We start from the raw sequence: 72,089 nt of genomic DNA, 5'->3' as shown, positions 1-72,089 counted from the left end.
ATTTATCTTTTATAAAAATCATATAAATTAAAAGAGAAATCATGATCTTATTGTAGTAATTCAACCGTTTATATTTAACAAAATGAATTAAAAAAAATTATATAAACTTATATCGGTTTAGAATGTATGATGTTAATTTTAATTTGAACTATTAAATTATAGGAAATTATATTTACACACCACCCAACCTCTCAGCACATCATTTATTTAGTACACATCAAATTTCATTTGAATATTTTAATTTTTTTCTCAATTCCCATCATTAATTTATATTTAATACCAAAATGCCTTTTCTTTCTTAATCACAAACTCAAACCCTGACCTAGCATCACCACCCATTGCTATCGTTGCCACCACCGAAATTAACAAACGTCCGTTGCCATCCCCTCCCTAGCCACTAGCCCTCCCTAACTCCTCCCTTCACTGCCACATTGTTTCCAACACCCTCCCACTATCGTTCTGCATTATTCTCAATCCACCACCGATTTGCAACCATCCTTCGCAGTCCCTCCTTCCATCATCTCAGTGATCGACCTCCCCTGTCTCGTTGCCCTTCTCTAGTCCTTTCCCAACCTGGCTCTCAACCATTACTCCCTCTTCAAGTACCATTATAGTCGACCATAACTACCCTACTACCACAGCCTGACACCTCTGTAATCCTTCCACCTCTAGGATTTCACCAGGCAACGAGAGAGAGAGAAAAAGAGAAAGAGCGATTTGAAAAAGGAAAAGAGTTGACTGGTGGTCATGGCTATCACCACCATCCTGCACCTAGGTCTAACATCCCAACTTGAACCTTAAATTTAGGAAACAAAGAAGAAGAAATGGATGCAGGGAAAAGGGTAGTGGCAAAGGCAATAGCTGTGGCCGATGGTGATGGTGGTGGATGTGGTCGGTGGTGGTGGTGGTTGTGGTTGTGGTTGTGGCTGTTGTGGTGTGTGAATTGAGAGACTAAATTTTGGGTAATGTCTAAAAGAGTAATTTTGTTGAGAGATACAATATGAATTAAAAAAATAGTAAATAGTGTGCACCGAGAGAAATTATGGTGTGTAAATAGAATCACTCTTAAATTATATAGGAAAACTTATAAATTAAATAAAAAAGTAACAAAATGAATTTTAATTTTTAAATTATAATATTTTGATTTATTTTAAATCTAGACCATAAACATACTTCCTTTAAATAAAATTGAAGCGAAAAATATATTTTAGTCATTAAATTCAATGTAAAGTGTAAATAAAATGTCTAAAATATTATTTTTCACTAAGTTTAATAATAATTAAAATTTTATTTTATTACAATAATCAAATTCTTATGCTCTGTTTGGTTGTATTCTCAAAATACAATTCCACCATATCATTCACGCTTCACGTTTGTTTAGGAGTTTCAAATCATAATTTCACTCACTTTTAAAAACCCGGTCGAAGGCGGAAAAATTTGGACTAACCGATCGTCCCACCGGACGTCTCACCAGTCGTCCGGCCGGCTAACCGGAACAGTGCAAATAATTTTTTTTTTTTTTTTTTTTTGCAATTGACATATGTTAATTTTTATATATTCGAAAAAAATATTTTCTGAATTTTTAAAAAAAAATTATGTGCTTTAATAAAATTTTGAGTTGTATGTTTGGTTATGAGTTGTAAGTTTTTGTATCAAATATCATATGTCACATCAAAAATTTTCCACTCAATTCAAAACTCTCTTCAAAACTCTTTCACTAAACAAATTTTTCACACTCAAATCATAATTTCAAAATTCACAAACTCAAAATATAACTTCTATTCTCAAATCATATTTAGAAAGTTCTACCAAACGCAACCTTTGTTCTTGTTGATAAATTGACTTTGATATTTTAATGATATTAAAAAAAAAAATCAATTGTGGGATGCCTACTAAAATTTTTGAATCTATTAGGAGGCTCCTCTAAGATATATAGATACAAGTCACTTTTTTCCAAATGTCTTACAGTGTGTACGTCGAATTTGGTTTAGGGTTCACTATTTTCTTCTTGTTCTAGGCTTACTGCCCTAAAACTAGGGTCTTTTTGTTTTTTGTTTTTTTTAGTTGTAAACTAGAGTATTATTTATTTTTATTTTTTTTGTGTGCCCATATAATTAGCTAGTGTCACAACTCACGGGCATCTGGGGCAACAATCAACATAGTTCTTGATTTAAAAAAATTTTTTTTTTAAAGGAGAGTCTTGGAGGAAAATTTATATATATATATATATAACAGTTTCTTATAAATAAAATTACTATCTTTACACAATTTTTTTCTTTTAAAATAAAAGATTTATATTGAACACATCATTACCTACAAAATTTCTATAATTATTTGAGAGTAATTGAACATTTTAAATAATTTCACAATATCTCTATATTTGTTTAAGCCCAAAAGAAAATTAAATTAGCCCAAACCAAACCAATTGCAGTGAGCCCACTCTACCAACCTCAAACAGCTAATCCAGAATGGATGGGCCCAAGGCTTGTTTGGGAAGTAGAATTTGGCTTGTTTTGAGAACATAATTAAAAGTGACTTTTTTGCTTTTTGATTTTTTGGATCACATCCATTTTCTATTTTTTACACGTTTTTTCAAGAAAAAAAATCAAAAATAAATAAAAAATAAATTTTTATAGATAAAAAGTTAAAAAATTACTATAAATTATCACATCACTTTTTTATAGATAAAAAGTTAAAAAATTACTATAAATAAATTTTTTTGTAGGGATTAGAGATACAAGGTTTGCAAATCAAAGCTTGCTGGTTAAATGGTGGTGGAGATTTGCCTTGGAGGATGATTCATTGTGGAAGCAAGTTATTTGCAGCAAGTATGGATCAGTAGGAGAGAGATGGATGCCATCATTTAGTACTTCTGCTAATACATCTACTGAGAGGGTAATTTGTACCTAAATTGGGCCGAGTTGGAAAAATGGGCCGTTCTTTGGGCCACAGTAAGAAGGGCTGGATGAAAGGGGGCTTGTAGTTAGCCCAGTCCTGGTAAGTCTTATTATTATCCCGGTCCGAAAGAACCTTGAAGTTAATCCGGTCTAGAGCAGCTTTTCATATAGCCCGGTCACCGTACTCAAAGTTAACCCGGTCGTGGCTTATCGTGGTTATCTCGGTCAGAACCTTGCTGTTTGTTAGCTCGGTCTGATCACACCATGGTTTGTACATGAGAAACAGAGGTAAGATGTTGAAATTTATGTAATATTGATTGTTATTGATTGATATATATTGATGTGTTATATTACAAATCAGAGTGGCTCATTATATAGGAGAGGGTTTGGGTAGTAGGTGAGGGTAAATTGGTGGTAGGTGTAGTAGGTGTGGTAGTAGGTGGTGGTAGGTGTAGGTAAATTCTAACAGCCCCCCGCAAACTCAAGGAGGATAGAAACTAACCAACTTGAGTTTGAAGAGAGGAACAAAACAAGAAAATACATAAAAATAAAAAAGGATAGGAGACACGGTATGGTCGTGTCAGACCATTGGTGAAGACACTGAATGGTGGTGTCATAACGTTGTAGAGGACACTGTATGGGGGTGTCATAACCATGTAGAGGACACTGTATGGTGGTGTCATAACGGTGTAGAGGACAGTTTATGGGGTCATGTCGGACCGTTGTAGAAGACAGTTTATGGGGTCATGTCGGACCGTTGTAGAAACTAACCGGAATCTTCGTCGGGACAGTTTACAGAGTCTTGTCGGACCCATAAAGGAACTAACCGAAATTAATGTCGGGACAGTTTACAGAGTCTTGTCGGACCCTTAAAAAATGCACCCTCAAAAGGTGTGCCCAATTTTTCAAAAGGCGTGCCATCAAAAGACGTGCCCACTTCATCAAAAGGTGTGCCGGACATGATGGCGAGGCACGTGGGCGCCTTGGCTTGCGTGCCCGTTTGTCGGCTGGTGGCAAGAGGCGCGCGATGCGCGTGGCTGCCTCGGCTATAAGACAGAGGCTGAGGCTGAGGCTGAGAAAAGCTGCTAAAAACCTCTGAAAAAAACAAAAAACTCTTCTTCGTTTTGCTGAGAGAGATAGTCTGTAATATTCTGAAACACTCTGTTGCCCAGAAAATGGCTTCATCGTCTTCCCGCGGGCTGCTCACCCTCTTTCCCGACCTCAACGAGTCAACAGGAGAGAGAACTGGTGCGGTGGCCAGTGAACCTCAACCAAACACCGCTGGGTACACTCCGTTGAACTTTCCGATGCGGTCTGTGGAGCAAAGAATGGCAGTGCTGTCGGATGTGGAGGCCAATCAGTATACTTTGAAGGCATGTGTGGAAAGGATGGCAGTGCTCTGATACCATGTTGAAATTTATGTAATATTGATTGTTATTGATTGATATATATTGATGTGTTATATTACAAATCAGAGTGGCTCATTATATAGGAGAGGGTTTGGGTAGTAGGTGAGGGTAAATTGGTGGTAGGTGTAGTAGGTGTGGTAGTAGGTGGTGGTAGGTGTAGGTAAATTCTAACATAAGAGCAGTGAAAGGAAGAACCAAACTAGCTATAGTTCGGTCTAGTCTGCAGCTTAGCATAGCCATGCTTACCTCAGTCGTGTTGGAATTCGACTATGGTAAAACCATCTCACTTGGTTTAAGCAGTGCGGAGGAGTGTTGAAGGATAAGCATTATCTTTCAGGAGTATGACTCCTAGGAGGACTCTACATGGATGAGTAAAAGTCCTACTAGGATTGCGCCACGCAAAACCTATAAAAGCTCATAACATCACCTATGGAGAGGTAACACAACTTTGATTCTGGAATACGCAGAGCTTTGTCTATTTGTCTATTTTTGCTGACTTAGGCATCGGAGAGGTATCCGGCACACACCCGCCGGCTAGCCCACATTTGTGTTTTCAGGAAGTAAAGCGACGACGTACGGAGGAGCGCAGACTTGATCAACAGGATTATACGAGAAGATTTATTTCTTTCCCATACATCTACTATATGGAGGGATATCTTAAATATGGTCCTGTCTAATACTAGGTTACAAAGTTTCTTTGAAAAGAATGTGGAAATTATGATTAGGAATGGTTGTAGAATTTGGTTCTGGAAAGATAAATGGAGGGGTGATTCAAGCCTGATGTCACAATCTCCTAGATAATATCAGTTATGTACTGAAAAAGGATATATCATTGAATGGGCAACTCCCAAGGTATGATAGGCAAAGCGGGTAGGTATTCGAATTCAGAAGACCCTTGCATGTGTGGGAGATGGTAGAGTTGGATAAACTTCATAATCTGTTAGATAAAGGGCCAAGGTTGATTATGAACCTGGTGGATACTCCAAGATAAAAAGCAGATCAAGTTGGGTAAGGTGTGTTATATGTATAAGAGTTATGAATTGTCTTTAGGACTTGAAATAGAGTCAGTATCTTTGATTTGGCATAATTTCTCCCCTCCCAAAGCTAAGTTTATAACATGGTTAGCTTGGAAAAGAAAGATGAAAACATTGGATTTCTTGCATAAAATTGGAGTGTTAAGAGGAAATGTTGATCTATCCTGTGTTTTGTGCAAATCTAAACCGGAGTCATTAAATCATATCCTGCTTTGGTGCCTCGTAGTATGGAGAGTTCGGTCAAGTATTTTGGATTGGTGGGGATTGTGCTAGGTTTTACCTGGGACTCTGCACTATTTGATGCAATGATGGGTGGGTTAGAAATTCAAAAGGAAAGAGAGACAAATTTAGAGAACTTTACTAGTGGCTGTGATTTGGTCAGTATGGAAGTATAGGAATGAGTGTATTTTTTCTAATACTCAACCAAACACTGTGGCCCTTATTGATCTTATTAAAGTAAGGATGGCAATCTGGTTTAAAGCTGTGGATGCTGATTGCATTTACTTTGTCAATGATATTGTGCAGAATTTCCAACAGGTGAAAAGGAGTATCGGATGGCTTGAGGTGGAGTTGTGAGCAGAGGTGATGTATGGAGGATAGGTTGTTGCCACGGCTGATTGCTGCTGGTCGATTTTTTTTTTTTCTGTTGTTTATTGGTTCTGGTTGCTGCTGTTTTTGGTTTGTCTCTGTGCTCTTATTGGGGTGTGGTTTGTTTTGGTGTATGTGGTTGGTTATTCACCAACTCTTGATGGTGTACTAGCATATGATTGGGCGGAGTTATCAATACCAACCTAATTGAAATTAATTTCGTTATGATACCTTTTGTACTCATTCCTACTCTTTATTAATGTAATTTTATCTTAGTTCATCAATAAAGTTTACTCTCTTTTGCTAATAAATTTTAAAAAAAAAAATACTCTTGTCCCATTTCTATGTTGATATTCAAAGTAAGGGGTCTTTCTTTTATATAGTCTTTCACCTGTTTAATGGATGATAAAAATCAACTTGATCCAAGAGGTATCGTTAGCCTTCTAAAATATTCTTGAATTTTTTATCTTTCCACTATATTTTAGAATTCTCTAAATAATTCTAATACATAATGGAGTTTTTATATATACTTTTCTAGAATACTTTAGAACTTTTTAAATTTTTCTAAACTTCTATAATAAACTATTAAATTCTAGATTATTGTAGGATATTCTAAAAACTTCGAGATACTTTTGAAACTTTTTTAAATTCTCCTAGACACTCTTTAACATTGTAGAGTGATGTGGAAGATTTTAGAAACATTGTGTTGAATCCCAACGCAACAGACACCAGTTGATGGAGGTATAGGTTCAGCCGCTGCAGAATTTCTTTATTACAGTCGGAATGTACTTGAGCACATTAGAAAACATGTGTGGTTGTAAATTTGTCAACAATTTTATTTATGTGTTATTTTTTTTTTATCTTAATTTTGTTGGGTCTTTTGGGATACAAGTTGGACCCTTGTTATACCCATATCTTTGAGGGGTGTATATTAGGAGTGCAATCCCGCTGCATACCCCCAGTGGGGTACCCCCACTGGCTGAAAACTCAAAAAAAAAAAAAAAAAAATAGTTTTTTTTTTTGGCCAATTCCGGAGTGACACCTCACTGGGGGTCGACCCCTAGTGGGGGTAGGAAGCATTTTTGATTAGGAGTGGACAAATGTTGAATCAGGTCGTCATTACATAATAAGTGATTTAGCATCTGTTTAAGTCCAGCTTTGCTTTTGTTGAAAAAAATGATTTTTGATGACTTTAATTTAATATTAAAGTGTGGTGATTTTAATTAAATATTAAAGTGGGTCCTAACTATTTATTGTGTTGGATCCAAGTGGGCTAAAAACCATTGAGATTTGAACAAGAAATTGCCTCATGATGTTAGATTCATGAATGGAATTTTAAGGGTATTTAAATCCTTTTTCTTGGCTAAAGGGTGTGAACCCATTGGGCATCCAAACTTTTTATCTTTTTGGAAAGAGGTTATGGATCCTAGTGTCACGACCCAAACCCAGCCCTTATGGGTTTAGCACCGTAACCGGCCAGTAATCCGAGATTACCGAAGGCCTGCTTAACAGTAATACAGTAAAACAGAGTGCAGGGCCTGGCGGAAGCCAATACAGTAAGTAAATAGTGTCCATTGAGCTGTGACAGTCTGTATGCCAAAAAGATTTTTCATGCATTTATACATACACAAACAGTACAGTCTATACAGAATTTACAGTCACACAGTACAGGGACCTAATCCCTTGATAACAGTACAGTTAGCAACAGACAGTCTATACGGTAATCCAAACAGTATGGAGACAGACGGGGGAAACAAACAAAACACCCCAAAGCCATAGCATGGCAACTCGGAACCTCGCAGTGAGGCACAAAGGCTGGCTTGACAAAACTGGAGTTACCCTGATGCTCCTAGCTCCGATCTGGTGCCTGTACACCTACATATATATATATGAGCAGTGAGCTAAAGCCCAGTGAATAACATAAAGCGTAAAGGGGTTTAGAATGAATGTCCTTACAGTAATGAAAACAGTTCAATTCAATCAGTATTTCAGTTGTTCAGTACAGTAAACAGTCATATGTGGTACATCCATTAGCATAACAGTGACAGTAGGTCTTAAAAGACCGAACAGTAATGATGGCCATCAGTCAGTAAACAGTAGTGGCTCCACGAGGGAACCGACAGAGAATTCTGTCGCAGTAACAGTAACAGTAAATAGTAAGTACTAAGGATGCCACGGTACAATTCAGAAATAAAGGACATACATTCATTCAGTAAATAATACCAGTTCAGTAAACAGTTCAGTTCAGTATTCAAAAGATACCAGTTGAACATATCTTTACACAATTGTTACTCACAGAGTTCTGGGCTACAGTATGCTAGGGCGTGTCTCCCCAGTTGCCAACCCTACACAGTTCACAGGTTGAACACACACTAAGCTACACAGTTGGGAAAGATAACAACTTAATCCCTAATGCCTCGGTGTGTTCTACATCTATATCCTCAACAAGATGCCTTAAACTAGGCCTAAGAATGCCTAGAACGGGATGAGGATGCAAAGATGGACATTTAAAAGCATTTTCAGAAAAACAAAGTCCCGCTCGAGCGCACGTTTCCCCGCTCGAGCGGTCATGCAACAAAGGTACACGCTCGAGCGTAAACTTCCCCGCTCGAGCGTACTGTAAAAGTACTGGATGGGTGAAATCTCCGCTCGACGCCCGCTCGAGCTTGAGACATGACTCCGCTCGAGCGCCCAATCCTCCGCTCGAGCGGACTGTAAAACAGTGCAGAGAGATGCTGGATGCTCGGATTCCACGCTCGAGCGGCACTTCCCCCGCTCGAGCGGGAGTGCGAAATCTGGAAAACCCAGATTGCACCTCCAAGCTCCAAAACCAAGTTCAAAAGCATCAAAACTCGACCTCTTGGGCTAAATTTCCAGAAAACACATGTAAACTCATAGTTAAACATGATTCAAAACTCAATTTGAGAAATCAAAGCCCAAGGGTGTTTTATTCAAACCCAATTTCAAACCATTTTCCAAGGACAATCCTCAAACATGACATGCATGATCTTTAAATCATTTTAAAGCTTTAATTTGATGCTCTAGGGGGCCAATTGATCCAAAAACAAGTTGAAAACATGGACCATTACAAAATTATGAACATGCATGTGAGGAATTATGAACTACAACCTCAAAACTTCAATATATGTACATGCATGCAACAATCAAGCTTCAATTCAACATGTATGCACCAAAACATGGCTTAACTCTACAATTAAAGCATGAATTGTGCAAGAATGGATTCTAAGACAACAACAAGAAGATGATGTCCTACCTTAGTCTTGTGTTCAAGGTCTAGGAGCTCAAAGTAGCAATCAACACTTCAATTCCAAGCAAGATCAAGCAAATCTCTCAACAACAACTCAACTCTCTCTCACTCTCTAACTTGGGTCGGTTGAGGCAAGAAGAGGAGAAGAAAATGTTTGTTTGATCAATACGTGGAGTGTATACAAGGTTCAAGAGATAGTGGTCCACTAAGTGGCGGAACGGTAATTAACTCAAACTATGCGATTAATCGATATTTAATCTAATTTAATCATACCTAATCAATTTTCAGATAATTATACTATAAAATCACATTAATTCTAAGGATCATAGAACACTAATCGGTTTCGGATTCGGCCGCCGATAAGGCCTTCAATTAGCAGTTTAAACATATGAACATGAACAGATAACCATACTGTCAACAGATAAAATGCAATTAACTAACATGTACTCAGTCAATTCGGTTTTCAATTTCAGTCAGTCAGTTCAGTACTTATAATCAGTTCAATTATCAGTCATAATCAATTCAGTTTAACGATAATCAGTGGTTATTTGGTAAACAGTGACGAGGGTTGTTACACCTAGTTAATGGGGCTTTAATGACCAGCCATAAAGGCTGGTGGCTCTTCCTCTCTCCTCTATACATGTATAAATTAAGACCCTCCTATCAAGTCTCAATACAGAAATTTTTTTGCTTCCATTTTACAAGTCAGTTTGACAAAAAGTTCCTACTGTAAGAGAGTGCTACCACTGTTTTTGTTCGCTAAGCTAAACAGAAAGTGCTTTTGCTGTAGCTGTTTTTTGACCGTCGTATCTTGGGAGACAGACGCCGGGATTCCTCAAGTACTCGACCTGTGAGGCCGCGAAATCTGTTTTAAGGAAACTGCTACCGTGCAGACTTTGGTTTGATTTCTTTACCATTTTATTGTTTTGTGTATTTCTGTTGAAATTTAGTTGTAATTATTAGCATATGTTCTTGGTATATAATTTTGATTTCTTCATAAATCTATTTAATTAATTTCATAATTTAAACAACAGCTTTATCATCGGACCTCTACATTTGTCTAAGTCCAATTTAAAAAATAATTATAAATTTAAACCCATTTATCAGGTTATAGGTTAAAAAAATTTAAAATATTTCATAATTAAATTCAATCACAGATTATATATTTCTTAAATAAATATATTCATATCATTATAAATTGAAATATTTTGTGTATAACTTGAAATTTTTTTTAAATAAATTCAATCACACATCACTACAAATGTGAGTTTCAATAAAATTAATAAAATAGATTATAACAAAAATATATATATATTAATGTATTATAAATAAATAAATAATTAATTAATATAATAGCAGGCCCATCCAAGCTGAGTTGAAAATATAAATTTCAAGACTAATCTATTAATATTTCGAGTTGAAAATGTTAACCCAATCCAGCTCTGAGCTGAAATAATCCTTTCAAATCTTAAAAAAATAAGTTTAGTTTGAGCGAATTGTTATCCACCCTAATGTAGACCATAGGCCTCGTTTGGGAATAGACTATTTGTAACAACCCTCATACTGTTTACCGATTAATGACTGATTGATTACCGATAAACATAAACTGAATTGATTATGACTGATAATTGAACTGATTAAAAATACTGAACTGACTGACTGAAAACTGGAACTGAATTGACTGAGTATGTACGTTTGAATTGCATTCTATCTGTCGATTGTTTATTTGATCTGTTCGTATTTTAGTGTTTAAATTGCTAATTGAAGGCCTTATCGGCGGCCGAATCCGGAATTGATTGAAATTTTATGATCGTCATAATTAATGTGATTTTATAGTAAAGTTATCTGAAAAATGATTAGGTATGATTAAATTAGATTAAAACGAGTTAATTGCAAAGTTTGCCGTAATTACCAACTTGCCACTAAGTGGGCCACTAACTCACACACCTTTGAGCCTTGTATACACTCATACACTTGAATCAAAAACCATTTCCTCAGCCCTTTTCCTTACACTAGCCGACCAAGAGAGGAGATAGAAGAGAATTGAGCTCAACTTGAGAATTGCTTGCTAATTGAAGTATGGATTGCTAGATTGAACCTCAAGACTAGTAATTAAGGACCTTAGGTATGAATTTCACCTTCTCATTCTTGTGTTTGAACTAATTCTTGCAAGGTCCATGTTAAATTGTAGAGCTAAGTCATGTTTTAGTTCATACATGTTGATATAGAGCTAGCATAGCAGTAAACAGTAGGTCTTAAAGACCGAACAGTATTGATGGCCATCAATCAGTAAACAGTAGTGGTTCCACGAGGGAACCGACAGAGATCTCTGTAACAGTAACAGTCAGTAACAGTAGTTGCTAAGGATGCCACAATACAGTTCAGAATAGAGGACATACATTCATTCAATTAACAGTAACAGTTCAGAAAGCAGTACAGTTCAATTGTTCAAAAAATAATCATTTTGAACATATCTTTACACAGTTGTTACTCACAGAGTTTGGGCTACAGTATGCTAGAGCGTGTCTCCCCAGTCGCCAACCCTACACAGTTCACAAGTTGAACACACACTAAGCTACACAGCTGGGAAAGATCATAATTTAATCCCTAATGCCTCGGTGTGCTCTACATCTATATCCTCAACAAGATGCCTTAAACTAGGTCTAAGAATGCCTAAAATGGGATGAGGATGCAAAGATGTGATCAGAAAACAGTCTCGGAGTTTTCAGAAAAACAGAGTCCCGCTCGAGCGCATGTTTCCCCGCTCGAGCGGACATGCAACAAAGGTACACGCTCGAGCGTAAACTTTCTCGCTCGAGCGTACTGTAAAAGTACTAGATGGGTGAAATCTCCGCTCGACGCCCGCTCGAGCTTAAGACATGACTCCGCTCGAGCGCCCAATCCTCCGCTCGAGCAGACTGTAAAACAGTGCAGAGATACTGGATGCTCGGATTCCATGCTCGAGCAGCGATTCCCTCGCTCGAGCGGAAATGCAAAATCTGGAAATTCCAGATTGCACCTCCAAGCCAAAAACCAAGTTCAAAAGCATCAAAACCGATCCTCTTGGGCCCATTTTCTGGAAAACATTTATAAACACATAGAATAACATGTTTCAAAGCTCAATTTTAAGAAATCAAAGCCCAAGGGTGTTTAATTCAAACGCAATTTAAACCATTTTTCAAGCACAAGATGAACATGCAAACATGCATGAATTCGAACCATTTTGAAGCTCCAATTTGATGCTCTAAGGAGTCAATTGATCCAAGAACAAGTTGAAAACATGGACCATTACAAAATTATGGACATGCATGTACCATTTTGCCATGAACTCAACTCCAAATTCAACCAAGAACACATGCAAGCATGAATTATGCTCTATATCAACATGTATGAACTAAAACATGACTTAGCTCTACAATTTAACATGGACCTGTTTTGTTTGTAAAGAAGAAAGATGGCTCATTGAGATTGTGTATAGATTACCGTGAACTGAACAAGGTAACTGTGGAAAATAAATACCCATTACCGCGCATTGATGACTTATTTGATCAGTTACAGGGTGCTCAAGTGTTTTCTAAGATCGATCTCAGATCGGGATATCATCAACTGAAGGTTAAACCGGAAGACATTGATAAAACTGCTTTTAGAACAAGGTATGGCCATTATGAATTTTTAGTTATGCCATTCGGAGTCACGAATGCCCCTGCTGCATTTATGGACCTTATGAACAGAATTTTTAAACCATACCTTGACAATTTTATTGTTGTATTTATTGATGACATATTGATTTACTCCAAGAATATAGAAGAACATGAACATCATCTGAGACTTGCCCTACAAACCTTAAGAGAACAGAAACTGTATGCTAAACTGTCTAAATGTGAATTTTGGCTTGACCATGTTATGTTTTTGGGGCATGTTGTTAGTAAAGATGGGATTTCTGTTGATCCGCAGAAAATTGAAACTGTAGTGAACTGGCCTAGACCAACAAACGTGACTGAAATCCGAAGCTTTTTGGGATTGGCTGGATATTACAGAAGATTTGTCAAAGATTTCTCTAAGATTGCTTTACCGTTGACTCAACTGACTCAGAAGGGGATATCATGTGACTGGACTGATCAAAGAGAATCTGCTTTTCAGGAGTTGAAAACTCGATTAGTGACTGCACCTGTTCTGACCTTACCGTCAGGTACGGATGGTTATACTGTCTTTAGTGATGCTTCTCATAAGGGTTTGGGGTGTGTTTTAATGCAGAATGGGAGAGTCATTGCTTATGCTTCCCGGCAGTTAAGACCACATGAAAAGAACTACCCGACCCATGACCTGGAACTTGCTGCAGTAGTATTTGCACTGAAAATCTGGCGTCACTACCTGTACAGGGTGACATGTGAAGTTTACACCGACCACAAGAGTTTGAAATATTTCTTCACACAGAAAGAACTGAACATGAGACAGCGGAGATGGCTAGAACTGATTAAAGACTATAACCTGCAGATTTTGTACCATCCGGGAAAAGCCAATACCGTTGCCGATGCATTGAGTCGGAAATCAATTGGAAACGTAGCATGTTTGCTCACCGGGCAGAAAGAGTTGCTTTGTGACCTTGAAAAATCTGAAATCGAAATTGTTTTGCGAGAACAAGGTGGAACCTTAGCTGCTATTTCTGCTCAACCAGCACTGATTGAAGAAATTAAAGAGAAACAGTAACAGGATGACTTCTTGAAGAAGATCATCGAAGAAAGAGAATCTAAACCGAGACCGGGATTCAAATTTGAGAACAATGTACTGAAATTTCATGAAAGACTATGTGTACCAAATGATACTGAACTGAAAAGGAGAGTTCTGCAAGAGGGCCATTCTGAACTGTATTGTGGCATCCTTAGCAACTACTGTTACTGACTGTTACTGTTACAGAGATCTCTGTCGGTTCCCTCGTGGAACCACTACTGTTTACTGATTGATGGCCATCAATACTGTTCGGTCTTTAAGACCTACTGTTTACTGCTATGCTAATGGATGTACCACATATGATTGAATAACTGTTCTGACTGAAATACTGATTTAATGGACTGTTTTCATTACTGTAAGGACATTTCATTCATAACCCCTTTACGCATTATGTTATTCACTAGGCTTTAGCTCACTGTTTATATATATATGTAGGTGCTCAGCCACCAGATCTGAGCTAGGAGCGTGGGTTAGACTCCAGTTTTGTCAAGCCAGCCTTTGTGCCTCACTGCGAGGTTCCGAGTTGCCATGCTATGGCTTTGGGGTGTCTTGTTTTTCCCCCTTCTGTACCGTCTACTATTCTGTATAGACTGAATGTCTACTGTACTGTTATCAAGAAATTAGGTCTCCGTACTGTGTGACTGTAAATTTTGTATTGACTGTACTGTTTGTATATGTGGTTTGTATATGTGAATGCATGAAAAATCTTTTTGGCATACAGACTGACACAGCTCAATGGACATTATTCATTTACTGTATTGGCTTCCGCCAGGCCCTGTACTCTGTTTTACTATTCTACTGTTCTGCAGGCCTTCGTAATCTCGGATTACTGGCCGGTTACAGTGCTAGACCCATAGGGCCGGGTTTGGGTCGTGACACTATTTTAGTAATTTTTTAATTTTTTATGAAAAGATGTGCAGAAAAGTAGAAAGAGTAATATAGCAACTTATAGTGACTTTTTGACTTTTTAATTAAAACAGAAAGTTGCCAAACGAGACCATAGTATTCCCGCATCTATTTATTTTAAAGGGCAAATTACAAACACCCCTCGAGGTTTGGTGAAAATACAAATTCTCCCCTGAGTTTTGAGAAATTACATCCCGCCCTTTGAAGTTTATATTTTTATAACAAATTGTCCCCTAAGGTTTTTATTTTCATACAGATTCCCTCTTAATTTCTCTTAATTTGTTATGAAAATTTGATCCTCAAGAAATAATTTATAATTTCTCAAATCTTAGAAAAGAATTTATATTTTTATCAAATCTCGAGGGTATTTATAATTTGCCCTATTTTAAATCAGGGGGAAAAACTCAATGTCAGTGTGTTCAACATCAATATGCGGAGAGATGGGAGGAAAACACATAAATACAAAATGTAATACAAAACTGATACATCCTTAAAGTGGTTTGACGTTGGTTAATATAATAAATTTTTTTGCTGATCAAAAAAAAAAAATATAATAAATTTTTTTAGTTTATGACTTTTTTAGTCTTATTTGATTTTTGTTTTGAGATTTTTTTAACTTTTTTGAAAAAAAAATAAAATGATTATAGATAAAAAATAATATTTTATTTTATTAACTTGTATAGCTTATTTTGTTTTTTTATATTTTTTTTAGTCTTACAATATTAGCCAAACGAGCACTAACTCTATACAACGTAGTCATAGATTTATAATCTGTGTTCATGGATAGATTTGGATAAACAAAAAAAAATTCTTTTTCAAAAGGTTATCCAAATCCACTATTTGTTTCTAACTTTAAGAAAGTCATGAGTTTAATTTCTCTTAGAATAGTTGAATTAAGAAAGTGCAAACACTTAGGTGCTTTGGCTAAGGTAAGAAAATTTTCTCTCATAGATATTAATCTAGCAACTAACAACTAACATTTGTCGATAAAAAAAAAAAAAAAAAAATTACAACAACAACAACATTTACCCAAGCACTAAGCTGAGAAGCAGCTATAGATTATGTTTTCTCCAATGCCAGTACTAGTGGAGGAGATGAAGCACTCATTCTGAAGCTGAAAAATGGGCTTATTCTGGGTGGTGATTGTTTCCTCCCTCGCGATCCTCCTTCTAGAATCTGACACCACCTCCGACCTCCTCTTCTTCGCTCCGGCAGCTGCATTTTTCTCAACTCTCCGTCTGGTAACATACTCTTCTGGAATAAACACATCCATAATATCTATATTTGTGTATATATATAAGGTGAAACTTGATGAAAGAGACTGTTGATAATTCGGGGTTTTGGTAGATAGATCCATTTCGTGAGGTGGGTAATGGGTGGAATTTATATATGGGGGGGAAGTTGGGACATCTATGGGCGTTTGTACCTTGTTTTTTGTTTTTTTTTATTGAAACTAGCAACGCCATAGTAGTTACAAGGTGCACCACTAACTGGGTGCAAATTGTTTTTTTGTTTTTTCAAAGTTGGGTGACTTTGGGTGTGCATTTTGTGACTGGTTTTGCATTGCACACCAACCGTGTGTTTCTGTGTTTGTTTGAAAGAGACAGAAGGCTGCATTAGTTCAGAACTAATGTTGAACCCAGAGCATGTTGTTTTTCTCAATGCTGTCTCCTCTTCAGCTTTTTGGTTTTGGAATTTTAGGGAGCGATTGAAATGATATATATTTTTTTAATTTTTTATTAAAAAAAAATATAAAAAAAATAATAAATTGATATGACTTAAAAAAATAAAAAGTTAAAAAAAGAAGTATACTTTGGTCCCGTTTGTTTGGGGTTATAGGAAGGGGATTGAGACTATTAATACCTTGGGTATTACTAATACTTTGTTTATTTTAAGAGATGGCCTTAGGACTACTAATACCTTGGTATTATCAATATCCTTGGAAGGGGGATTCATAGTGAGGAGGTAGAGATGGCATTAGAAAAATAGTGTGAAGGTTAAAAAGTTTTTTTTTTATATATTGGGAATTTTTTAAAAAATATTAATGTTTAATTTTTTTATTTTTTTATTTGTTTTATTATTTTATATAAAAATAATTTAACAATTTATTACTATTAATCCCCTAACTATCAATCCCTCCATTCTATCTCTAAAAACAAACGGGGCCTTTGTATATTATGTTAAATAGTATCTTATATCTCGTTTAAGGATTAAATATTTTAGTTAAAAAGTCAAAAGATTATTATAAATTATCACATCACTCACTCTCTCTATTTTTATGTATATCTTTTCACAAAATATTAAAAAATTAATAAAATAGTCTTGTTGACATAAATTAGTTTCTTATACTTCTAAAATCTAAAAATAAAACAAAATAAAAAATCTAATAACAAAGAAACTGATTGGACACATTCTTGATTGACTCATGTATAAGTAGAAAAATTGAATCTATAATTTATTCATAATCAAGAATTCTATATCAAAAATCTTGTTACTCTGTTGTGTTTTATTTACAATCATTAAGAAAATCCCGAGATATTGAAATCTCAAGTCATGTTTCAATTCAGTGACCTTTGAGTGAAATGAGGCAATGGGCGAAATAGTTTTCAAAACAAAGAACACTTGGCGCTTAGAGCAGCTTCAATAGGGATGTTAAAATTTAGTAATTAATGAACATAGCAGAAAATAGACTCAATTTTCTATGTCAGTGTTTGTTAATTTAGGTGTTGTTTAATAAAATTAAAAATTAAATATTGAAAATTGGATATTGGATTTTGAATTTTTTGAGTTGAAAAATTATTTAATAAAAATTTTAAGTGTTGAATTAAAAATAAGTTATTTGATATGTATAAAATCAAATTTATTATTTATTATTTTTAAATTATATATTTTAATTTTTATATTATCATAGTGGTGGTGATAGTGGTGGCAATGGCATAATGGTGGTGATAGCAATGGTAGTGGTAATAAATGATGGTGGTGTTTATAGCAATTATGACAATCATAATAAAGATGATTGTAGTAGTGGCGGCGGCGATGGCATGGTGGTGGTAATAGTAGCTGTAGTGATGGCAATGGTGGTGGTGGTGGTGGTAATAGCAGTGACGGCGGTGGTAGTAGAAGTGATGGTAGTGATGGTAATAGTACTAGTGGTGGCATAATAGTGGCGGTGGCGGTGGCGGTAGCGGTAGCGGTAGCGGTAGTGATAATGGTAGTGGTAGTGGTAATAGTGGCAGTGGCATGATGGTGGTGAATTTATAATAGTATATATTGATACTTACGTCTAGTATTTATAAATTCAGTTAAAATTAAACAAATTTTATATGATTTAAATTTTAATTTATATTTTAAAAAATATTTTAATTTTTAAATAAAAATAATTATAATTAATAAACGAATTTAATTGATTATCACTTAACCAATTGAATTTTAAATAACGAATTATATTATCCAATACCTCCTAATTAGCCTATGAATACTCCAATGGACAAGTTAGGATATATGTTAAGGTGTGCATTCGATTAGTGTGCCCCCCACTTGTAAGTAAAAATTTGGAGTATAAAATGAATAAATTCTTTAACTAAGTTTCTACCTATCTTATGATTTGATGTAATTTAATGTTCAAGTACGACAATTTTTTTGGGTGAATAAGTAGAACAAATTACTCTGAAGGCTTTAATATTAAAATCTCAGTCATATTGCATTAATTTCGGAAAAGGCGCATTTGTCAAGGTGGACAACACATTTATTACAGAGCCCATTGTATTTGGACCAAAAAAAAGAAAAATAAAATAAGGCCCAAAGCATTAGATTGTCTAGTTCACCCTCGTGAGCCCTTTTAATGGTTTGATCAGTTTGTCTTTCAAATCTTTGTAGATTATCCATTTTCAAAGAAATTGATATTTAGTATGACTTTAAAAAATTTTAAAAATAGGTTATATCTAATCTTATTTTTTACTCTTTTTTTCCTCACTTTCAGATACAAATCAGTATTAATGTGGATCCCATTGTTGTATTTAGAAGTGAGAAAATGAGATAAGAAATAAGATTATGTATAATATTGTTAAAAATTTATTTCTTGAAAATAAATTTGATAAAATCATGTGAGTGCAATTATTAAAAAGAAAATGTTTAGTAGCTCAAAAATTTGTGACTCAAATGGCTCAAATCAGTCAAAACGACATCGTTTTGAGTGATTTGAGTCATTTGAACCATAAAATTTTGAACTACTTAACATTGTTGAAAATTAACTGATCAAATAATCAAAATGAGGTCCAATAATGAGTTCACAAGACTGAACTAAAAGATTCAATTTTTTATGAAAACTAGACACGATATTTGAGAAGATGGTTATAATCAACTTTTTAGTTAAAAGCTCATAATAGGCTGATTATATCAGTTTCTTATGAGAGAGGGAAGTGGATTATAATATAAGAAGTTGATTATAACCCACTTCCCAAAAGACCCATCAAATAAGATGATCACCGAGCATGTTTGTAACGCCCCGACCCTTTACACGTCATCGATATTGTCCGCTTTGGGTCATGCCCGCACGGATTTGTTCTTCCCAGTGGGTCACCCATCCTAGAGCTACTCCAGCCTAAGCACGCTTAACTAGAGTATTCTAATAGGGATTTCACCACTTGGGAAAAGGTCTCGATGCTATATAAGGGTCCAGGTTTTTACTTTTATAGCCCAGAAACTCCACTCCATTCCCGATGTAGGACACCGGGGCCTTACAATGTTATTTTTAAACCATGTTGAGACTGTTATATATTTCAATGTTGATAATTAATCATTGTTAGTTTTAAACTATTGTCAAAAAATTTATAAGGTTTTTTCTCAACTTATTTCAATTATTTATGTACAAATTCTTTTAATAAAATAAAATATAAACAATTCAAATAAATTATACAAAACAATCCTTTTGTCTATCCAAAGTAAATTGTTAACCACCGAAATTAAACCCTATGTTAGGGTCAAAAAGACGAGGTACAAACTAATGAGAGAAATCATTATCAAAATGTCAAAAAGTCCATTTTAAAAAAGCACGCCAACCGACCATTTGAGTTTCTTTTTTCTAACACCATGTGCTGGCTTGGATTGCTTGTGAGGTATTTGCTAACCACCATTGTGTCAACATTTTTCAACTCCTAAAATATGACTCAATTACTACCCCCAAGAAAGTTATCCCAACAAAGATGAAGAATAAAAAAATAAAAAATCATTTTTTTGGTATCTTATTCGACCGAATAAGTTGAGACTCACGTGTCCCACTTTATTGAAATTTTATTTTTCTAAAATAAAAATATAAAATTTCAAAGCTTATTTTTATTGATTTGATCAATTTTAATTGATCACAATTAATATAAGTTTATATAACTTTCGTTTGAGATGTGAGTTGATTTTTTAACTTTTTAACTATCTTAACCTAAGTTAAAAAATCTCGTTTGGATGAACTTTTTTAGCTTTTTTAATTTTTATTAAAAATAAAATAAAATATTTATGATTTAAATATGACATTTTATCTTATTGAATTATTAATTTATTTTATTTTTTATAACTAAAATAACTAAAAAAAACCCATGCCAAACATAGCCACAAATTCCTACAAAAATGTAAAATCCTTTCACGGACTAACTACTATGTGAATTAGTGATAATTTAAAAGTCACTATAAAGCCACAATACAAAAAGAGTCTCAATCCCACTATTTAAAATTCAAAATAACCTAAAAAAAAAAAAACATAAGCCTTCGTTTGTGACGTAAGTTGATTTTTTAACTTTTTGATTATTTTAGTATGAGGCTAAAAAGTATAATCTGGGATAGGTTTTTTAATATTTTTGATTTTTGTAAGAGAAAAAATAAAATGATTATGCTTTGGATATAACATTTTGTCCTATTTAGTTAAAATAATCAATTTTGTCCTGTAGTACTATTTTAGCCCAAATAAACATGCCAAACATAAATGGGAGTAAATCTTTAAGGCCTGTAAATCCTGAAAAATAGTTTTTATTATTATGTGCAAACTTATATCAATTATGTGTTTTAATTATATACGATTGAACTTTCTCCTTGTCCAAACAGTGTAAACCTCAATTGAGAACCCTAGTGTACGGGGAAGAAATAATTCTCCTCGTATAATTCTGTTGACTAAGTTCACGCTCCTCCGTACGACGTCGCTTTGTCACCTGAAAATACAAACGTGAGCTAGCCGGCGGGTGTGTGCCGGAAACCTCTCCGATGCCTAAGTCAGAAAACTTGATAAATAGACAAAACTCAATGTATTCAAGAAGCAAAATTGTATATTGTGTTATGTTACCCCCTCCAAGGTGATACTTGTGAGCTTTTATAGGTTTCGAGTGGCACAATCCTAGTAGGACTTTTATTTCTCCATGCAGAGTCCTCCTAGGATTCATACTCCTAAAGGATAATGCTTATCCTTTTACACCCCCACTGCTTAAACCAAATGGAATGATTTTTACTATGGCCGAACTACCACATGACCGAAATAATACTGGTTATGCCGAGCCACAGAGTAGGCCGAACTATCCTTAGCTCGGTCTTCTCCATCCACTCCTTATCTCGGTTCTCTCTTGTTCAACCATGGTGTGTTTAGACCGAACTACCGAGTAGCAAGGTTTTGACCGTTCTAACCATACTACGTCGTGACCGGACTAACTCTGAGTCCGGCCTAACTCCAAGTTGCCTCCGGACCGGAATAACTTTACATCATCTTGGACCGAAGTAACTTTATATCTTGGGCCGGAGTAACTTTACCTTTCTTGGGCCGGAGTAATATTACGGCCTTTTTACACAGTCCTTCGTATTTTGGGTCACAAAGTCCATCTCACAGCTCGACCTAATTTTCACCAAAAATTACCCTCTCACTTAGAATGACATGTTGAAGACTCAGAGAGAGGCCACTTGGAAACCATGCATGACTCTTTCATTTCAATGGTGCATGTGATCCTTTACTTGGCATATGGCATGTTTGGAGCTACAGCTAAACCCCGCCACTAATTCCCCATCAATCCAGCAAGGAAATAAAAACAAAGAGCTGGATCCTCTCTGGTTCATGAGCTAAATTCGAGGGTGTTTATTTAGATCTGTGGGCTTTATTTAAGGATTTCATTTTGATAATATGAATTATTTATTTTGTCGAATTCTTTGTCTATATCAATTACCTCAAAAATTAGATGAATCCAATATTCGTAATCTATTCAATTTATTGCGATTGTTATTAAAAAATGGATGGTCTATTTTTAAAAACACATTTGTCATCTATTTTTTTAAAAATAAATTTGATAAATTAAATAAGTTACGATGATTAAATCGACATAAATTTTTGTATGAAAGATATATACGAAGAGATCCGATAAAACCGTTTAAATTATTAAAATAATATTTGTGATATGCCTCAAAAAACCGGATCATAATAATATTAGCATTGTTGTTTTGACAGTTTAGAATTAATTGTTTTTAACGTATTGCTATTTATTTTTGGTGTGTATTTTAATCAAATCCTAATGCAGTTTATTCACAACATGTCGACCACTTTATGGTTGGAAAGTTACTATCAAGAAATATATATATGGGCATCGTTTGAAAAGTTAATTAGTTTAGTAAGTTATTTTAATTTTTGATTATTTTAATAAGTTAAAAAATTTATATTTAAAAAATGATTAGATTTTTTTTATATTTAGATATAATATTTGTGAGAAAAAAAATAAAATAATTATGAATATAATGTAATATTTTATTTTCTTAATTATTTTAATCTGTTTTATTTTTTTATAAATTTTAATCCAAAAAAAAAAAAAAAAAGCTCTTTGTCACACAGGGTCATATTATTACTTGACAGACCAAACACAGTCCTCATCAACTACCTTCCCACGTGGGTGTTCGGGTAACTGTATTTTTAGGGTTGGTTTAGGATGTCCTAAAAAAGTGTACTTTTTGACTTATTGACTTATATGGATTGGGTTTGGATTGGGTTTGATGTGATGTAGTAGAGAGGTGATGTGATTTAAATAAGGTGATGTGACTTAAATAGCATAGTGACTTTTTGACTTTTTGTATTATTTAGTAGATGCCAAACTTGACCTTAATAAGTTGTTTTAGTTTTTAATTATTTTAATAGGTTAAAATTTTTATATTTAAAAAAATAATTAGATTTTTTTATAATTAATTGTGATATTTATAATAAAAAAAATAAAATAATTATTAATTTGATGTGATATTTTATTGGGCAAATTATATATACACCCCTCGAGGTTTGGCTAAATTACAGATGCCCCCCTGAGGTTTGAGAAATTACGAATTCCCCCCTGAATGCTATATTTGCATAAGAAATTAGGGGGTAATTTGTTATGAAATATAAACCTCAGGGGGCAAATTGTTATGAAAATACAAACCTCAGGGGGCGGGATGTAATTTCTGAAACCTCAGGGGGTATCTGTAATTTAGTCAAACCTCGAGGGGTGTATATGTAATTTGCCCTATTTTATTTTATTAATTATTTTAACTTATTTTTTTTTATAATTTTTCTAAATTTTAACTTAAATTAAATTAAAATCTCGCTTCCCAAACCGCCCTACATGAGATCAGTTGAGATGACCATCGCATGACAACAAAATTAGATCACGCCACGTGGAATTAAAGGAAAGCTGCCTAAAATGAATGCTGGCCAAACGCCCGGTTGAATGACGCACCAACAAACAAGTCTAATCCGAAATTATATCTCAAGACTAAGAACATCTCCAACGGTGTACTAAATGTTTCACCAAATCTGAGTCAAAAAGGGATTATTTCCTTAATTTGATACTTCGCGCTCCAACGGTTCAATATCAAATCCGTTTCATCAAATTTGCGCTGGGCAACCGGTTGGTTGACCGGCCGGTCAACCGGTAACGGCAAATTTTTTTTTTTTTTTTTTACTGGTTTGAACCTTTTTTTTTTGAACTTTTTGAACTTTTGGTGGTCGACCGGGTGGTCAACCGGCCGGTCGACCGGGTGGTCGACCACCTAGGCAAAATTTTTTTTTTTTTTTTTTGACTAGTTTCAACCTTTTTGTGAACTGTCTGAACTTTTTCCGGGGCGACCGGTTGGTCAACCGAATGGTCGACCCGTTCGTCTCATCCCAACGGTTAGGAACAGTGATTTGGTGAAATGCTTCGCCTGCACTCAGTTTGGTACCATTTTTGCTGAATTCTGGATTTGATATCGATTTGGTGAAAACGTTGGAGCTTAAAAAAGTGACTTTTTCACCAAATTTTAAATTTGATGCCATGTTTGGTTCACCGTTGGAGATGGTCTAATTAACACATAAAGCCTGTGTTTGGCAAGTAGGTTTGTAAGTTTTTTTGGCTATTTTAATCACAAAAAACAAAATAAGTTATTTTAGCCATAACAAACAAAATATCACATTCAATCCATAATCATTACATTCTTCTCTCACAAAAAAACTCAAAAAAGCCAAAAAGTCCTTCCCAAACCAAGCTTTTAAGCCCAGGCTAAAATAGCCAAAAAAGTCAAAAAGTCAACCCACTTCCCAAACGGAGGCAAAGAAAAATACTCACAAAATTTAGCGTCTAGTTCAAGTGATGTGAGAGAATTGTGTATTATTTTTGTAAAGTATTTTATGTAGATATATTTGCTATTCATTTATGTTACTAATACCGTGCTAATTCACATGGAAGGCTTCCATGTGAATCACAAAGGAAATGACGTCGATCAGGAGAGCGACGTATTAAAAAAAAACGGACCGGAACGGATATTACAATGAGGACGACCTCCAGGTATGAAAACAAAGATGTCTACGAAGGGACGATAAAGTAAAGGCCATGGTGAACAAATTGGCGGACCTACAAACAGTGGTCAATTTCATGATGCAGAATAACGTCATGCAGTCACCGTTCTCACTACAAGATACGCCGATTCCAGCGGCAAAGGAGGATGCCCGAAAAGAGGGGAAAAAAATAGTCCCTACAGTTCCCCAGCACACCAGGACTGAAAAACACTGTCACCAGCCTTCAAGGGAGGTCGGGCGAGGAGAGTCAAGAAGGGAAGAATCGAGGAGGACGCATCGCACTAAGGAAGCCGACCCTAAAGAACATCGGCATGTTCAAGGGCAGGAGTTGTACTTCGACACAACCAATAAAGGTAAGTCCAAAAGGAATCGTAATGAAACTGGGAGTAGTGCACCGAAAAGGCTGAAGTCAGGAGATAGCCGAGCTCCTGGATGGACCAAAGAAGATCTGGGGGATCACCTACAGAAGAAGCAACAAGATGCCGAGGTAATCTGCCTGGTCAAGCCGAGAACGCCGTTCTCGGTAGAATTGGACAAATTCGAAGCCCCGAAGAGGTTTAGCATGTCGAGATTCTTGATCTACGACGGTAAGTCAGACCCCAACTTTTACGTCAGCTTGTACCTGAACTCGATGGCGTTGTACACCGGGAACGAGTCGTTACTCTGCATGGTGTTCCCCTCATCCTTCGGAGAAATTGCATCGGACTGGTTTCACAAGTTGCCAAAAAGAACTGTGAAAACCTGGGAAGGCCTAGCCGAGATGTTTGTGGCCAGGTTCGTGATAAACAAGCTACAGCCATTGAGGGTGGACGCCCTATTGGCCTTGAAGATCGGCAAGGATGAAACCCTTAGGGCCTATGCCAAAAGGTATTATGAAGTATTCAACCGATTACCAAGATGCAACCAAGAGGTGGCGGTTGTGTCATTTAAAAACGACTTGAAGGATGACTACCTGCTTTGAAAATCACTGGCAAAGACATTGCCGAAAAGCATAGAGGAGCTGATGGCCAGGATAGAAAAGTATGCCAGAGCCGAGGAGGACACGCCGAGGACAAAGGCGTCCAAACAAGATAAGAGAAATGGTTCGCCGAAGCGAAGCCAAGATAACACTGGATACGAGAAGAGAAGAGCTCAGCCCAAGTGAGCAGATCCCAGATCCCATAAGACAAGATCTCGGCCTAGATGATTAAGTCCAAGGAAAGAAGAGCTTGGCCTAAGTTAAAGAATTTTTATATAAGGTCCACAAAAGAGTATGTAGAAGCCATACAGGAGGCAAATCCCTTGCCCATAGAGCAATATCGTAGGGATTCTTTTGGCCTTACATGCAAAAGAAAGCTGAAGCCTATGTAAAAAAGCATGAAAATGCTTTGAAATCCACCTGTAACATGCGATAGAACAGCAATTCGGGTGAGGGCATACCAGTAACAACTTGCTAGGGCTTACAACAAGAAGGTCAGCCCAAGAGAGTTCAAAGTTAGGGACCTCAGCCTGAGAAAGGTTGCCGGCAATGGGGCATAATGGCTGAAGCAATAATAAAGTGCTAGTTTGATTTTTGAAATCTGTGCGATAGGACCGACCAATCCTATGACCATGTTTCTGATTGAAACATGACGAATAACTTAGACTTATTATATGACAGAGTAAAAACTTTACATGCATATAATAGAGTTGAACTAAGTTGGGTTAACCTGGACTTGTCATGTCGGCAAAATTAGACACAGATTGGAGCTAAGTGCCTTAGTAAAGAGACCAAGGTTAATAACCTCAGCCAGTCTTTGTTCAAATCTTACATAGGCGACGAGGTCAAAACCACGTACCTAATGAGAACCCAAGTGGAACTTAAGTTCACATTAGGGGGCAAAGGGTTAAAGAATGATGCTTGGGAGTTGGAATTTTCAAGCCGAGGTCATGTTTAACACTTGTTGAAATTGATTACAAGTTGAAGTTAAACCGAGGATGTGTTTAACACTTGTTGAAATTAAAATTTACAAGTCGAAGTTAAACCGAGGTCATGTTTAACACTTGTTGAAATTGAAATTTACAAGTTGAAGTTAAACCGAGGATGTGTTTAACACATGTTGAAATTGAAATTTACAAGTTGAAGTTAAACCGATGTCATGTTTAACACTTGTTGAAATTGAAATTTACAAACTGAAGTTAAATCGAGGATGTACGGGGAGCAAATATTCCGGCATGCCCGTATTCCTTTCTTCCGAGTTCCGTCGATATCTGATCACCTGCGAGCAAATAACGGTGAGCTACCCGGCGGTGTGTGGCCGGAAACACCCTCCGACGGTCAAATTAGCACACACCTTAGAGGGAATAGAGAGAAGGGAGAGAGTGTTTTAGTGCAAGGATTTTCTTACAGAGATGTTCGTCTGTTGCGTATGGGGGGCGCAGACATGCTTATATACCTTCTGAGCCCCATATCCACTCCCTGTCATCTCCTCACATGTGGCTCTGCTATCCCATCTGTCAGCATAAACCATGCCATTCATCACCTGCTCTCAACTGCCTGCCAGCACAGCTGGTGCTCGGCAGCCGAGCTGCCCTACCTCGGTCGTACCATGCTTCATACCTTAAGCGCCTAACCGGATAAACAAACGGTGGACCGGGCTAAGCGGCATCCCGGCCGAGCCTAGCCCGGATGCTTACTTTGATCGGCCTTCTCGCCGGTCAATCAACTACCTCGGCTGACCGCGCCTTTCCGAGCGCCGGTCTCTCGGTCTGTCTGGTTTCGACCATCCTCGGACCAAGCATCCTGGTCTGACCGGTCACTTCCCGACCGAGCAACTTCTGCACGGTCCGGGGCGGCACACCGTCCAAACCTTGCCCGGCCCAAGTTCTGGTAGCCCATCTCCGGGTGAACAGTTGATCATCTCGGCCCAATGCACTGCTGGGCCCTCAGCTTGCCCGGTCGATACCCCGGCCCAACACCGGATCATAAATCACCCTCTCAGAGGACATGTTTAACACTTGTTGAAATTGAAATTTACAAGTTGAAATTAAACTGAGGTCATGTTTAACACTTGTTGAAATTTAAATTTATAAGTTGAAGTTAAACCGATGTCCTGTTTAACACTTGTTGAAATTTAAATTTAAATTTACAAGTTGAAGTTAAACCGAGGACGTGTTTAAACCGAGATCACGTTTAACGCTTGTTGAAATTTAAGTTTACAAGTTGAAGTAAGCCGAGGTTATGTTAAAAGAAAATTGATTTAACACTTGTTGAAATTTTGAGAAAAATTTACAAGTCAAGCCAAGGTTATGTTAAAAGAAATATCTACATACTTGCCAAGATTACCATATTGCCAAGACTTTGAAGAAATTTGAAGACAAAAGTCTTGCTAAGAGTGAAGTATCGAGTTGTAAATTACACTTGTGTTAATATTGTAAATAATATTTTCAAGTGTTAAGCCGAGGCTGAGATAAACTGATTAGTGGGTACAACCGAGGTGTTACACACCGAGGAGATTGCACAGTTAAGGTGTATTTTGAAGACATGCAAATTATTTTAAGTATAGAATCATACAAGAGTAAAAAGAAGGCACATACAACCACGTTGAAAGAAGAAATTAAAGAATGCATTCAGAAAAGGAAAGAAGGCACTTCGGGCTAACATTGAAGAATGATTGTTTAGATTACAAAAATGCGGGTGTGAAGTACGCCGATGTCAAACGGTGATAATAAGCAAAGAAGTGCAATGAAAGCAGCAATGGAGGATTTGAAAGAGAAAATTTGAACAAGAACGAAGATGCAGAAGTGAAAGACGAAGAGAGATTTGATTTTGATCAAAAGCATGAAATGGCGGCAAAATGGCAATTATGGTGCCTTGGACGACGTGCTTGTCAGACAACGCACGCAAAAGTGATGCGACTTGATAGCATGTATCAGGTACGGTCCAGTAGGGAAAAGACGCATGGTAAAAACGGTTGAAATTCTGTGCGTGCCAGCTCATACGCGTGCTGGAACTCTTTGAGTTCTTGATTCAATGAAGCAAAAACCTCGACTAGAAGGACGGTTTCGGCTGAGAAACCTGAACGAACTTGGTCGTTGGTTCTAAGGCATTGATGAAAGCAGACTATAGATCTTGGTCATATTGAGCCGACGAGTTCTGACTTCGGCAATAGATGATGAAGCAAGCTTAGCCGACGTATTAAATGAAAGAAATGATATGGGTTCCATCACCTCAGGATGCCGAGGTAATAGAACCTAGGGGCAATTGTGAGGACATAAATTTTAAATGACAACACGTGGCCAAGGTGTCACCGAAGTGCCAGCCGAGGTGCCACGTGTCCTGGTCATGACGCCGAGATCATCTCGGCTAGGCCGAGGTTATCTGCGAAGATACCGAAATCTGAGATAAGCGGATAAGGGACAAGAGTCGTAGAATGGGAGAAGACTTCAGTTTGGGTAAAGATAAGACTCTTAGAGAGTTTATCCTAATCTTACTGGGAGTCCAAGATTAGCAGTAATCCTGAGTCCCTTGAAGTTAGGCTTCTATTGGGACTAGGTTTGTGTTGGCTATAAAAGAGAGGCACCATCATGGGTCTAAGGTATGTCTTTTGTGCTCTGTCTAGTGAGTTAAGCACTATTGGTTATCTTTGAGAGATATTTTACTAACTTGATCGTCGGAGTGCCCCCGGGTAGACGAGCCATTACCGGAATCTCTTCTTTTGATTGCAGGTTGTTCGGGCTTAACCTATTCTGTCGGTGTTCTCCAGTTAAGTACTAAGTTGGCAGTGTAGTCGGAAATTAACACACACAATGTCTATTTTTTTGATATGATTAGCTAATGATTGAGAAAATATAAGAGAATATTATCTTAGATATTATAATTGATTATTTTTAAAAATTAGGTCTAATTTTTAAACTTGTATAACAATGTCTTCAACAAAATATGTCACTATTGGTTAAAAAAACAAAAGCATAGGCCTTGTTTAGTAAAACATCCATTTTTATTTTTGTTTTTGAAATAGAAATAGAAATAGAAATTTATTTTATTTTTTCAAACAAAAAAAATAAATTGATTCTAAAATTTTCAAAATTATAAAATAAAATAAAAAGATTATTGTGCAGTTTGCCTATTGTGGGCTCACTCTGGGCCAATCTTGATGATCTAAAGCGTTCATTTTAGGGTGATTTTGTAATACTCCTTCACTCCAAACAAGTTCTTAGGAGATTCTCGTTTTGCTACATGAAACAAGAAAGTATTCCGGTCAAGGGTGTCAGAATTAGCACTCCGATAAGCAAGTTAATTCCTTAAAAGAGAGGAAGTGGTGTTTCTATTTTTAAGGGTTTGAGTTATAAAGCATGCCTTCTCATTTACTCATACCTTCCTTTTATAGAGTCATTCTCATGGATATTTTCTCCTGTAACTTTGCCCTTGATCATTACCACGTCATAGCCCATCTCTCTACTACACCTTTAGAAAATGACAGCTTGGGCCCACTTATTGTCATGCCGACTTCCTCAATGTACTTGTGCTTGACGTACGGTCTAGATAGCTTTCATTCGGTACGTTCCTCAGTCTATTTGAATTTACTTAGCAATGATTTGTTTGAATTCAATGAGCTTTGGCTAAATCTGGCCTATCAAAGATAGGCTTGAATGTGCCCTGTTTGCCAATTAGAACTTTATTTATTCGGCTCCCACAGGATTTATTGAGTAATTCATTCATACAAAATTTAAGCTAATTGAACATTAGTAATCACACGATTGAGTGTTTTGGGAAATTAGCTAAAAATTAATTTTTTTAGCATTTTTTGGACTTTTTGTGGGTAAAAAATGTGAGAGATGATATGACCCAAAATGGGTTAAAGGGTAATTCTATTTCCACACACTTATTCCACTCAATTCACACATTTAATGAAAATTTTCATTAGTACAATTTTGTCCTAAAATAAAAATATCATAATACCCTTATTTTCTTCTACTCAAACCTATTTCTAAAACGCTACAACCATCCTCTATTGCCAGCACCACCTCTCTTATCCGTCATTCCCTCTCGTCGCCTCTTTTCTTATCTGCTTGTAATCACTTTCCGCCATAAACTACATACTTTTACAAGTCTCTTACCACGAATCACTCAATGTTGACTGTGGAGGTCTAGAATGGAGGGGGATGAGCAAGAAGTAGTGATGGTGGTGGCAACGGAGGGTTGAAAGTGGCGGCGACAACAATAAAAGATAAGTGGATGAATGAGAAAAAAAAAATTAGACTTTGTTTAGTATAGTTTTAGAACATGTTTTCAAAGATAAATAAATAAAATAAACTTCTTATTTCAATATGGTTTTATTTTTTTAGGGGCAAAAAATTTAAAACTTAAAAAATATTCTTTTGGTATTTATTTTTTGTCCAATTAATTATATTTTTCTCATAAAAATTTCAAAAAATTGATTAAAAAATTGCAACCAAACATAGCCTTAGGGTTTTAAAATTAAAAATACGGGTAATATTAGAATATAGAGATGTATACTGAGAAATATTTTTATAATATATTGAGAAAGTATTCATTAAGTGTGTGTACTGAGAAGAGTTAGTGTGTGAAAATAAAATTGTCCTGAGTTAAAAGCTAAAAATTAACTTTTAACCAGTTTCTCAAAGTGTCCCTGAATCACATTTTCTTTTAAAAAAATGAATGACATGCATTATTTTCAAAACGGCGCTGCTTGAGGGCCCGAATTTCGGGGCTCGAATGCCCCGAAATTTCCACTTTAGGTAAAAAAAAAAAAAAAAAAAAAGGAAAAAAGAAAGAAAAAAAGAAAACAGTTTCTAAAAATGAAAATTAGGGGCATTAGGGGCAAATTTTTTAGGGCCACCAATCATTTTCCTTTTCAAAATTCACCATAAAATACTTTTTAAAAAATAATGTTTGCTTTGAATTTCTTGAGTGATTTTGGAAAAAATTTTTTAGAAAATTTGTTTGGTTTGTAAATTTTTCAAAACAATTTTTAAAATCACTTTCTCTCTCTTACTTATCAATCAATCACTTTTTCTCTCTCCTCTTTCATTCTCAATCATTTTTTCTCTCACATACATCTACTCAATTATAACAAAACATCAAATCATTACAAACTCCAAAACTCTAAAACTACTTTCAAAATACACAATCAAACAAACTAAAAAAAACTCTCTCCCTAAAATAATTTTCAAAAATTACTCTCCTAAAAACAACCTAAATAAGACCAATGTGTTGGGATTGTGTGTCTACCTGAATATTTAATTAGCTTAATTTTTTTATATAAATAATTTAATTGACAAATCTTATAAAAGCAATGGTTGAAAATATCTGTGTGAGAAAAATGAAAAATGCTTGGGAGCACTAATTAGTGCTCCCACTAATTAGGTGGCAGTGGGTCTCGCTATGAATGATGTGATGTTTTGGTCTTGGAGTTGTAATTTATTTTTTATTTTTTATTTTTTTAATGCATTAGTGCTATTAGTGGTGATGTTTTTAGTGGGATGAATCATTGTTGGAGAAAAATTGTATTATAGACTGATGAGAAGTTCAGTCTTTAAAATATATATATATATATATATATATACTAGTTTTTTAATCAGAAAACAAAAAAATTAGTCACAAAAAGTTGTTTCATTGTTTGTGACGACATCCAGACAAGTCCCCAATGTAACCTCTTTTGGCAGCTTCCAACTATCACTTCTATTTCTACCTCCCACCTAGCTCTCTCTGGTAGGTTCTCTCTCTCTCTCTCTCTCTCTCTCTCTCTCTGTTTTTGCCTCTGAGTTCTCTCTGAATACTGCTCATTTTAGCACAGATATATACGTATATATATACATATAATAATGGGAGAAGAAGAAACCAAGAAAGTTGAATCGGAAGCTAATCCGACGGCCGCACCATCTGAGAAAAGTCTGGTCCCAATCCCAGACGAGAAGCTCTCTCTCGCCAAAACCCTTGCCATACCCGAAAGTAAAACCTCTCTCTCTCTCTCTCTCTCTAAAATGTGGATTGCATCATCATATTATATAACTCTTTCTGCAACCGATTAAGTTCTTTGGGTTTGTAACAGAGGATTCAGATTTTGCTGCTGAAAAGAAATCAGGGGATCCAACTGACAGAGGTATAAAAAATAAAAATAAAACAATTTTTATTACTCTCAGACTGTTTAATCCAAAGGTCCAATTTTAGATTACTCTTTTTTTTTTTTTTTTTTTGATCGGGAAAGAAAAATTTCATTAACGACATGAAATTAAAAGTACAGAAAGATGACTAGATTACTCTTTGTTCATATCAAATTCTGTACCTTCTTTTAATTTTGTATAATTATGTTTGGTTATGATTTTTTTTTTATTTATTTATTTTGTTATGACCCAGAAATTTTGTTCTATGCATATGGTCCTCAAAAGGTGTAGCATAATGTTTCCCGTGTATGTATATGATTTGTGCTTCATATTGTATTAATGTCTCAGATGCTGTGCTTGCACGGGTTGAAACAGAAAAGAGATTTGCTTTGATTAAAGCATGGGAAGAAAGTGAAAAAACAAAAACTGAGAACAAGTATGTTTGATTATTACATTTTCTTTTCTTTTCTTTTCTTTTCTTTTCTCTTGTGTACTACTCTTTTTGTGCTGGTGGTATTGCTGTAACTCCTCTTTTCTTTGATTTGATTTACCATAGATCAATTTAGATGTAAATTTCTAACATAATTGCCATCTGGGTTATGCAAAATCATATTTAATATGAATTCACTAGTGTAAGGGATTCAACAGTTGATACTACCAACACAAAAACAAAACAAAACACAACATATGTACATGAATGCATAAAAATTGTTTTCTTTTCATATACATTTAGTAACCGATTTCTATATTCCTACACTTGCTGGCTTTATGTTGGAATAAGACTCTATACATCAGACCCTCCCAAACCCCATAGTGGCGGGAGTTTCGCTCACCGGGTTGCTCTTTGTTTACCGTTTTCATGGTCTGGTGCCTTGGTTTGAATTCCAATTTGATATCCATGTCAATTTCCATAAACCAATTCACATTTGTATTAAATGGAGTAGTTGCTCTTGGAACCACATTAATAATAATTAGAGTCAATTTTGAAAATCAGTATAATTTTCTGCAATTTATTTCTCTATGATGAATAAGCTTCTTTTTTCCTTTTTTTTTTCTATGTATGGGATATATTTCTCTATGATAGTAAGCTTTGATACGTGATTCATTGCAACTTAAACTCGTCACTGTCTGAAACCACTAATCAGGGCATACAAAAAGTTGTCAGCCATTGGATCATGGGAGAACAGCAAAAAAGCATGCGTAGAAGCTCAGTTGAAGAAGATGGAGGTGAATAATATTTCTGTGTGTATATTTCTTAAATTCAAACCTTCAAGTATGATAGTTTGCCAATCAATTTTTCAGCTAATTATGATGAGAATCGAAAGAAGGAAAAATTCGAAACTTATTGTTTTGATCAGCAAAAGAAAATTACTTCAAACAAATCTATCTATTTTGCAATAGTCTATCAACAAAATAAGATTGAAGTTAGTCAACTAGGAGTGAAAATTTTCCAACATTATAATACATCAAAGAAATATGCAACTACCATTATTTTTTTCCCAGGAAAATTCTAAATACATCAGTTTTCTTTGAGGATTTAGATTTAGAAAGATAAACAAAAAACACAATGGACTTGGGTAATTTCACAAATCCATTTATATTGTTTATGATAGAAACCTAAATATGAGCAGGAAAAAATTGAAATGATGAAGGCAGAATATACAGAGAAAATGAAGAACAAGGCGGCCGAAATCCACAAGGCAGCAGAAGAAAAGAGAGCGATGATCGAAGCCAAACGTGGGGAGGATGTTCTCAAGGTAGAAGAGGTAGCTGCAAAATTCCGTGCAACTGGCAATACACCGAAAAAGTTTTTTGGATGCTTTAGCTACTAATTTTCTTTCTTAGGCTCAAACCAAATGAGGAATTGAAAATATGGGATTTAAAACTTTAATAGTTTGCATATTTTGTTCTTAATTAGGCTTGTTTTATTGGTGTTTTGTGTAATAATGTAATGTTTTGGTTTTGTAAATGTCCTTTTTTTGGTGTGCATAATGTGATTTCATTGTGTTGTTGTTCATAAGTGAAAGTGAAACATGGTTGAGTTGTGAGACTGAAAATTTGAACTTTTGCCTTGTACCCTTATATATTCCATACCTTTTCTTTTCTTTTCCATTGTGTGTTCATTAGTCTTCATGATTTATGAAGTGTTGGCTGTTGCCTCACTTAAATGAACTGCGAAGTCTGACTGAACCATTGATGGAACAGCCCGTTTGGTAAAATTTATTGGCAATTTATATTTTGGCAATGTTTTCTGATTGATAAAATTTTATGTAATTTATTTTTTCAGTTAAAAGCTGGATTTCAAATTTTCTTGAGCTACTTTTAGTTTTATCAAATGTTGCACAAACTACCTCCTTTTTCCAGGTTTAAAAATGAATATTTAAAAAAATCAAACAAAATTAAAGTAAGAGAAAATTAATCTAACGATAAATAAAATAAGGTAAATAAAATTTTATTTCTTAACATGCATTTGGTTATGATAATTTAAGTTATTGAACAAATTGAGATTGGGAGATTCTAGAAATTTCTATAACATGATTCCTATATTCATCCATAATAATACAGCATGAAATTGGGTCTTAAATTGTTTATTTTTAAAACAATCAATAACTAACATGAAATAATTTGCATCTTTTTTCACTTTTTCTTTTTTTTTTTTCCTTTTTCTAAGAAAGATGAGATGCACATAAATATAAGTGAATAACAGAGTCAGTTGCAAAAGGACAATGATAAAGACAGTATTTGTGGATGCTGCCTTAGCTAGATTATGTGCTACCAACTGTCTAGGCACTTCAGTGATACAAACATACCTGCATCTTTGAATAAATTCTAGAGTCATGTTTTAGGTAACTTTTTTCAAAAATATTTCCTATATATATATATATTGCAAGAAATTGAAGTTGAATTACCATGCTAGTACAAGAAATTTAATCCTCTTGCCTTTTTCACCATTCTCATACTAAACACGATAATAATAATAATAATATAAGAATTGCTTTAATTTGTCCTCTTTTGTGCAATTCCACCACTTTTTTTGTGAAATGTAATAGGCATCAAAGGAACATAAAAAGGTATCTGACAATTGACTCGTTCAAGAGTTGGCCGTCTTTATAAAGCCTGTGTGAGTTCCATATAACAAGTTTCAGAGCACAACCCTCAAGCCACCTCTCACCCACCTTCATTCTACCTTCCTTTCTCAAAAAGATGGATATGAGAGCTCATGTCAAAGGTCACTACCAAATCACCAACTTGATTAATATAAACCAGCACCATGTTTAAGTACCAATCCACCATCATTTCTTACTAGTATGCGCATACATCTGCGTGGGGTGGGGAGGGGTGGGATCCTGTGTCTCAAAAAAGACGTTTGTCTCTCTGTCCAACAACTTTACTCCCTACTTGACCAAAAAAAATGTTTTTGTTCCAGTAATGACAAAATCCATATTTCAATTGTGTGTGTCTGTGTGTGTGTCTGTGTGTGTGTGTGTGTGTGAGAGAGAGAGAGAGAGAGAGAGAGATAAAGCCCATCTAAACGGGAAATTCAGGCTGAAATCCCTCAAAGATCAAACTCAAACAGACTCCACAAATTCTTGATTACATGCATTCTTTATCCAGACAGGACATATGTAACAAGAAAGGTAAGAAACACAAAATAACAAATCCCTAATATTGTTTTCTCAGTTTGGCCTTGGCAATAATACCAGCACATGTTAAATCTTCCAAGTGACTTTTAACTAACCTCTATCTTTCTGAGGCTCTTCAAATCTCTCTGGTAGTATACTACTTCATTTTTCCTCACTTCCAAGATTGGGAATAAGGTAAGAAGTTAGATGAGATTTGGGAACCACCCTGTAAGTAGAATTAATGAAAAGCCATTAGATGCATCCCACTAATATACATCAAACATGTAAATACATAACAATATACCCAAAAAAAATGCAACAAATCCATCGAATGAGAGCATAGCACTAATATATCCTTTCTATCCAAGGGCCTAAACAAGTAGAGTAGAGGCCTTTTCAGGCTGGGCGTATTTAAAAAATGAGAATTCAGATTTGTACACAGGTTCTTCTTTACTTTTATTTTGCTTACATATACCCAAACATATAATTATAAGGGAAATTTAGCCAAAACCCCTCCATTCGACCCTTATTTGGTGAAAATAACAACTTAATTTATTTTGCTTCATAAACTCTCTAAAGAGGAGTCACATAATTGAACAAGAACGGAGTAAAAGTTCTTTTTTTTTCTTGGACAATATTGCCCATGCATATATATATTTCGCAAGGCTCTTTTGACTAGGAACACTTCTATTTTATTTTATACAAGTTTACAAATATTGTGTATGTGTATTTTTGATTGGTTCATTTAGTATGTATACTGTTTTTTGTAACAATAAAATGTTCTTGTAAATCAGAGTAACATGTTACTGTTTACGTTAATTTCGATGGTATATATATATATATATATATATATATATTTAAGAATTTCATAGTCAACATGAATCTTATTTGATAGATCTTGATGAACGGATTTTAACAATACTAATTTTATTAAAAATCGACATCTAGATCAGAAGTTATATTATTTTAAGGTCTAAAATATTAAATTACTCACTAAGTATATTTTGGTAATAGTAGTATGTTTTGAACTTTTCAAAGAAAACTTTTGAGCTTGTCCTTAATGCATTAAAGTTTTATTATCAGGGGACTTTGACCAAATCCCCCTAAATATAAATATATATACAGATAGTTTAAAGTTTTAATATCATTTTCAAGTGAACAAAGCTTGGGACAAGTTTGTTATTGAAACAAGCCTAAGCTGTTCATGAACAACTCAGCTCAAATTGTTTGCAGGTCAACATCAGGCACACAAACTACATTAAGACGAGTACGTAGTGAGCTGCTTGTTTTACTTACTATTGTCCCAACATGACCCATTCATCGAAGATCAGCGACAATAAATAGCTTGATCGATATGGGGAGGAATCTGCTTTATTTCAGTCCCAAGCTCTTGCTCAATCCTATACCTGAAAGACAGCACAAATTTTGTAATGTAGTGACAAAACCCAAATCAACGTTGCTATAACCAGCTGCAAGACTGTATATTCTTGAAGGAAGAGAAAACAAATACATACAAATTGAAGCGGTCTTCATAAGTGATCAGATTCACTGCCAACCCAAGGTGCCCAAACCTTCCTGAACGACCAACCTAAGAAGAGAAACTGTCTTCAATCAGAAACAACGTAGTCAATGTCCCAAATTCAATAATAAATCCTACATACCCTGTGCAGATATGTTTCCGAGTTCTTAGGAAAATCAAAATTGACGACCACATTGACTGCTTGAATGTCTATGCCCCTCGTAAACAAATCTGCCGACATTAAAAAAATAACAAAAAAATAAGAAAAAAATAGCCTCTGTAATACATTAGGGCATCTCGTATGAGTTGTATCTACTTTTAATTGAACAAGCTTGAATTTGTCAATGGCAAGCAAAACTTCAATATAATCAGCTGCTAAGGAAGTGGAATTTCCTTTTAACAGATTTTAGGGTGCCCCCCTATCCTGACTGATCTTTATGTGAATGCAACACCCATGACTCCATGAGCCAACCCACCCAAGTCCTTTGAAAGTTAAAATAAAATATGTCTAGACAAGGCCAAGGCAGTCTCAAACATGGCTAAAGCCCAGCTCACCTAGTCAGCCTTCAAAAGACTTGATGAGAAGAGGCAAACTTTAAGCCGGGAGGACAGTGTAAGCATACACAAGCCAATGTGCAACCTTCCCATTCATATAAATAATATAAAACAGAAAGGAAGAAGAAAGAAAAAAAAAAAGGGCAAAACTAAAGAAGATGAAAAGTAGGATTATGTATTGCAGCAGAGATGAACTTTGCATCCCAGCATATATGAAAAAGTGTGACCACAACCGACAATTGGGCTAGGGAAAACCCAGCCTAAAAATCACTAGACATTGGTCAGGCCACAAACTCAACTGCAGTTGGCAAAGAACACATAATACAAAACAAACAAATGAACTTTTTGGCATCATCTACAGATCTAGGTGATGCAGAGTTACTATAGGAAGGTTTAGGTTAAGAGAATAGGATGTAAAAATTAAAATGAATAAATCTGGTTGGGCTGTTAAAGTAAGAGAATTCAACAAAGGAATATGGAAAAAATGATAGCTCTAGGAATCATTCCTAGAGGCCTTAACATTACACCCGGGTTAGATTGCTGCCACTGGTCTCCACCATGCACTCACCGAGCATGGATTCACAAGCTAAGCACTAGCATGACATGTCTTCCAAGCAGATTGTACGACTTTGTTCCAAATTATTACAGTTTGCTCAAGGAAAGAAAAATAATGACAACATACAAAGGATCCATGATTTCTTGTTATACATCATCGAAGACAAGCACATTACTTGATATCAAAGTCCTAATATCAATATTGATGCAGATTTACAAAACAAGAGTTTGAAAGGAAATAAAGTTGAAGAGCATCACAACATTACCAGTGCAAACAAGATTCCTGCATGCACCATTGCGAAAGTCATGAAATACTCTGTTTCGGTGATCTTGCAGCATCTTGGCATGAATATAGAAGCAAGAATAGCCCAGTTCCGTGATTTTCTTAGCCAGCAATTCCACTCGATTCACAGAGTTGCAGAAAATAATTGATTGGTTGATTTGCAGCTGCCAATGGAGCATCAGATGCTTGGATTTTCATAAACAAAAGAAATAGAAAGATAATGTTTCACTTGAGGACAAACCTTAGAGAAAAGAGTGTTCAGGCAGTGCAGCTTCTGTCTCTCTTCTACAAAAGCATAAAATTGAGTAATACCCTTGAGAGTAAGCTCATCCATGAGATTAATAACGTAAGGCTTCTCTAGATATCTGTCTTTGAAATCTTTGACAGTCACAGGAAATGTAGCTGAAAACATTAAAATTTGTCTATTCTGAGGAAGAAATTGAATCAGCTGCTCCACCGAAGGTTGAAATTCTGGGGACAGAAGCTTGTCTGCCTGGGTGACAAAGGAATGCTAAGTCAAACTCTTGCATATATTTCTCATCAAAAACACTCAGAAGCACATGCAACCATTTTGGGCCATAGCAACTTGAAACTTCAAAAACCATGAAAAACAAATTTTAAACTTAGACCAACATAGACATCTTGAAGTAGTAATTGAGGGTCCATGACTTCAGCATTCAAGAAACCTATTGTTGAGCTTAATACTATTAACTACCCTACGGCAAAAAAAGTCTATTTATATATGTTTTGGACCATATCCAACCAACAAAATAAATTAAATAGGGTGAAATAGAAGGGAAAAATGCATGCCTTGCTACTAAATCCTCAGAAGTTTTTAGGGCACAAGATATAAAAAAATAAATCAAGATACCTCATCCAAAACAAGCATCGTACAATCTTTCAAAACGCATATTCCCTTTCTGGCAAGATCAAGTATTCTTCCGGGAGTTCCAACCACCAAATGGACAGGTTGATACAAACGCATGATATCATCCTTCAAACTGGTTCCTCCTGTGGTGACCATTACTTGAATCTTCAAATGCTTGCCAAGTTCCTTGCAGACTTGTGATGTCTGAAGAGCTAACTCCCTAGTTGGGACAAGTATAACAACTGCGTTGTTTATTGAAGGCATAAATCAGATAGGACACAAAAATATTAAGCCATCCATAGACCCATGAGACAGGCACTGTCAATGCAATTTGACATCTAATTAATAACTGAAACATTTAATAAAACCATGCATTGACATTAAATATACAATATAGAAATAATGCACTTAAGGTTCAAGATGTGAGATTCAACAGCAACTATTTGCAACCCGAAATGACATGCAAGCAAGCTGTAGATGTCCTTCCAGCCAGTTCGTAGACCAACAATGCCTTCCAAGCAACCAGGGGAAAAATCTCAATGTGCATATTACAAGACTGAAAGACGACGATGCATGCTTCATGTAGCAGAATGTCTAATTATCACTTTTTAATATACACAATTGAACCTAAACATGTCATATTACGTCCCAAGTAGGAGATATCCACGCCAACCCAAAAAAAAAAAAAGAAGCTAATATCGACATTATACTAATCAGGTGGTAGCATAGATACCTTGAATTACATTGTTGTCCGCATCAATTTTTTCAAGAGCAGGAATGCAAAATGCAGCAGTTTTCCCTGTTCCATTTTTAGCTCTAGCAAGAATATGACTTCCAGTTAAAGCAATAGGAATACTTTCTTCCTGGATGGGAGATGGCCTTTCAAAACCTTTCTCATATATACCCATGAGTAACTCACGTTTCAGGAAATAGTCTTCAAATTCATTTCCTTTCGTAGCAGTAACATCCTGTAAGGAAAGCAGAAAATTTTAATCCAAGTAAAAACCGGGAACAGAATCTTGTTAACATTAATTTCATAAATCTCAGCTTATATAACCTTAACAATCAAAATTTCAAAAAATAAATAAATCCTCTTAAACACCTGAAACTAATAATTCATATCAAACTTGATAGTTGATCATCTAATTCAATTTCCACCACCAACAGATTCGTATAACATGTTCCGATGGATTGGTGGGGGTGTTCTAGTAGAGCACGTAATGATGGTTGAGGATGATTGTAGAGGTATTACCATATCCAGTGGTTTTACATTTTAATGGTGATGCCAGTGTCCTAGTGATGATATATATATATACTTTTTCTCTAGATCAGGTACCAGTTATGATATAATGTTAGCAATCTAAGTCGTTATATCATTTCCTCAAATCCCTGAGAAAACTGCTCACATACACATACACATCCACCTTTACTATAATTCATCCAAATAAAGACTTTTACTAGTCTATTCTAACATCCAATGCTAGTCTGTGCGTTTTAAAAAAGAAAATAAAAAATTAAAATTAAAATTTAAAAAAAAAAAAAAAAAAAGCCTAATGGAAAAATCACGAGTTCCTCAACCAAATTTCAGAACCATTTGTCTTAACTATTAAGTTCAATGAATAGTGCCTACAAAATCTATCTTTTTTTTTTTTTCTAAATTCTGAGAGCATTCTTTCTTCCCAATTGGTAGCAAATTCCATAATTTGCCCCGTAAAAAGTGCCTACCCTGAAGGATTCTACAAAAAGCTCTGCCCCTCAAGCAGCAGAAAATATTTAATAAATCAAATGAAAAGAAGTGGACAATAATGATGATATTTAAGTGTCAGATTTGGATATTTTATTGTCAATGCCTTGTGCTAACAAATAAATTAATAAAATCCATTTTTCCTTAGAAGCTGGAAGAAATTGTTTCATCTAACATAGGGGTTGTTTGTTTCAGCTTTTCAGAGCCAACTTATGGCTTTTAGCTTTGAAAAAGTTATTTTGGACTGTATGGTTAAACTTATTTCAAACAGCTTCTGATTCTAACAGCTTATTTTAACTCAAAAAAGCTAATTCTAAGAAGCTGCTCACCCCTTCCTTCTGATTATCAGCTTCTGCTGTGGACATGTTAATTTGTGGTTATACTCTTAAATTTTTTTATTTTTTATTTTTTTAAAAATAGAAAAAGACTCAAATGGACTATAAATTATTATTATTATTATTTTTTATGAGAAATATACACAAACAAAAAATAAAAATTAATTGAAAAAGCTATTTCACAGCTTATTTAACAAACACTACTCAGCAACTTAAATCTATAATCCAACAGCTACACCAAACAGATTAACAACTTCTGACTAAAGTCATAATCTATAATCTGTTAAGCTATAATCTATAAGCTGTTTTAACAGCTACACCAAACGGAGCCATAGCATGAACAACCAAAAGGATCCAAGAGAAGATCATAGTTAACTTGTGTGGACATACACGTATTATTTGAATTCTTAAAGATTGTGAATATTGCATTTTAGCCATTTGAACTATGGCTATTAAAAGAAAAATACAAGGAAAACAATTACTTAAAATCATGTATGTACAAGATAATGTGGCAAGGATATGCATATGTAATACTATCATTTCCATCCATACCTCTGTCCTGTAACGAGTGTCAGGTGGTGCCATCTTTAAACGTGCCTTCCAGTCTTGAGAGCTATGTAAAAATTAAAATATAAAAAAAGTGAATAAAAGTTAAATCACTAGAAGGGTAGAATAATCTATTTGCAGCAATATACAATCAAAAGTTAATTTTTGCATGATATAAACATATTTCCAATCACTTAACAGTATCAAATAATTTTTTCTTAAAAAAACAGTGTCAAATAAAGAACAAAACAAGAGCAAAGTGATGAATTAAGTGTGGAGAAGTCCACGAACACGATAGGTAATCATCATATCTATGGTAATTGAGTAACATAAACGAAACTCCCTACAATGCCATCATATAGTCAAACCAAGACTTTGGAGCTTAAAGATTTCAAAAGCAAACAATTTATGCAAGTTATAGTACTTTGAATCCTGCACACTTTTAATTATAAAACCTGAGGCAATCTTCTCTCGATTAACTCTTAGTGAAGAAGCATAGATTTTAAAAGATAATATCAAATAGTTCCAACAAACATCAAGGGGATTCCGAACCTGGAAAATAGATAAAGAGTACTCTTTGAAAAAATTCGTTAGCGGAAGAAAACAGTTCATACAAACAAAGATTAATCAAACACACGCACACACACAAACACATAGAAATACTAAACAAAATGGTGGTAATGTTGTGATTTGCCTACAAATCACTCCTTCATACACTCATTTCCTATGTTACACGGACTCTTCAAAATAAATCAAATATCCGTGTCGGACACCCGACACTCGTACAAGAGTATAAGATATGTGTCGAATATTTTTCAACGGATACTTCTTATATAATTACATATAACACTATTATTATATATACAAATTGTTGTATAATTGTTATAAATGTCTTTTTAACATTGTAAGTTACATATAACACCTTTTTTATTACATATACTTAATTAAAAATATAACAATATGACCTTTTTTTTTGCCGAGTCCGTGAAATCTTAAATTTATGGTTTGATGAATCTGACCTGTAAATACATACCCACACCCAAACCCACCAGAGTCCATGTAATATAGCTCATTTCTCACTCTCACTCTCACTCTCTCACTCTCTCTCTCTCTCTCTATCTCTTTCCTTTGTAATATGATGAACTGTCCAAACATACTGGATTTTCGCAGTTTAACCAGAAACCTTTGGAGAGATAATGTCATTTTGGCTAGTTTCCAACTCAATTTTTTCTCCATTGTGATCAGTTTACAGGAATGGACATAGGGTTTAGATTGACATGGTTGGAAAAAGTGTAGGATTTAATTAACAAAATTAGAAACCCAGAGCTTCATTTGAAACTAGGATAAAACCTTGGGTTTTTTTGTAATTTCCCCAAAAACATTTATAAAGCTTGAAGCAAATCAGATTTCAGGTTAAAAGAATTTTAAAAATTCCAGGCAAACAAAACATAAAGGCCTAACAATGATGAAATTAGAAGTGAACAAAGCCTAGACCAGGATAGATGATCTTCCCCGACACTGGAAACAAGGTCATTACATTTCATGGTAGAAAATGACTCCCTATTGTCTTACGAGTTGCACTTTTGGAAACCCAATTTCAAAAATATCAGCAAGTTTATATTGCTACAGTTCAGACAACTCTTCATTCTATGGTATTTAATCTGCAGGGTCACAACTTGTTCTGACTACAAATTCCAGCAGAACAACAATGATGAAGCTTTCAGTCTTTTTCTTAATAGTCTATACCAAGTTTAGTATTCTACACATTTTAGGTTCTACAATGGCCAGACTCCTCTGAGAAGAAGGGGGAAAAGGATTTTCTGTTAAACAAACCATAAAAGGCGGCCAGCATCCCGTTTGGGAAAGTTACCTTACCAATTTGCATTCTACCTCAACTACATTTCTAATTATTCATGTATTACAAAAGTCAACTAACTTATTCCAGCATCAGCATTCCTCAAAAATTTAGTGATTGATAATCTTTAATTCAATAAATCTCTAATCAGCAAATAATATTTCTTTTCCTTTGTCTAAATCTAGGTTTCATATCTTAAAAGGCATTTCCTTTTCCAAATCCTTATTTTGAACAAACCCATTTCATGTCAGATAGCTTTCCTTTTACAGCTTTGTGTGCTAGGAGTTCAATCTGGTCTTTTCACACTTCCATTTTCAAGGAAACAGCTTTCATGTGCAACAAGCTCAATCCAATCTTCGTAGTACATCATTTACAAACAATACCCAACAAATGGTTATCAAAAAGACAGAGAGAGTCTAAGGGACCATCCGAGTTGGTAAACAGGCACATAATCCCCTCCCATTTGCCCGATTCACTGGCTTAAGGAGTGACCTTTGAACCTCAAGTTTACCCAAGTGGGACCAAAGAACCCTAATATGGGTTCTCCAAAAACAATATATTTATATTATACCCATATCAATTACATGCTTCCAAAAGTATGAATCATGAACCATTATAAAGTATAAACACCCATATCTTCAAATTAAAGTACTGAGAATTCGATTTTGCACACAAAAACCCTAAGACGAGTAGTGCATACCTGGAATCAATGGATTCGGTCTGCACAGTTTTCTCGATTTCACCGGCAGAGGAATCAGACCCAGTTGTGTTCCGTCTCAGCCATTGTTGTGGTGGCTGTTGCTGTTGCTGTTGCTGCTGCTGCTGCTGATGATGATGATGATGATGATACTGTACGGTTCTCTGAAGTGGGTATTGAGGGTTTCGAGTTTGAAAATTAGGGTTTGAGTGAACATTCCCACCGCCTCCGCCGCCCCCACGACCGTTACCGATCCCCGGAGGATACCTTCCTCGCGTATTCATCAGTGATATCAACACTACTCTCTCACTAGAGATCGTTCAATTACAACAATATGAAAGAGAGAGAAGACTATAGGAAGGTGAAGGACATTTTTCTAGGGCTTTGATTGGAGTTTGAGAAATTTGGAAACTGAAATGAAACCCTTGATGCGAAAGGGCAAGTAGAGAGAGAGAGAGAGAGGTGTATAGGTTTACGGGAACGCTAGGGCACAAGGGTCTATGCAACTGGTTTGGTCAATTTGCAGAGAGATTGGCTCTCACCTAGGTGATTAGGTTTTGTTTGGGGGGAGTAACATTTCGGTGGAAAATACGAAAACATATTTTAAGTAACGGGTGTGGCACGTGATTGAAATGATGTAGAGTTATTTTTTTTTACGATAATGCTATGTATCTTAAATTTTGTGGTTCAAAAGTGATTTAAATGGTTAAAACGACGTTGTTTTGAGTACAGAACAACATAAAAATAGTCAAAACGACCGTTTTGGCCATTTGAGTTACTTTTGTGATTCAAAAGTGGTTTAAATGGTTAAAACGACGTTGTTTTGAGTACAGAATAACATAAAAATAGTCAAAACGACCGTTTTGGCCATTTGAGTCACTTTTGAGCCACAAAATTTAAGTTACGAGACATTTTTCTTTTTTTTATATTAAAGTCTTCTTTGGGAATATATTATTTTAATTATTTTTTAATTTTTTATAAAAAAATGTATAAAAAAGTAAAAAGAGTGGTATAACGATTATAATTTTTTATTTAAAATATATGATTAAAAAATGAGACCTTAATTAAAAATATGATATAATTGAACATTTGGACTTATTTAAGAAGTGTTAAATAGATTTTTTGATTTATTACACAAAATTTGTGAAATATATAAAGATTATATGACTTAAATATGTCAAAAAATTAATAAATTAACTTAGGCTCCGTTTGGCAAGAGCTAAACGGGACTTTTTTGGCTATTTTAGCTACAAAAGACAAAATAGGCTATTTTAACCACAAAAAACAAAATATCACATCTAACCCATAATCATTACATTCTTCTCTCACAAAAAAAATCACAAAAACCAAAAAGCCCTTCCCAAACTAAACTTTTTAGCCCAGGCTAAAATAACCAAAAAAACCAAAAAGTCAAAAAGTTAACTCACTTCCCAAACGGAGGCTTATTAATTACTTTTCAAAAGGGGCCTTAGCACTTAGATTGAGTAAAAAGTGACTTTCTTTCTTAGGCCTCGTTAGAGGTGTAAAAATGACCCAAAACTCGTAAACGGCCCGAAATTCGCCCGTTGCCTGAGGTAGATCCGGCCTGGGTCCGACCCATCCTAGTACCTTGGGCTTAGATCTGGGCCTTCTATTTGAAGTCTGGCCTAGCCCAACCCAAAAAGAATTTAGCCTGGCGGGTGGCCCAACCCTCTCTCTCTAGTTCTGCTTGTCAATGTTCAAATTTCAAAAAAATAAAAATTTTTAAAAAAATGAAAGCTTGCAAGTTGCAATAGCTAAAATAATAATAATAAAATAAAATAAAGGCTTACAACAATGGTAAATAAAAAATGAGGCCATCTTTTCCTTGAGCCATGAGGCAGAACTGATGCATGTCCCCTGCTTGTTGCCTTACCTCATGTCCCTTGAAATAAAAACTATTCATTCAATAAATGTTATATAATTAATTTAATGATTGTAATATTGAAAGTGTCATTTTCATATATATGAAATTATTAATTTCAAAAGGAAAAAATTACATAATTGCATGCTTTTTTAGTTATAAATTCATAATTAAAAAAACATAAGTTATATATAATTAAATTTAGGGCAAACTTCACTTTACCCCCTTGTGACAACCATCACCTCTAATTAGTGCTAATCCGTGATTGAGCATGATAAGTAACTGATTAGAATGAAATCCTGAATTGATTGTACGAGTGTATTGTTTTAAATGCATTTCTATCTGTTTGATTTCTGAATAAATCTGTTCATGTTTTAATTTCGAACTGCAAATTGAAGGCCTTATCGGCGGCCGAATCAGAAACTAATTAGTGTTTTATGCTAATTAGAATTTATGTGATTTTATGGTAGGTTTAATTAAAATCCGATTTGGAATGATTAAATTAGATTGAATAATGTTAAATTACATTAGATTGTGTTATTACCAAATTGCCATTGAGTGGCCATTTTCTACAACATTGTTTGGCACCTTTATACATCATTTTTTTCAGCCACTTTCTTAGACTAAACCGAGGGAGAGAGGGAGAGTAGAAGAAATTGAGTTCATCAAGAGTTTAGTTTAGAGACTTAGAAGATTTGAGGAGAATTTGCAAAATTGAGCTTATGTACTTTGAATTCAAGACCTAAGGTAGAGACTTCATCCTCTCATTTGTACATTTGAGTTATTCTTGTATGGTTCATGGGATTAAGGGAGGTTAGAGTCAAGTATTGGTTTAAAGTGTTGAATTGAGGCTTAATCCATGCATGCATGTACATATTCTTGAATTTTGAGGTTGTTCTTCATGAATTTCCACATGAATGTTCATGTTTATGTTATAGTCCATGAATTCACCATCGTTTTGAGCTTAATCTTGCATTTGATCAAGTTTTAGAGCACTAGAGTTCATGAGAACTCATGCATGTATGATTTTTGCATCATCCTTCAAGTTTCCTTTGAATTTGTGTTCAATTGTCTTACCTTTGGGCTTGATTTTACAAATTGATCTTCAAAGACATGTTATACTATGAGTTTCCAAGAGTTTTCTAGAAAATTAGCCCAAGGGGATCGAATTTAAAGCTTTAAAAGTTGAATTCATGCTTGAGGTTCAATCTGGAAATTCCAGATTTTGGACCCATGCTCGAGCGTAGGACTTCACGCTTGAGCGTGCACTCTGAGTACATGCACCTACGCTCGAGCGTGAAATGCATATGCCTAGAAGTTCATGTGTTTTACAGTCCGCTCGAGCGAGAAAGTTCACGCTCAAGCGAGGACCTGAGTCTTACGCTCGAGCGGGGGTCGAGTGTCCGTCGAGCGTGAATTGCATGTATCTAGTACTTTTCATGAAGTTTGTAGTCCGTTCGAGCTTTGCATGTCCGCTCGAGCGTAGAAGCCACGCTCGAGTGTGGACCCCTGTTTCAGCAAATTTTGAAAAGTGTTTTAAAGTTCATTTTTGCATCCTCTTTCCATCCTAGGCATTCCTAGGCCATGTTTAAGGCATCTTAATGAGGATGTTGATGTAGAACCACACCGAGTCAAGATAGGGACTAAGTTGTTGATTCCTGAGTGTGTAACTTAGTGTGTGTTCGTTCTGTAACTGTGTAGGGTTAGCACCCGAGGACGCCTACTAGCTACTTATAGCCCAGTGCTCTATGAGTAACAATGTTGTAAAGATATGTTCAATTATGATTATTTTCTGAATGATCAACTGTTCTGCTTACTAAACCATTATTGTTTAATGAATGAATGTTTGTCCTACTTGTAAACTGTATCCGTGGCATCCATAGCAATTTACTGTTACTGTACTGTTACTGCTACTGTCACAAAGATCTCTGTCGGTTCCTATGTTTGGAACCACTACTGTTACTGTTATGATGGCCATCAACTGACTGTTCGATCTGTTAAGACCTACTGTACTATTTTACTATGGAATGCACCACATATAACTGCTATGGTTTCTAAGTGACTGATATGACTGTTTAATTACTGAAAGGACATTTATTCTTAACCTCTTTACATAACTGTTATTCACTGGGCTTTAGCTCACTGTTTATATATATATATATGAAGGTGCCCAGACACCAGATCGGAGCTAGGAGCGTCGGGTTAACTCTTGTTTTGTCAAGCCAACCTTTTGTACCTCACCTCGAGGTTCCAAGTCCGTGCAAGCTATGGCTGTTTTGGGGCGTTCGGATTCACCCTTCTGTTTCTGTTTTGTAATAGATGTTATAGACTCCTATTGTACAGTTATGACATAGGGATTGAATCCCTAACTTGTATGTATGTATATCTGATATGTAAATGTGTTTTGGTTACGAATGTGACTTATTCATAAAAGTCTTTTTGTATTCAGACTGTCACAGCTCATTGGACACCTTTTATTTACTGTTTTGGCTTCCGCCAGCCCCTCTACTCTGTATTACTGTCATTACTGTTAGGTAGGCCGTCGGTAATCATGGATTACTGGTCGGTTACGGTGCTAAACCCATAGGGGCGGGTTTGGGTCGTGACAGAGTGGTATCAGAGTGATATCAAACCACGAGTTATACCGCACACACGTGTCCAAATGAGTTACAAGATGTCCTAGAAAAGTAATTAGGACATTGCATGAGCATGAGAAAGTATGTGTGGCCATGACATGAATATATGTGCTAATGTGCTAATGTGTTTAAGTATGTAATTGCCTATGTTTATTATTACCATATTGCCTATAGTGAAATGGACAATGCATGAAATGCTGATGAATCCGAATCATCTGAGGCAAGGATGGCAAGATTAGAAAGAACGGTTGAACTGTTGACTGAGGCCTTGAGGCTACAACAGAACCAACAGCCCCTACCTCCTCCAGTTCAACTGGAGCAAAATGTTAATGATGATTTAATTGCTCTGACACAGAAGTTCAATAAAATGAAACCACCATCCTTCCAGGGAGGCCTTAAACCATTAAAGGCCGAAGCATGGGTTCTAGAAGCAGAGAAATTATTTAAAGTGTTTCTGTGTTCTGAAGCACATAAGGTATTGCTGGCTACCTTTACTTTACAAGAAGAGGCCAGAAGATGGTGGATGCTTGTTCGTGACACCAATACTGCTTTGACTTGGGCTCAATTTAAAAAAGCCTTCTTTGAAAAATACTTTCCTCAGTGTGTTAGGGATCGCAAAGTGACTGAGTTTGAACAGTTGAAACAAGGTACTATGTCAGTGGCAGAGTATGAATCAAAGTTTACTGAACTCGCCAGATACGCGCCACACATGGTGGACACTGATTACAAAAAGGCCAGGAAGTTTGAAGGCGGCCTTAATGTAGAGATACTTGACAGAATTAATGTGCTGAAGTCACTGAAACATGTGGATGTTCTTGACCGGGCGATAATAGCTGAGTCGAACATCGAGGCATTAAAACAGACCGAAACACCAGCGACTGAATGACGTGGTAAGAGACGGGGTTTTAAGTTTAAGAAAGGCTGGAACAGTTCATTGAATAAAAAACAGAACATAGGTTCAACAAACAGTTCTAGTTAGGGAAGTGGTTCCATACCACCCTGCTCCGAATGTGGAAAAAGGCACAAAGGGGTTTGTTATAAAATTTCTGGTGTTTGTTACAGGTGTGGCAAGGTGGGCCACATGGTCAAAGATTGCCCTTCCACTTCCCAAGGCAATAGTAAAGCTACTGCTAGTGCCGCAGCATCAACTGTCCCACCAAAACCTAACCCCAAAGCTACCGGAAAGGAGCCTCCAAGGCAAGGCCGAGTGTTCGCACTTGTACTGGGAGATATGCAGAATACCGAGATCGTTGTGTCAGGTATACTCTCAATTTGTACTCAAAATGCTTATGTTCTGTTTGATTCGGGGTCTACACATTCATATGTCTCGCATGCTTTTTCGTGAAAACTAAATAGACCACTGGAACCCATGAATTATTTGTTAGTTGTATCTTCACCTATTGGGGGATCCATGACTTGTGTCTTACATGTACCCTGCATGTGAAATTATTGTTGGGGATGTGCATTTGTATATTGATTTAATGCCTTTGAATATCGATCATTTCGATGTGATGTTGGGAATGTATTGGTTAACAAAATATCATGCTACCATAGACTATGTGACAAAACAAGTTGTTTTCCGTCCACCTGGATTGCCTGAATTTGTATTTAACGGAGTTGGTGTAGTGCCTCCCCCATATCTGATTTCGTTTATGAAAGCTTTTAAACTAATTAAAAAGGGGTGTAAAGGGTATCTATGTTGTATATTAATTGTACCTACTGATGCTAAAGCTAATGTGGACAGTATTCCCATAGTTAGAGAATTCCCAGATGTTTTTCCAAATGATTTGCCAGGGGATTTGATTGACAGGGACATTGAGTTCACCATTGATGTGATTCCGGGTACATAGCCAGTTTTCAAAGCTCCGTACAGAATGGCACCTACCGAACTGAAAGAATTGAAAATTTAGCTACAACAACTGTTGGATAAGAAGTTCATCAGGCCTAGTACTTCACCATGGGGCGCTCCAGTTTTGTTTGTGAAAAAGAAAAACGGTTCACTGAGACTCTGCATTGACTACCGTGAACTGAATAAAGTAACAGTGAAAAACAAATATCCATTGCCTTGTATTGACAATTTGTTTGACCAGTTGTAAGGTGCCCAGGTTTTCTTCAAAATTGACCTTAGATCCGGATACCACCAGCTGAAAGTCAAACCAGAGAACATTGAAAAGACTGCCTTTCGAACGAGGTATGGACATTATGAATTCCTTGTTATGCCTTTCGGAGTTACTAATGCACCTGCTGCATTTATGGACCTTATGAATAGAATTTTCAAACCATTCCTCAATGAATTTGTAGTTGTTTTCATAGAGAACATTTTGATTTATTCCAAAAGTACGGAAGAGCATGAACATCATTTGAACATTACCTTACAAACCTTAAGAGAACGGAAACTGTATGCAAAACTAACAAAGTGTGAATTTTGGCTAGACAATGTAATGTTTTTTGGGACATGTGATCAGTAAGGATGGCATTTCAGTTGATCCGTAGAAAATTGAAGCAGTAGTGAATTGGCCTAGACCGTCTAATGTTACTGAAATCCGAAGTTTCTTAGGCTTAGCCGGATACTATAGAAGATTTGTGAAGGACTTCTCCAAAATTGCCCTACCATTGACTCAGTTGACTTAAAAAGGGATATCATTTGACTGGACTGACCAGAGAGAATAAGCTTTTCAAGAGTTAAAGACTCGACTTGTGACTGCACTGATTCTTACCCTACCCTCAGGTACGGATGGATTTACCATATTTAGTGATGCTTCTTATAAGGGTTTGGGATGTGTATTGATGCAAAATGGTAAAGTTATTGCATATGCTTCTCGACAACTGAGACCACATGAAAAGAACTACCCGACCTATGACTTAGAACTTGCCGCAGTGGTATTTGCATTGAAAATCTGGCGTCACTACCTTTATGAGGCAACATGTGAAGTGTATACAGATCACAAGACCTTGAAATATTTCTTCACACAGAAAGAATTGAACATGAGGCAGCGGAGATGGTTAGAACTGATAAAAGACTATGACTTGCAAATTTTGTACCATCCGGGGAAAGCTAACACCGTTGCCGATGCACTGAGTCAGAAATCAATTGGGAATTTAGCCTGTTTACTCACCGGACAGAAAGAACTACTATGTGATCTTGAAAAACTCAAAGTTGAGATTGTTTTGCGCGAACAAGGTGGGACATTGGCTGCTATTTCTGCTCAACCGGCACTTATTGAGGAGATTAAAGAGAAGCAACAACATGATGACTTTTTGAAAAAGGTCATTGATGAACGGGAGTCCAAATCGAGGCCGGACTTTAAATTTGAGAACAATGTGTTGAAATTCCAGGGAAGGTTGTGTGTACCGAATGATTTTGAACTGAAAAGACGAATTCTACAAGAGGGCCACAATTCGAAACTATCTATCCATCTAGGAAATACGAAAATGTACCAAGACTTGAAACTGAATTTCTGGTGGCCGGGAATGAAGAAAGAGATTACTGACTTTGTATTGAAATGTCTTCATTGCCAACAAGTTAAAGCTGAACATCAACGACCCGCAGGCTTACTGCAGCCCTTACCAATACCGAAGTGGAAATGAGAACATATCACTATAGATTTCATTGTTGGTTTACCTCACTCCAGTAAAGGTATGGACCCAATTTGGGTTATTGTTGATAGATTGACTAAATCTGCTCACTTCTTACCTGTCAAAACAATTTACAATGCGGACAAATTGGCTATAATTTATATTGATGAGATTATTAGATTGTATGGAGTGCCTGTGTCCATTGTTTCTAATAGGGACTCGAAGTTTACATCGAGATTTTAGCAAAGCCTAAAGACAGCATTGGGTACTGAACTGAGACTGAGTAGTGCATACCATCCTCAGACAAATGGCCAGTCAGAAAAAACCATCCAGACTCTGGAAGATTTACTACGAATGTGTGTCCTTGATTTCCAAGGAAATTGGGAAAGCCATTTACCTTTAGCCAAATTTGCCTACAACAACAGCTTTCACTCGAGCATTGGTATGGCGCCTTTCGAGACTTTGCATGGCAGAAAATGCCGATCTCCTATTTGCTGGGCAGAAGTTGGAGATGGGCCTTTGCTTGGGCCCGAAATTGTACATGAGACTACCGAAAAAGTGAAACTAATTCAACAGAGATTGAAAACCGCACAAAGCCGACAGAAAAGTTATGCGAATGTCCGAAGGTGAGACAGGGAATATGAAGTAGGTGATCATGTTTTTGTTAAAGTGACACCAATGAAAAGGCAGACTCGTTTTGGAGTCAAGGGTAAGCTAGCACCGAGATATGTCGGACCGTATGAAATCATTGAGAAGATTAATTCGGTGGCGTATCAAGTAGCACTTTCTCCTGAAATAGAGTATATGCATAATGTTTTCCATATTTCAATGTTAAGGGATTATCTTCGGGATCCCTTCCATGTTATCGAGCTTACCCGTGTAGTGCTAAGTGATGACTACACTTATGAAGAACGGCCTATTCAGGTTGTAAACCGACGAATTAAGAAATTGAGAAACAAAGAAATTCCGTTAGTGAAAGTGGATTGGCAAAATCACAGTGGCACTTATGCCACTTGGGAAAGAGAAGATGATATGTTGAAGAGATATCCTGAACTGTTCCCCCTGGATCCAGTGTTCTTCTAGATTAAAGGTAATCCGAGTTTGGAGGACCAAACTCTTTTTAAGGAGGGAAGACTGTGACAACCCTCACCTCTTATTAGTGCTAATCTGTGATTGAGCATGATAAGTAACTAATTATAATGAAATCCTGAATTGATTGTACGAGCATATTACTTTAAATGCATTTCTATCTGTTTGATTTCTGAATGAATCTGTTTATGTTTTAATTTCGAATTGCAAATTGAAGGCCTTATCGGAGGCCGAATCAGAAACAGATTAGTGTTTTATGCTAATTAGAATTTATGTGATTTTATGGTAGGTTTAATTAAAATCCGATTTGGAATGATTAAATTAGATTGAATAATGTTAAATTATATTAGATTGTGTTATTACCAAATTGCCATTGAGTAGCCATTTTCTACAACATTGTTTGGCACCTTTATACATCATTTTTTTCAGCCACTTTCTTAGACTAAACCGAGGGAGAGAGGGAGAGTAGAAGAAATTGAGTTCGTCAAGAGTTTAGTTGGAGACTTAGAAGATTTGAGGAAAATTTGCAAAATTGAGCTTATATACTTTGAATTCAAGACCTAAGGTAGAGACTTCATCCTCTCATTTGTACATTTGAGTTATTCTTGCATGGTTCATGGGATTAAGGGAGGTTAGAGTCAAGTATTGGTTTAAAGTGTTGAATTGAGGCTTAATCCATGCATGCATGTACATATTCTTGAATTTTGAGGTTGTTCTTCATGAATTTCCACACGCATGTTCATGTTTATGTTATAGTCCATGAATTCACCACAGTTTTGAGCTTAATCTTGCATTTGATCAAGTTTTAGAGCACTAGAGTTCATGAGAACTCATGCATGTATGATTTTTGCATCGTCCTTCAAGTTTCCTTTGAATTTGTGTTCAATTGGCTTACCTTTGGGCTTGATTTTACAAATTGATCTTCAAAGACATATTATACTATGAGTTTCCAAGATTTTTCCAGAAAATTAGCCCAAGGGGATCGAATTTGAAGCTTTAAAAGTTGAATTCATGCTTGAGGTTCAATTTGGAAATTCCAGATTTTGGACCCACGCTCGAGCATAGGACTTCACGCTCGTGCTTGCACTCTGAGTACATGCACCTACGCTTGAGCGTGAAATGCATATGCCCAGAAGTTCATGTGTTTTACAGTCCGCTCGAGCGAGAAAGTTCACGCTCGAGTGAGGACATGAGTCTCACGCTCGAGCGAGGGGTCGAGCGTCCGTCGAGCGTGAATTGCATGCATCCAGTACTTTTCATGAAGTTTGCAGTCTGCTCGAGCGTAAGAAGTCACGCTCGAGCGGAGCTCCTTTGTCTGCATGTCCGCTCGAGCGTAGAAGCCACGCTCGAGCGTGGACCCTGTTTCAGCAAATTTTGAAAAGTGTTTTAAAGTGCATCTTTGCATCCTTTTTCCATCCTAGGCATTCCTAGGCCATGTTTAAGGCATCTTAATGAGGATGTTGATGTTGAACCACACTGAGTCAAGATAGGGACTATGTTGTTAATTCCCGAGTGTGTAACTTAGTGTGTTTTCGTTCTGTAACTGTATAAGGTTGGCACCCGAGGACGCCTACTAGCTGCTTATAGCCCAGTGCTCTGTGAGTAACAATATTGTAAAGATATGTTTAATTATGATTATTTTCTGAATGATCAATTGTTCTACTTACTGAACCGTTATTGTTTAATGAATGAATGTTTGTCCTACTTGTAAACTGTATCCGTAACATCCATAGCAATTTACTGTTACTGCTACTGTCACTGATATCTCTGTCGGTTCCCATGTTTGGAACCACTACTGTTACTGTTATGATAGCCATCAACTGACTGTTCGGTCTGTTAAGACCTACTGTACTGTTTTGTAATGTGATGCACCACATATAACTGCTATAGTTTCTAAGTGACTGATATGATTGTTTAATTACTGAAAGGACATTCATTCTTAACCTCTTTACATAATTGTTATTCACTGGGCTTTAGTTCACTGTTTATATATATATATATATATATATATGTAGGTGCCCAGGCACCAGACTGGAGCTAGGAGCGTCTGGTTAACTCTTGTTTTGTCAAGCCAACCTTTGTACCTCGCCTCGAGGTTCCAAGTCCGTGCAAGCTACGGCTGTTTTGGGGTGTTCGGATTCACCCTTCTGTTTCTGTTTTGTAATAGATGTTATAGACTCCTACTGTACAGTTATGGCATAGGGATTGAATCCCTAACTTGTATGTATGTATATCTGATATGTAAATGTGTTTTGGTTACGAATGTGACTTATTCATAAAAGTCTTTTTGTATTCATCAAGAGTTTAGCTTGGAGACTTAGAAGATTTGAGGAAAATTTGCAAAATTAAGCTTATATACTTTGAATTCAAGACCTAAGGTAGAGACTTCATCCTCTCATTTGTACATTTGAGTTATTCTTGCATGGTTCATGGGATTAAGGGAGGTTAGAGTCAAGTATTGGTTTAAAGTGTTGAATTGAGGCTTAATCCATGCATGCATGTACATATTCTTGAATTTTGAGGTTGTTCTTCATGAATTTCCACATGCATGTTCATGTTTATGTTATAGTCCATGAATTCACCATAGTTTTGAGCTTAATCTTGCATTTGATCAAGTTTTAGAGCACTAGAGTTCATGAGAACTCATGCATGTATGATTTTTGCATCGTCCTTCAAGTTTCCTTTGAATTTGTGTTCAATTGACTTACCTTTGGGCTTGATTTTACAAATTAATCTTCAAAGACATGTTATACTATGAGTTTCCAAGAGTTTTCCAGAAAATTAGCCCAAGGGGATCGAATTTGAAGCTTTAAAAGTTGAATTCATGCTTGAGGTTTGTATGAGAGGGTTCAAGAACGTCGTTGGAAAATTCGAAGATCTTCGAAGATCCTTGAAGAACAACTTCAAATTCTCTAGAAGATGATGAGATGTTTAGATTCTTCAATAGTCCCAACTCAAGAACACAAGAGTAAAGGATATGATGGAGATAAGAGATTGGGTGAAGAAAAATACAAAATGGCTAGAGAGAGAATAATGGCAAGGCTCTCCTATGGATCTCCCACTTTCACTCTCAAGGTTGATAATGGAGAAGGGAAATTAGTTCTTTCCCAAGAGTTAATTCTCCAAAATCCATTATCAACCATGAGAGTGAAAGTGGAAGATCCATGGGAGAGCCTTGCCGTTATTCTCTCTCTAGCCATTTTGCATTCTTCTTCACCCAATCTCTTTTCTCCATCATCTCCTTTACTCTTGTGTTCTTGAGTTGAGACTATTGAAGAATCTAAGCCTCTCATCATCTTCTAGAGAATTCGAAGTTGTTCTTCAAGGATCTTCGAAAATCTTTGAATTTTCCAATGACGTTCTTGAACTCTCTTATACATTTGGCGACTTCACTGGGGAGGCGGATTGGTTAATGGTCTCAACGAGATCTGGAATCCACACAACTCCAACAAGGATGGCGGGAGAAGATGAAGTTCACCAACAAGGATCCTCTAATGGTGGTGATGACAGGACCATGGCTCCAGATCAACCATTTTTGCATGAAGCCATTCAAGGACTTCAAAATACTCAGCAGGAGATTCTTACCACTCTTTAGAATCTCACTCACACCATTTTGGTGATGAGTTCTAATTTTGCACCGGTGCCAAACGGAAATTAAACTGGTGATGGAGTTATTCCCGCCGGAGCGCAAAATCAAATCTAAAGAGAAGTAGGCCCCAGTCAGCCTATGGCGCATGGCAACACGGCCACAGTAACACATGCTCAAACCACAGTAGGCGGCAGCAGTTTGCCCACGCTCGGGCTCCATGGCGTACCAAGCCAAGATCCAATGGTGACTAGGGAAGTGTGGATGCGTCCTCGGACTTTATGCTACCATAGTTCAGACTCGATGTCACAGTTCTGAATCTAATCTCATAAAGTACAATGCAAGATCGATAAATCACCAAAGAGTCCAAATCCAGCAAATCGTTTTGAAAAATAGATTTTTAGAAAGAAGTGCCAAACATGGACTGCTTTGCTAGATACAGAGTCGCCATCTAAATATTTTATTTTGGGGGAATTTAGGAAACCCTGACTCGTTGCCTAAGGCCACGTGTCCGTCATCACCAAAGTTGTCTCGGCTCCGGAACTTGGGTACGATTGGGGAAGGTCACTTCGTGAGCACCCCGCTCGCTCGATCAAAGATCGGCCTCTACTAACCATGATATCGAGTTTTTGAAAACACATACGTTCTTACTCCGGTTATTAACCTAGAATTACTATGTGATGCGCACAGCATACAAGTATAGACTAGATTGCCTAAGTTGGAACAAGCATCGCATATCCGTTTGTTTTGAAAATGGATTGAAGTTTGCTACTCGCAAGTAGGCTAAATCACGGATTTCAATGAATTGATCCAATTCAAGTAATCCAACCTTCACCTACAGGCATTCATGTAGTTATATCACATAAGCACGTAGCCTCATGGTAAGCATGCTATCATGGCAACACTCACACTCATGTAAGATGCTAAAGCATAAAAGCTTACCTAGTACTCCGAACCAAAACAAGAAACTAGTTAGGAATCATGCATGATCCTAGTTCAAGGGCTGCTTTTGATCTAGCTTCGCAAGTTTCCTTTGATCACATCTGATATTCTTGCCCCTAGTTCATGGGCTGCTTCTGATCCGGCCACACGGGCCTTACATTGTGGTTGACCGTTGAACATTCTGAATTAAGGTTCAAGGTTTGGAAGCAAAGGGGTTGAATCTCGAGGCTGAGAGCGATCATAAGCTGCATAATCTCAAGAGCGATTCCACACAAGTCTTCGTAGGACAGCGCAAAACATTTTTTAAAATCTTTTAAGAAAGCGACTAATCGCTCGCGCAGAAGACAATGTAGAACCAATCTGGATCAAGCCAGGATCCTTCTCAGTACTTACACTAACAAGCGTGATTTCATTCATTAAGGGCTTAGCATGCCTCTCTTTTTCTCAAATGATCAAATTTTCTCAAATCCCGAGAAATTCCTTCCTCTTCGTTTTCACCACAGTGTTCAAAATGTTTTTAAAAAACTTAGGTCAATGTAATAATTTCAAGGCACAGAAGAGCAGGTGAAATGCACCGTCGTTTCATTCTAAACTTCTAGCACAACTGGCGTAAGGCAGAAGCAAACAAAAGAGTGTGAAAATCATTGCTGTTTCATTCAGATCTGTTGGCACAACTGGCTCCACGGCAGAAATAGACTCAAGAGAAGGCAAAAAGACAAACACAAAACGAGCAAGTGATGTCCGAGGTAACACCCCCGAAATCACCCGACTCCAACAAAACAGGATTGACTCGGTACAACAAGACAGACCTTATTGACTCAGCAAGAAAAGACTGACTCTGTACAAAAAGACTGACTTAATACCCAAGTCCGAAAGTAAAGTAAACAGCATTCGCAAATGCTCAAAATAGTGCATGCCATCCCCACAGCTGGAGTGAACTGAGTGCCATCCGCAGGTGGTTCATCTCCCGATCACATGGTCACATTATCCCCCAAGAGTTTATGGATCAAGTACCGATAGACTTTGCAGGACCCGGTGCGATGATGACCTTGTTGTCAATCAAATTTTGTATCTCGTGGCGAAGACGGACGCAACTATCATTGTCATGACTGGTTTGTTAATGGAAAGCACAGTACTTAGCCGGGTCATGCTTTGGAGGGAGAGGGTCGGGCAGAGGCCGTTGTTTTAACGGTTTCAGATGTCCTTTCCTGAGTAGGACCCCTAGAGCTTTAGACAAAGGCATATAAAGTGGGGGTGAAAACCCTCTTGCCTCGGGGTAGATAGTCCGAAGTTCGGGGGTTTGGATTGGATGTGCCAACAAAAGGGGTGGCTGTTTTTGGAGTGATGATGGCCATTCCAACTTCAAAAGATCTTGCAGTTGCGTCACCACTGGTGGTCGCATTCGAACTGCGTGTAAACGTCCTCTTGGGCTGCTCATTCTCCTGGTCAATAAGGCCCTGCTTCATAGCGTCTTCAATCTGCACCCCAATCTCATGTAGGTCCGCAAAGGTGGGAAGGGGTAGGACGATCATCTTTTGTATTAGCCTGGGTTGGAGGTTGCGCACAACCATCCTTATCTGGTCTTTGTCGGAAGGCCTTGTAGTCATCATCGAGGCCTTTGCTCTCCATCTTGTCACAAACTCTGAAAAACCCTCATTTGGCTCTTGGTGGGTGACTTCAAGATCACGAGTTGTGACCTCGATTTGTGTGTTGTAGAAGTATTGAGCAACGAAGGCCTTAGCCATCTCTTCCTAGTTCTGTTTTGCAGAGTTCTCCAATTTTGCATTCCAGATTGCGGCTATCCCAAACAAAGTTCGACCAAATAGTGACAGCTTCTGGGCCGTGGTCAAACCCATTGGCCTCAAGACATCAGAAAATAGGTGGAGGTGTACCATTGGGTCTCTAGAGCCATCGAAGCGGTCGATATGTGGCATCTTGAACCGGTCCGGTAGAGTTACGGCCGAATCGGTGTATCCATCCTCCATGTCCAGAATGGATTTCACGCCTTGAGTCTTATTGAATAGCTTTTCTAGTTTGCTCACTTTTAGCGCTGTGGGGTCCACCTCAGACTCAAAGGGAGAATCCGGTAGATTGGTGGGCGTGGGTGCCTTGGACAGCTGAGGTAAGATTGGGGGCGGAGCCAGCCCCGTTGGGATATCTGTATCCTCCTGGACATTCTGGACATTTGTCGTCTCCCCGGGTATTGGGACTTTTGGTGGGGGAGGAACCTGGTATGAAGCAGATGCTTCGGTTTGCTATTGTAGCCTGGCAATTAACTCTGCCTATTGAGCCATGACCTCGGCATGTTGTTTGGCAAATTTGGCTTGACGAACAACGTCCTGCTGCATGGTTTTCATACTCTCCTGGAGTTGACGCATCATCTCTTCCATTTCGACTACAAAGTGTGGATCTGACTGAACAAATGTGTATCCCCTTTCTGAGGTGGAAGCAGATATCTCAGCCCAACTGCGCACAGATGAGGTGGATAATGACCGCTGAATTGGAGACTGTTGAACTGGTAACCTGTGCCTGACTGGCTTTTTTTCCCTGCCTCTGGCGAAGAAACACTAATTGCCCTTGAACTGAATCTCTGACCTGACAAAGTCTATCAACACAAGTCCGATGAACCTCGGGGGATATTGAGCCTTCTGAAGCTACGGTTCCAAGACTACCTTGCAAAAGAGAAAACATGCAGCATCTCAGCCTAATTTCACCGATACAGATATGAACATAGCTAAATAACTGTACTCATTACTGAATTCTGTCCAAAATTTTGCTTGTAAACTGATACTCTCAGGCAAAACTGATCCCCAAAATACTGATACCCTCAGGCCTGATACCCAGACGTGCAAACTGATATGTACATTCCTGTAGAGACACACTCTAAAAGCATATAGCAAACAAATGAGAGCCAAAACACCCCTATGTTGGGGTAGGGTTTCCCTGTCCTATTTTGTCAGGAGTTAGGGTTTCACTACGCACACAGCGGTTTCAACAACCTATAATCGGGTGAGCAACTTGTCCTAGTTTGGGATAGTCACTATGGATTCCGATATGCACTAGGTCGAATGGTCAAAAGGGGTGCCCCGGTAAAAATCGGGGTTTGTGTTCCCATCGTGGCAGAGCCCGTAACCGGTCAATCTTATGACACGCTTCTCAAAGCGAGCCTCCGGCAAATCGTTCAGGAATAACAGATGGCAAACACGGTGTCCTAGGCGCACCAATGCAAATGCAATGCAAAGAAACACATAAGTGTAACTAAAACAAGATATCATGAGTTCGAGTCAAGTTCTCTAAATCTCCAGTAGAGTCGCCAGAAAACTGTGGACACGCCCTCGGGCTTTATGTTACCACAGTTCGGACTCAATGTCACGGTTTTGAATCTAATCTCACAAAGTGCAATGCAAGATCGATAAATCACCAAAGAGTCCAAATCCAGCAAATCGTTTTGAAAAACAGATTTTTAGAAAGAAGTGCCAAACATGGACTGCTTTGCTAGATACAGAGTCGCCACCTAAATATTTTATTTTGAGGGAATTTAGGAAACCTTGACTCGTTGCCTAAGGCCACGTGTTTGTCATCACCAAAGTTGCCTCGGCTCGGGAACTTGGGTACAATTGGGGAAGGTAACTTCGTGAGCACCCCCGCTCGCCCGATCAAAGATCGGCCTCTACTAACCATGATATCGAGTTTTTAAAAACACATGCATTCTTATTCCGGTTATTAACCTAGAATTACTATGTGATGCGCACAGCATACAAGTATAGACTAGATTGCCTAAGTTGGAACAAAGCATCGCATATCCGTTTGTTTTGAAAATGGATTGAAGTTTGCTACTCGCAAGTAGGCTAAATCACGGATTTCAATGAATTGATCCAATTCAAGTAATCCAACTTTCACCCACAGGCATTCATGTAGTTATATCACATAAGCACGTAGCCTCATGGTAAGCATGCTATCATGGCAACACTCACACTCATGTAAGATGCTAAAGTATAAAAGCTTACCTAGTACTCCGAGCCAAAACAAGAAACTAGTTAGGAATCATGCAAGATCCTAGTTCATGTTAAGATGGCTAATGCAACACATGTAAAATGCAACTAAAATAGGCTCGGCTATTCTAAGAATGGCATGTGAAATGCGGCAACTTGATACACGTATTCAAGTTGGAATTGAAATACTATGCAATTAGTATGATGCGCCAAGCCCGGTGCATGCAATACAGATGAATGCAAACATGTGAACATATAGATGCTAATTGAAACATGCCCTAAAACTAACCATCATAAGCTGGTAAATAAAAGGGGGAAAGATGTGGGGTTGGAGGACATGCATCACACACACGCACACTTATTACGAAGTTCGCCCTCTCGCGGAGGGTCCAAATAAATAATACAGACCGAATAATCAAACAACTATCCTAGCTAATTAAATATTACAAAACCCTTAATTAATTAACAAATTAATTACAAAACAAACTAAGTATGAAATAAAAGAGGCCGCCCCAGCTCCGCCTTGAAATGATTGGATGATGTATGCTCGATTCGCCTCGCTTGGAAACCCGTTGCCATGCCAACTGTTGCCTCTGTTTGCACTGTTTCATGCCTTTGAAAGCTGCACAAGTCCCAAGGCTGCTTCTGAACCACTCCCTGAGCACTGTGGGAGGTCACCGGCCAAGAGACAGGATTACCGGCCACGGAAGGATGGTCTTCGACCAAAGATGGGGCCATCGGCTGGATATTGGTAGTTGGCCAGCACTGAAAGTGGCCGACCGGCCATTTCTTCCAACAGAACACTGGTTTTGCTGCAACAGAGGACAGACAGTGCATGGCATGGAATTTGCAAGCCAAATGTATACACGACTACCCTCCCTATCATGCTATGAACTCAAGGGAGTATGGCTCTCGACCCTCGGGCCACCAATCACGTATTTCGATGCATGATGGCCAAAGGTGTCAAAGGTGCATATCAATATGGAATGAATGCAACAAACAAATGAATGCTACACACTTTATCATGTTGGGTCAAGAGTGTCGACGACCGAGGATTGAGGCACGTTTCGTCACTTTAAGTACAAAACATCCCTTGATCCTCATGTTTGGTTTAACACCCCAAACCAAACAACAATGCAATGTATGTATGCCAAATGCAATGCGAAACATGCAATTAATGCAATACAACATGAACAATGCAACTTAAAATGCAAGAAACATGGTAATGCAATAAGTATGTAATACTACAATGCAACCTAGGTATGTAAGTATATCGAGTGATAAGTATGCAACAATGACACTAACCGCAAGGATGCGACAACATGCAATGCGGTAAGCCTACGACAATACACGAGTGCATGATCTATGGACTTACACTAAGGATGGATAGGCCTAAACCATACCAAAATAGTGGCCAAAGTGCCAAGAAATGATGGACAAAACACACCCAAATATGCACATGTAAAGGTCTAACACTTAGGCATAAAAAGAGTCGACTCTTAGACACATTAAGAAGAGACAAATATGGACATATGACAAGTATGATAAGCTCTGAAAATGTGCAAAGGATGATGCCAAATCAACCATGTCATGCAAGTAAGGCATGCAATAAAGCCCAAAACTTGAGACTAACAAAGGGGTTCAAACCATGGCCATATCAACCAAGCCCCAAAGAGCCAAGACGACTTAAAATAGTCTTAGGGCAGACCAAAATAAGGCTAGAGCATGCGCGGGATGTGGTCAAATCAAGCTAGAAAAGTGAGCACAAAACAAGGCGCACACAAGGCCAAAAGAGAGGATTGCCCTACACCCATTACCACCAAGCATGGCATGACTTAATCAAGGAAAATCAGAGCTATAATATGCCAAAACAAACCCCAAAACCCAATGAGATGGCATCCCAAAGACTTAATCTTGGAGACATGCACAACGACCCAAACATGGAGCATAAGACACCAACCCCTCAAAGCATTGAAAGGATGGCAAATGCAAGCATACAAGCATGAGACATGGACTGAAATAGCATGATAAGTGATTCCAAACCACTGAAATAGCCCAAGTAAAGTATGCTCATGACTCACACACCCAAAGCTAACAAGCTAAAATGCATGGTGGCTATACCAAACATGGAAAACATGACCAAATCGACACCAAACAGAGCTTAAACACGTCACAACATGGATAAAAGCTTCATGAAGGCAAGCTAAAACATGCAAGCATGATGTTCTAAATGCACGACACATGGTTAAGCAAATAAGAGGATTGCAAGGCAAGTGCATGATGTATGCAATAAGCCAACAAACCAACATGAAACAGAGGTATAACATAATAAACTAACACCAAATACCTAGTGAAATGAAGCTAAAACACATTAAGCCAACATGCGACCTTTACAAGCCAACAATACAAGCAAATGGGACACAAGGGGAGAGGGGTGTCCCTCTCCTATACAAGACCTCAAAACCACTTCTCTACCACTGAAAATTCTCTGGATTTCAGTGGTGAGAAGGCCAAAACAAAAGGGTTACAAAACCCAAAGAGGAAGGCACAAAAAGAGGCCAAACAAGGCCTAAAAGAGGGTGGACGACCCCCAACACAAAAGTGACCCTAATGAAACATCTCAAGCATGAAAATACAGAACTTTTATCAGTTATATACTAAGCTTAAAACAGCATGCAAGATAGGCTAAAAGCTTAAGACAAAATGAGGAATAAAAGAGGTAGTTCTCACCCTTGAAGAACACTTCAAGAACACCAACTCCAGCACCTCCTTCTGATCAAAACCAATTCAAAAGCTCTGAAATTAACCCCTCAACACCTCAGTAACCAAAGTATAGTGTAACACTAGGTGCCTTAGTGCAAAAATAAGAACAAAAACACACTTTTGAACACTATTACACAAACAACTAGAGAGAGGGGGAGGTATAGAGAGAGAGGTATATCTAACTTCTATATCAGATGATTAAACCTCTGGAAAGGGAGGGGAGGCCCTCCTTTTATAGAGAAACTACTTTGCAAAGCTTCCAAGGGAAGCTAAACAAGGCTCAAATCCCTCCATACATGTGAATGGAAGGCAGAGTCTGTGCTCACCAGCTGGCACAGCTGGCATGCATAATGCCTAAAAAAGGCAAAAAAAAGGTCTCGACCAGAAAATGTGGTCGATCGACCAAATAAATGGCCGACCAACCAACTAAAGTGCGGATCGACCATCACATTTAGCCGATAGAAATAAAAAAAGGCCGATGGCCTCAGGCCCTGGCCGGTGGGTTGAGAAAATGGTCAACAAGCCACCCTCTTCCTTTAGAAGCAAAAACACAAGTGTTTGGTCCATGACCAAGCACAAAACAGATAAGTTGAGAGATCTTGAGGCAAGGCGCGTAGCCGGGACCTCCAAGAACTCAAAACAAACACGAGCATGGAAGATCATCGAGTGTTCAAACGATGACGTCCAAGTCTTGAGGACGGTCAAAAATGGGGTGTCTACAGGGAGGTTCTGGTGTAATGAATGGCGCTCCGGCAACTGTTGGTGTCCAGGAAAACATGAGGGGCATGATGGCGCAAAAGGGAGCTCTGCCCGTACCTAATCTTGTTACGCCACCAGTAAATGTTACCTAAGCACCAAGCGGGCCTCCTTTGGTGCCGACAACAAATTTGCAAGCACAACCCGGTATAGCGGCGCCGTGCAGTGGACTTTGCGGGCCTCAATTCAATTTCCCATCATCAACTGGCTTGTCTATAGGCGCTGATGGCCAGTATCGTCAAATGTCCTCACCAATGATGAATTCGCAGCACCAGAATGGCCAAGTCGCCCCTAGCTCAGTCTTGAGGTCCATAAGCCAAGTTTCGGGAATACCACCATCAAACTCTCTCCCTCAACAATTTCTCACCCTCGCTGATGTGCAGGCCATGCTCGATCTCGAATGGGGCAAGAGAACTTTACTCTCTTTGCCTAATCCGGATGTCAAGCCGCCTTACCCCATTGAGATACTGAGCTATCCATACCCGGAGGGGTATACAGTACCAAAGTTCATCAAGTTCGATGGCAAACAAGGAAATGCTCAAGAACATGTTCTGCGATTCATCGAGACTCTGGGTATTCATGGTTCAAACTATGTCCTCCGGCTGAGAGAATTCTCTAAGTTCCTTCCCGACCGAGCATATAGTTGGTATATTAATTTGGCCCTAAACTCTGTCTGACGTTGGGAGGAAATGGTTAACAAATTCCACTCTAAGTTCTTTCAAGTGGCAGAGAAGGTGACCACACTTACATTGTGTAAAGAAAAGCAACAAGAAAGTGAAGACATCCTTGACTATGTCAAAAGGTTTCAGGACAAGGTCGTGGATTGCCATGAAGTAGTGGAGGAGAGTTATTTGGTTCAAATTTGTCTAGAAGGGGCATTGAGCAGGTACAAAATGTTTCTAGTTAATCATAAGCTACCCACCTTCTCGGCATTAATAGAAGCAGCTTGGAACATTAGCATTCCTCAGGCTCAGGAGTCCAGATTTAAGGCCAGTTACAAGACTAGCTTCAAATCGTCTCGTGGACCTATTGTTGCTACTGCCTCTGCCGCAGATAACCGAAAGTCACAAGGAGAAGGTCATAGAGGCCAGAAGAGAAAGCAATATAATGGTGAAAAGGGGAATGTTTCTTATCCATGTGGAATTTATCAATGTGGAATTGAGGAATTGAAAGCTCTAGTTAAGGAATGGGTGGCCGAAAGAGAGCTAAAATTGCCTTATGTCGAAGAAATGCCATCAAAAAAGGACCGCGAGAGCCCTAAACTTTGTGTCTATCATCGTACATTGAAACATCCGATAGAGAAGTGTTGGACTCTCAGGAAAATCTTTAGAGATAAAGTTGAGGCAGAGGAATTGAGGTTCAAAAAGCAAGGGACTCAAGACATCTGAGAACAACCATATCCTCAGCACCGAGACAAAGGCAAGAATGTTGCTATGATAGCTTATGAAGGCCCGATGATTGTGGCTATTGCTAATCTCGATGACGATGATTATTATCTAGACGACATCCTCGAGCCCGAGGGTGAGCAAGTTTACTATAGAAGTGCTCTCGATCCAGAGGGCAGAACCTTCATAACTCATGTCGACGATCCCTTTGATCCAGAAGGAGGAGAAGAGTACTACGGAAGAGGAGGACACCATGTTTATGTGGCATCTTATTTTGAAGAGACCAAGGAGATGATTAACTACGAGCCTCCAAGAGTGGAAAAAGATCCGGATCACTATGCCAAAACCCTGCAAGATTGTGTAAAGTTCAAGCAATTCTTCGACCAGCTTGGACTTTCTAGGGAGGCAAGAACAGAAATCACCAAGTCTATCATTAATATAGCCGAGGCACATCATGAGAAATGCATGTCGACTGAGGGATCTATCCTGAGGAAGGCAAAAGAGCAATCTAGTGCCATTACTTTCTCCGAGGCTGATCGGAAGTATCCTTTTTCTCACAATCACCTGCTTTACATGACTGCTTTTATTAACGGGGTTGAGTTCAAAAGGGCCTTTCTGGACGGCGGAGCCTCTATCCACATTATGACTCGCACTAGTCTAGAAAAGGCCAAAATATCTGAAGAACGCATTGTGAAGCAGTCGATAGTCATCACTAGCTTCGGTGGGAAATGAGAGTTACTATCGGATGCGTAACAGTTGATTTAGCCGTCGGAGAGATTCGCTCGGCCACCAAGTTCCATATTATCGATTCTGAGGCAAACTACCACATCATCCTAGGGAGGACCTGGATGCATAGATATGGGGCTGTACCATCGAGTTATCATCAATGTGTTAAGGCTAAATGGGGAAAGAAAATGGTTACAATTTAGGCTACAAAAAGGCCTTTCAAGACCCATGAAGCTCATTACTCTAATGCCATCTACTTCACCGAACTAGCTGTCGAAGAAGTTCCCACCACCTCTAAGCCTCGGGGGGTCAAAATTCCTCGTTGGGAGGATATCAAAGATGACAAGGAGCCAAGGGCAGAATCAAGTAAACGGGCGATCTCTAGACCAGAAAGTCCGCCTATTCCTCGGAAGGTGATAAAAGTCTGAGAAGGGGGCAAGATGGTGTACTATTTATGAAGGTGCGGGGAGTCGGTTTCTTCAGTCACTGACTCCGAGTCAAAAGAAGAGCCTCCTGACAATGACATAGTGATAAAGCCTGAAGTGGCTCCAGAATGCATGTAAGATGGGCCGAAGCCTCAACCCAAACAACTTATTGAAATAGATCTGAGTGATGGACAAGATGCTCTAAGACCAATATTCATAAGTTCGAGCCTTAGCCTAGAGAAGCGGGAACAGTTGTTAAAGTTGATAAGCCGATATTCAGATGTGTTTGCTTGGTCATATAAGGAAATGCCTGGACTAGATCCTGACCTAGTCTCCCATTATCTTGATGTGTTCCCAAACTCCAAGCCAATTAAGCAAGCTGCTCGAAAATATCATCCGTATCTCGAAGAGAAGATTAAGAAGGAGATTGAAAAACTTCAACAAGCAGGTTTCATCCGGCCAATACAATACCCCACGTGGTTGGCAAACATAGTGCTAGTAAAGAAGAAGAATGGTCAAATCAGAGTATGTGTAGACTTTCGAGATTTGAACAAATCTTGCCCAAAGGATGAATTCCCTCTACCATACATTGACACCCTCGTGGATGCCACCTCGGGACACCAGATGTTCTCATTCATGGATGGATTTAGTGGATACAATCAGATTAAGATGGCTGAAAAAAACGTAGAAAAGACTGCTTTTAGAACACCTCTCGAAAACTTTTTCTATACGGTCATGCCTTTCGGACTTAAGAATGCCGGAGCAACTTACCAAAGGGCTATGACTGCAATCTTTCATGACATGATCCATCATGAGGTGGAAGATTATGTTGATGATCTAGTGGTGAAATCCAAGAAAGAAGAGGACCACCTCCGAGACCTTGAGAAAGTATTCAAGAGTGCCAGAAATTCAAAATGAGGATAAATCCTCTCAAATGTGCTTTTGAGGTAACGGCCGGGAAGTTCCTTGAGTTTCTTGTCCATAGGCATGGTATCGAGGAAGATAAAGACAAGGTCAAATCTATCAGAGCAATGCCGTCCCCGCATTCTCAGAAAGAGATAAAGAAGTTCTTCGGGAAGGTGTCTTATATTCGGAGGTTTATCCTAGCACTTGCAGAGATCTCTGCCCCTTTCGGCTCATTATTAAAAGGAGATGCCAAGTTCGAGTGGAAACAAGAGCACCAAAAGGCCTTCGAGAGAATCAAGGCGGCCTTGACCTCGCCTCAGACCATGATAGCCCCGCAGCCCGGGGTCCCTCTAATGTTGTACTTAACTTCAACCCCCAAGTCCATAAGGGCATTATTGGTCCAAGATGTAGATGGAGCAGAACGCCAGGTGTATTATATAAGCCAAAAGATTCGAGGAGTAGAAGTCCGATATACTCCGATAGAGAGACATTGCTTAGCTCTAGTATTCATCGCTCAAAAGCTCAGACATTACTTCTTAGCACATCAGATTCAGATTGTTACTAAAAGTGATCCAATCCGATACCTCCTCAGCAAACCTACTCTAACCGGGAAGGTGGCAAGATGGTTGTTAGCACTGGGTGAATTCGAGATCACATGTGTAGCTCCCAAGGCAATCAAAAGCCAAGCCTTTGTTGATCTCCTTGCTCAATTTCCAAGTGGTGACTATGAACCAGTGAATGAAGAATTAAGAGGAGAGGTGCATGCAGCTATGGCTTCCGAGGAAAGCTTTTGGACATTGAGCTTTGATGGAGCAGCAGCCGGAGGGAAAGGAGGAACCGGGATAGTCCTTACAAGCAAAAGTGGGAAAAAGTTATATTTGTCTTATAAACTGGATTTCCATTGTTCGAATAATGAAGTCAAGTATGAGGCTCTTATTTTAGGCTTGATAGCAGCTGAGAAGCACAATATCAAGAAGATTCAGATTCGGGGGGACTTAAACCTGATAGTGAAGCAAGTTTCAGGACAGTTCGTCTTAAAGGAGCCTGCATTGACCACATATCGAACAACAATCCAAAGGCTTCTTGACAAATTTCAGAAGGTCGAAATAGAGCATGTGCCTCGCTCCGACAACAAGTTTTCAGATGCCCTCGCAACATTAGGGGCAAGAGTTGATATCCCAGAGGAGAAGGCGGCAATTATTATCAAGAAGAGAACAGAGCCTTTAATAATACCTGAAGACAAAGACTTTCCAGAGGACTGGAGAGGACAATTCCTCGAACAACTCAGAAGCAAAGTTGGAAAACTGACTATGGCCAAGCTTGCCCAATTCATAATTATTCAAGGTGAACTTTACTTCCGAGGAGGTACCGGATTCCTAGCCCGGTGTGTTGGCCAACAAGAAGTAAGCTTCCAACTACAACAGATCCATGAAAAGTCTTGCGGGGATGGGGATATCAGTCTGTACAGAAGAATCCAAAAACGAGGCTATTATTGGCCCGAGATGGAGAAGGCCTTGAATAAATTATAGAAGGAATGCTCCAAGTGTCAGTAATACATCCGGGAGGATGAGAGTTGCTTTGAAATTGATACCCCTGACTGGAGACAAGTCTGCATTGACTATCTCAAAGAGGGAACACTACCTGAAAGCCCGAGGGACATTGCACACCTCAAGAGGAGAGCAAGGCGGTACTTTCTTGATTAGAACAAAGCTTTACAGAAGAAGTATTGAGGGCACTCCCCTGAGGTGTCTCTCCAAGGAGGAGTCAGATCTAGTCCTCGAAAGAGCCCACGAAATTGAGCATCAAGGAGGGGCTCGGCTGTTCGAGCAACTTATACACCTGGGGTATTATTGGCCGACCATGGAGTCAGATGCATCCCATCATGTGAAGAAGTGCCAAACTTGTTAGAAACACAGAAATTTGATCCATGCTCTAGCTGTAGACCTGCATAGTATCCGAACGCCATGGCCGTTCCATACCTGGGCTTTTGATCTGATAGGGCCCATCTCCATACCTTATAAGGGGTACAAATGGATTCTCGCAGCTACAAAATTAAGCACAAAGTGGGTCGAAGCAATCCCTCTAAAGAAAGCTATGGGTCTCGCAGTCTCGAACTTCA

At 37.6% G+C, this 72,089-nt stretch overlaps 2 protein-coding genes and 1 long non-coding RNA gene across 4 annotated transcripts; 1 reads left to right on the top strand and 2 right to left on the bottom strand.

The window, feature by feature from the left end:
• Positions 1-7,522: 7,522 nt before the first annotated feature.
• LOC145803004 (uncharacterized) lies at positions 7,523-16,185 on the bottom strand. The gene is made up of 2 exons (XR_014344943.1): positions 15,860-16,185; positions 7,523-7,803 (listed from the first exon to the last, which is right to left on the bottom strand). It is a non-coding gene; the product is annotated as an uncharacterized LOC145803004 (long non-coding RNA).
• A 16,017-nt stretch (positions 16,186-32,202) lies between these two features.
• Positions 32,203-34,783, top strand: LOC114263805 (remorin 1.4). Of its 2 annotated transcripts, XM_028204392.2 has the most exons (6): positions 32,203-32,334; positions 32,420-32,574; positions 32,675-32,725; positions 33,075-33,162; positions 33,872-33,953; positions 34,358-34,783. In XM_028204392.2, the coding sequence occupies exons 2-6, from the start codon at positions 32,448-32,450 to the stop codon at positions 34,556-34,558; spliced, it is 549 nt and encodes a 182-aa protein (XP_028060193.2). In that variant the 5' UTR covers positions 32,203-32,334; positions 32,420-32,447; the 3' UTR covers positions 34,559-34,783. The 2 variants fall into 2 exon arrangements, with proteins under 2 accessions (XP_028060193.2, XP_028060192.2); XM_028204391.2 differs by having other exon boundaries at positions 32,290-32,574.
• A 1,472-nt stretch (positions 34,784-36,255) lies between these two features.
• LOC114283474 (DEAD-box ATP-dependent RNA helicase 8-like) lies at positions 36,256-45,915 on the bottom strand. Its single transcript, XM_082896100.1, has 10 exons — positions 45,310-45,915; positions 42,761-42,821; positions 40,863-41,097; positions 40,133-40,371; positions 39,503-39,754; positions 39,245-39,425; positions 38,011-38,099; positions 37,864-37,937; positions 37,646-37,755; positions 36,256-36,575 (listed from the first exon to the last, which is right to left on the bottom strand). Exons 1-9 carry the CDS (start codon positions 45,588-45,590, stop codon positions 37,677-37,679), a joined length of 1,491 nt encoding a protein of 496 aa, XP_082752226.1. The 5' UTR covers positions 45,591-45,915; the 3' UTR covers positions 36,256-36,575; positions 37,646-37,676.
• Positions 45,916-72,089: the final 26,174 nt, after the last annotated feature.

This window comes from Camellia sinensis, chromosome 11 (assembly GCF_055761805.1).
Source record: "Camellia sinensis isolate YWXY chromosome 11, ASM5576180v1, whole genome shotgun sequence".
Lineage (NCBI taxonomy): Eukaryota > Viridiplantae > Streptophyta > Magnoliopsida > Ericales > Theaceae > Camellia > Camellia sinensis.
This window is presented reverse-complemented; position numbering and strand designations above follow the sequence as displayed.

Bases quoted from the DNA above. Each gene is read 5' to 3' on its own strand.
- LOC114263805 (XM_028204392.2), top strand. From the start codon at position 32,448: ATGGGAGAAGAAGAAACCAAGAAAGTTGAATCGGAAGCTAATCCGACG. The intron at 32,575-32,674 runs GTAAAACCTCTC...GGTTTGTAACAG, and splicing joins AACCCTTGCCATACCCGAAA to AGGATTCAGATTTTGCTGCT. The intron at 33,954-34,357 runs GTGAATAATATT...AAATATGAGCAG, and splicing joins CTCAGTTGAAGAAGATGGAG to GAAAAAATTGAAATGATGAA.
- LOC114283474 (XM_082896100.1), bottom strand. From the start codon at position 45,590: ATGAATACGCGAGGAAGGTATCCTCCGGGGATCGGTAACGGTCGTGGG. The intron at 40,372-40,862 runs GTATCTATGCTA...TAAACAACGCAG, and splicing joins GGACAACAATGTAATTCAAG to TTGTTATACTTGTCCCAACT. The intron at 39,426-39,502 runs GTTTGTCCTCAA...CTCCATTGGCAG, and splicing joins TGAACACTCTTTTCTCTAAG to CTGCAAATCAACCAATCAAT.